The sequence below is a fragment of the Hyaena hyaena genome, unplaced genomic scaffold (genome assembly GCF_003009895.1).
Source record: "Hyaena hyaena isolate Hyena2069 unplaced genomic scaffold, ASM300989v1 scaffold_9, whole genome shotgun sequence".
Lineage (NCBI taxonomy): Eukaryota > Metazoa > Chordata > Mammalia > Carnivora > Hyaenidae > Hyaena > Hyaena hyaena.
In genome coordinates, this window is record NW_024080641.1 from 44,963 (window position 1) to 114,515 (window position 69,553).

The following is a 69,553-nucleotide window of genomic DNA, read 5'->3' on the forward strand; positions in this document are numbered from 1 at the left end:
CTTGAGGCTGCCCTGGAAAAAGGAAACAGACAATCACAGAGGGAACACAGGTACACAGACGCACAGACAAAACCAATAAACACGCAAACCCAGGCTCAGGTAAAAAAACAGCTACAACAACAAGAAAACAGCTCTCTGGCAGGGATGGGCGTGGTTAGGTGTAGGCAGGTCTTGTCTCCACTGGGTCTGCTGGCCTCCCTGAGGCCCCTTCTTGGTGGTTGTGGGGAGAAGAATGATGTCGCCCCAGTCCATTCTCAACCAAGCGCTGCACATCACTTCTTTGGTCCGATCTCCCTGTGCTGAGGATGTAGCCAAGGTGGGCTGAGTTCTTTGCCCCACGCTCTGCCTCGTTTCCAGGTCCCAGTCTGCGGGCTTTGTTATACTGCCCTGAACAGTCCCTCTGGTCGCTTCTTCCCTGTTGCCGGGGGTGGGGGGGTTGAGTGGGGAGTGGGGGAAGAGTCGCAGCCTCAGATCCGCCAGGGTCAAGCAGGGATACAACCGGAGTGCTTTTGAGGAACGTAGCAACTTCAGGTCCACAGAGTCCTCGTGTTTGAGATGGGTGCAGGCGAAATGCATGGTGTGTGGTGCTTCCTGCTTCTCAGCCATCTTGCCTCTTACTTGCCTAATTTTTCTTTTAAAGCAGGAAGTGAGATGAGAGTTTCAAAACCTCAGGCAGCCTACGGACAGTCTTTAAGCCAGTCCTCAGTTTGGGGGTGGTTTTGTACCGCAGGGAACATTTGGCACTGTCTGGAGACATTTTTGATAGTCACAAGCAGGGCCCAGGGCAAGGGTGGGACTGGTGTTAGGTAGGTAAAGGCCAATGATGGTGTTGAACACAGTGTGCACAGGATGGCCGCTCACTGCCCAGAATTATGCAGTTCGAAACGGTAGTACCGACGCCGAGGAACCCTGATCTGAGTCCTATTTTTCTGTGATGTACGTTGGTTTCCTGCCCCAAAACTAGTATACAAATTCAGGCGTTTGTGTTTGGTTTTAGCCTCCTGCTTTGCAAGTTTCTTTAATTAAATGTTTGAGTGGATCTCAATACCGCCTGCATACTTTTGAGTGAGAAGGTAATAAAAAGGTTTCCCTCAAGACTGGACATGAAAGCCAGCCTGTGCCACTGCTTAGTTGTGTCACCTTGAGTAAGTGACATAAGGTTTCGGGGCGACTGGGTGGCTTAGTCGGTTGAGCGTCCGACTTTCACTTAGGTCATGATCTCGCGGTTCGTGGGTTCGAGCCCCGAGTCGGGCTCTGTGCTGACTGCCGGCTCAGAGCCTGGAGCCGGTTTCAGTCTGTGACTCCCTTTCTCTCTGACCCTCCCCTGCTCACGCTGTCTCTCTCTCTCTCTCCTAGAAATAAATAAAAATATTAAAACAAAAAAAAAAGTGACATAAGGTTTCGGTGCTTCAGTGTTCTCTGTGGGGATGATAATAGCAGTTGTTGGGATAAAGAAGTAATGAACGTGTAAAAGCAGGGGGTTGTCTCGGGGTCTCAGTGGCTCAGTCGGTTAAGTGACTGATTTCGGTTCAGGTCATGTTCTCCTGGTGCATGAGTTCGAGCCCCGCGTCGGGCTCTTTGCTGACAGCTCACAGCCTGGAGCCTGCTTCGAATTCTGTCTCCCTCTCGCTCTGCACCTCCCCCATTCACACTGTTTCTGTCTGTCTGTGTCTCTCTCAAAAATAAATACTAAAATATATATATACACAAGCACTTAAAGCATGAAGATCAGGGAGTCCCAGGTGATAGTAGGCTCGTAAGGACTGTGCAGCCAGACACGGCAACTAGACGGAGCTTGCTTTGTCCAAGCGCACATGTAGCTTATTAAGTGGAACTTGAAACCTGTCACCTAGAAAATGTGTGTGTGCTGATTTGAATCACGGAACATGGTGTGGAGGTTGCTGCTAGCGTAAATGTCAGATTCTTTTTTTTCTTGCAATCTTACATAACTTTGGGAACCCGTACGCCGTTGATTCTATCCTAGCTGACTCACCTTCCTGCACTAGTGGAATGGACCTTTCCTGTTTTTTGAAGAAGTAACAGGAACACACTCTGGCTTTCACACCTATAGTCACGATTGTGCTGCCAAGTTCTTTTTTTAAAAAGATCATTGTTCAGGAGCGCCTGGGGTGGCTCAGTTGGTTAGGCGTCCAACTTCAGCTCGGGTCATGATTTCACAGTTTGTGAGTTCGAGCCCCGTGTCAGGATGTGCTGACAGCTCAGAGCCTGGAGCCTGCTTCAGATTCTCTCTCTGCTTCTCTCTCTCAAAAATAAATATTAAATAATAATAATTGTTCGTAGTTGGGCTGCCTGGGTGGCTTTGTCGTTTAAGTGTTCGACTCTTGATTTTTGCTTAGGTCATGAGATTGAGCCCTGAGTCGGGCTCTGCTGAGCATGGAGTCTGTGATTCTCTTTCCCTCCCTCTCTGTCTCTCTCTCTCAAAATAAAAATAAAAGAAACCATTGTTCATAATTAAATTTTTGCCACCAAGAGCCTAAATAACAGTAACACCGTGTCTTAGGTCCTAATCTCTGTACTTGCAGTAGGGAATCGGGATAGAACGAGGAATGAGAAAACGAACCCTCATAGTCTACAAGACTCACAGGCTCTGAAGTGTGGGTCCCACTGTGGAGTGGGAGGGTCATTTTTACTGGGCACTCCAGGAGCAAACTGCACTTCCCATAGCAGCCTTTCCTGTCCTGCAGGAGGAGGAAGTCTGCAAACCTGGGTCTGGGTGTTCTAACGCTGGATAATGTGTATCCAACACGCAGCTCCACAGAAACCACCAGATGCAGCCGAATGGTGTGTGAGCAATCATGCTCTGGGGGCGTCTGGGTGGCTCAGACAGTTGAGCATCCAACTTCCGCTCAGGCCGTGATCTCTCGGTTTGTGGGTTCAGGCCCTGCATCAAGCTCACTGTCAGCACGGAGCCTGCTTCGGGTCTGAGAGGCACTTGATGATCAGTTGTCTTCTATATGAATGGGGTGCTTTGCCACCATGTGTGGGGGTTTCATTTCTTCTCATTTTGCCTGAAGCAAATTGATTCGGGTGTCCGAATCCAGGAGTGGGTTTCTGTGCAGCAATGCTCCTCTGTAAGCTGTCTTTCGGGCTGAAAAGCTGACGAGAAATTCTGCCAGCGGGTCCTTCTTCCTTCTGCCTGTCCCGCAACAGGGAATTTGCAGCTGAAATTGGATTCTTGTTTCAGGGCTCCAAAATTTAAGGATTTTCTGTCCCCAATCATAGTCATGTCTTGAGATCTGGTACTGAGCTTGCTTCTGTAGTGAGATAATTGTCTGGTTCAAAACTAACAGTGTGCTTGCTGGTTGAGTGACAAGGACACCAGCCTGTGTGCAACCATTCGGTACTTCTCGACTCTCCCCCCACCTACCTCTGGACCTTTGCACCTGCTGTTCCCTCTGCCTCCTCCTCGTCCTCCAGGGCTCCGTTAAAGTGTTACGCCCAGCCACCCAGCAGTTAGTCTGTCTGTTTCTTTACTCTTAATCCGTTTCCTCCTCTACCCTTTTTTTTTTTTTAGTTGATTTGTTTATTTTGAGGTGGGGTGCAGAGAGAGAGGGGGAGAGAGAATCCGCAGCCAGATCCACCCTGTGGACACCAGTGAGGAGGGCCCGCCCAGCTGCCCCCTCATCCCACCCTGAGTCAGTAAGCTTGTCGGGGCGTCCCACACCCCCCCGCCCTGCCCCGGGCTTCAGGGAGCTGGCAGGACTCTCCAGGGAGCAGGGCAGAGCCTGGAAGCAGAAGTGACAGGGCTGGTGGCCCGGGGTGATGGAGACTGTGCTGATCATCTGTTGCTGCATCAGAACCAACCACCCGAGAACTTAGTGTCTTTTTTTTTTTTTTTTAACTTAAGAATTTTATTTTTAAAAATTTATTTATTGATTTTTGAGAGCGAGCGAGCTGGGGAGGGGCAGAACGAGGAGGAGACAGAGGATCTGAAACAGGCTCCAGGCTCTGAGCTGTCAGCACAGGGCCCGATGTGGGATTCGAACTCACAAACTGAAATCATGACCTGAGCTGAAGTTGGATGCTGGACTGACTGAGCCGCCCAGGCGCCCCAGAACTTAGCTTCTTTAAACAATCATCATCTCAGCTGTGTTGGGAGTTTCAGGAAGGGTCCAGCTGGGTAGCCGCAGGGCGTGCTTTTCAAGGTGCTGCAGTGAATGCGCCTGGAGCTGAAGCAGCAGGGGTACCCCCACACTCTCCTCATAATCTCCAGGGCTCCAGGTAGCTCCTCCAGTGGGCTTTTCTGGGGTTCCTCACAGCACAGTGGCGGCCCTGGCCGAGAGCTTACACAGCAGGGGCTGGGTGGGTGGGTCATGGAGCCCCCTTCAGTGAGAGGGAACGGAGGAGGGCAGTCTAGGTGTAGGGAGAGTGGGTGGTCTGAGAACCATCCCAGGGAAGACACCCTTAAAACAAAAAATTGGGGTGCCTGGGCGGCTCAGTCAGCTCAGGTCATGATCTCACAATTCATGAGTTCGAGCCCTGCATCGAGCTCGCCGCTATCAGTACAGAACCCCCTTCAGATCCTCTGACCCCTCTCTCTGCCCCTCCCCAACTTGCACTCTATCAAAAATAAATAAATGTTTTTAAAAAACCCAGAAAGGTACTTTTCCACAGTTCTGGAGGCCAGAAGTCCAAAATCAAGATGTCGGCAGGGTGTTCCTTCTGGATCCTCTGAGAGAGAAACCATCCTGTGCCCCTCTCCTAGCTTCTGATAGTTGTTGGCTTTCCTTGGCTTGTAGGCACATCACTTTGATTTCTGCCTCTGTGGCCTCCTTCTCTCTGGGTCTTCGCCTGGCCTTCTAATAACAACACCAGTCATTGCACTTAGGGCCACCCGAATCCAATACTTGCACATTTTATCACCTACATCTGCGTAGAGCCTGTTTCCAAATAAGGTCACATTCTGAAGTTCTGATGGGCATGGTTTTGGGGGGACGTGATTGAACCCAGCTGGGTTGTGGGGTTTCTGGGGCAGGGCCCTGACCATCCCAGCCTCACTGAGAGAGATGGCCCCTTGAAGGTGGTGATCCCAGAGGACCTGACGATGGAGCAGGTGGTGGGAAAGAAACCGCAGATGGAGCTGGGAGGCCGGTACCGGCCACCTGACTGCTGCCCACGGCACCGCAAGGTAGTGGTACTCTACCGTGGGCAAGTCCGGCACCGGCAGCACCTGCCCTTCCACTCTCACCCCTTCCTGCAGCATCTGCAACTGCACTGTGCCACGTACGTGGTGAACCAGGTTCAGCCGGAATGGGGAAAATCAGAGGCAAGAAGACGGGTCTGAGCACGGCAGTGGAGAGTCAAGACTGAGGTCTTCAGTCTCTGAGTTGACAGCATCTGGGCCAGAGAGTGCGTGTGGGGCAGGATTTATGAGCCAAGAAGAACTTGAACTGGGGGAAATCAGCCTGAGCTTTAGACTGGCCACGTCTGGGATCAGCTTAAATGGCTGTCTGAAAGGCTCAGTCCCGCTGAGTCTGGGCCTCCCTGAGACCAGGGCTGGCCAGGTTGGGCAGTGAAGCTAAGTGGTCACTTCTTTAAGTGGCTTGGAGTCCCTTAGATGTATGTTTGGATCCCAGCCTTGCCCATTACTATTTGTGTGGTCAGAGTGTGGGACCAGTCATCCGTCCATCCATCTATCCATCCACCCATCACCTTGTCACTCAGTATAACCATGTATGAACTTGGGGAACTTCTCTGTGCCACAGTTTTCTCATTCATGAGACAGGGATGATGGTAACACCTCCATCACTGGGCTGCAGGAGGGATTCATTGAGTTAATGACTATATTAAAAGCAGTGAGGCCAAGGCCTGGCACATGTGGTAGGTGCTCAGTGATGACAGCGCTAATGATCATGGGGATTCCGATGGTGGTGTTGGTGGTTTTGCTGGTGATGATTAAGATGCTGCTACTGCTGTTGGTGAGGATGGGGATGGTAAGAGTGATGGAGGTGAGGTGATGGTGTTGGAGATGAAGATAGTGGTGACAGTGCTAGTTAGTGCTAATGATGAACATGACCAAATGATGATGGTAACAATTAAGGTGGTCACGATGGGGGCGCCTGGGTGGCTCAGTCCTTTAAGCATCTGAATCTTGATTTCGGCTCAGGTCATGATCTCACAGTTTGTGGGATTGAGCCTCGAGTCAGGCTGTATGCTGACAGCGTGAAGCCTGCTTGGGATTCTCTCCCTCTCTCTTTGCCCTTTTCCCACTCACGATCTCTCTCAGACTTAAAAAAAAAAAAAAAGTGGTGAAGATGAAGAATAACGTAATGATGATGGGGGCGGGAGGGGGGTGCGGTCAGAGAGACAAACCTGGGCATGGTTTCTAGGCATTAGACACAGTCTTTGTCAGAAACAGACGTAGGTGGTCCTTGCTCACCCTAACCTCTGCCTCCCTCAGATGATCTCTTGCAGAGGATGATCCTTGAGAATCTTGAACATGGCCAAGGAGGCAGAGCTGAGGGACTAAAGACACTGACCCTGCCCAGGATAGGGGTGGGAATTAAAGGAAAGTTGTCCACGGGAGGTAACCTTTGAACTGTGCCCTGTGGACAGGTCTGGGTTTGCCAACTCTGGCGGGAATAGGGTCCAGGCAGGAGAATGGCTCTTGGAAAGAGGGCAAGAAGGGCCTGGCAGGTGGGACAGGCTCCTGCCTGCTGGTGAGGGAGCACCAAGCATCTCCGTCCGTCCCAGGTGGGTAACACCGCCTTGAGCCAGGCAGGCTATGCGGCGTGGGGTGCTGGGAGGCCACGCAAGAGGAATGGGACTGTCTTCTTCCAGCATATGAACCTCCTCCCAGAGGATGACAGCCACCTCTGCATCCGTGACAGCTTCCCGGCCCTTGTGTCTGTGGCCATGGACAAGTTCAGGTACAAGTTAGGCGGGGGGAGGGGGCCATCTGTAGGGGGTGGTTGGCCAGACCCTGTGTTTCTCCAGACCCCGCCCTGTTCATCTGTATGGTCCAGGCCCTGGTCCCTGGGGCCAGTGGGGCAGGGAAATCCTGGTAGTCAGGGAAGAACCTTCCTTTTGGATGTGGGTGTCATGGGGAGTCCGTGATAGAAGGTCATGACAGAAGTCACAGAAGGGGAATGGCTGACCAGGGGGCAAGAAAGGGTGTTCCTTGGGGTCGGGAGAAAGGGCCGTCAAGGGGTTACAAGGTGGGCCTGTCAGAGGATTGAGGGGAGGGGAGGTCCCAGGGGTTGAGGACCCATCTCAAGAGAAAGGGCTACCCCAGGATCAGGGGACACCAGGGAATCAGGGGTGAGTGGAGGAGGGCGAGCCCAGAAATAAAGCTTGGAGATAGAAAGCCAGGGCCAGGCCCTGCTGCCTGAAGCTCCTGGTTCCAGCTCTCTGCCTCTCCTGGCTCCCCTACCCCTCCCTACCTTGGGGGCGTTTGCCCTGGGCCCATTCACTACCTGGGGAAAAGCGGCGCAGGGGCTGGGATCATGAGGGACGGGGACATGGCTGCCAGGTGGGGGCCTGCAGGTCCCGCCATGGGGTCAGGGACAGGCATCTGGCCTCCCTGCCCTCCCCCGTGTAAAGCTGCAGAGACGCTCCTCTCGCGACCCTGTCAGCTCTCTGGCCGCCACTGTATGCTGGGATCCCAGGACAGAGGACTTCAGCACTCGCCCCACTGACATAGGGTCCAATACAGGTGCCCGGCTCCTGGGCTGTGTCCTGCACCACTGTGCTGTTCTGCTGCTTTCTTGCAGAAAGAAAAAAAAAGTGGGGAAAAGAGTAAAAACTGTGAGGGTGGTTGATTAGAGCGTGTTCACCCAACACCATACAGCGCAGCCACTGAACAGATGGGCTGCAGCGTGAGAGGAACGAGGCACGTGCGCTTGTGATGGGATCCGGTATATACAGAACCGAGGACAGAGCTCTGACGCGGGCGTAGGGTCCTGAGCGTAGGGGTGAGTGTGTGGACACCAAGTGCTGGTGATCTTCCATGAGGGCCGGAAGGCAAATATTCTTGGCCTGCAGCCCATGCGGGCTCTGCCACGGGTTACTCATGCCCGCCATACACAAAGGAACGGGGCTGTGTCCACTATAATTTTTATTTTAAAAAAACAGGTGGCCAACCTGCTTTGGCCAATGGCCAGTTTGCTGGCACTGGGTAAGTGGTTAAGAGCCTGTGTGAAAAGAGGAAACGTCCATACCGAGAGGTTGACGCTGGCTGTTAGGAGACGCTTGCCCTGGGTGGTGGCGGTGGGGAGGGTAGAGCTGGGCTGGTGTGAAAAAGAGGTGCCCCGTGAAGGCCGGTGAACAGCACAGAATCACATTTACGCATTTACCAAAATACGCTCGTGTCTCGAGACAGGCCTACCTCGGAGATCCTGCGGGTTCAGTTGCAGACCCCTGCAAGCAAAGCGAATGTCGCAGTAAAGTGAGTCAAAGTGAATCATTTGGCTTCCCAGTGCATGTGCGACTTCTGCATGCACCAGACTATAGTAAGTTTGCAAGTGTTATGCCTAAAAAACTATAGCTAAAAAATGCCAACCAGCCTCTGAGCTCTTGGGGAGTAGTGATCACTGATCACCGTAACAGATCTAACAGTCATGAAAAACTTGAAAATACCCCAAGAGTGAGCAACATGTTGGCAGCGACATGGTGGGAGCAAATACTGATGGGGAAAATGGCATCGAGACCGGCTGGACACGGGGCTGCCGTGAACCTTAAGTTTGTCAAGATGCAGTATTGTGTTTTCTGTCTGCAAAGCACAGTACAATGAGGCAGGTATGCCTGTCTGTGCATCTACACCAAGGCATTAATTCTCATTCGCTGTGCAGTGCAATTTCAGGATATATGCAGCTGGGAATAAACAGAAACACAACTATAATAGATCCTTTTAAAAAGTATGCAAGTATGTAATCCCCCCACACCTCTGTCCCCATGCTCCAGGTTGTGTACATGTATATACATACATATGCTGAGGTGAGCACATAAACACCTGCACATGACAATGTGCAGTCAGTTTGCCAATGGGGTAATAAAACCTTGGATTGTGAGTAACTTGTTCCATGCGTGTGGATAAGTGAGCAATGTCTTGCAATAAGAGTGAGTACTGGATGCTGAATGTCACATGATCACAACTGAGCCAATGGTTCTGGAAATGCGCCTTGATATACAAGTGCTTTGGATTACAAGCATATTTCTGGAACAAATCATGCTTGCAAACCAAGGTTTTACTGTAGATGGAATATCGATATTCCATGTTTAGCAAGATTATCGTTAAGTCTTTCTCACAAATTTTCCTATGAATGATCTGGCAGAAGTCTGTCTTGTACTACTTTCTCAGAAACACTTTTCTCAGGGTGTCAGTTATCCTTGAGGTTAAGGATATTTCACCTCGTTCTTAAAAGTTCTTTTCTGAGTAATTTCCTTCACATAAAACAATGTGTACCTTGGCAACAATGCAGTGCATTCCTGAGGTTTTTCTGAATCATGACTTCTATAACATACAATTGAATCAGACTCCTGGGAGATTTTTTCCCCCAAGAAATTTATATTTAAAAAAAATTTTTTTTAATGTTTTATTTCTAAGAGAGAGAGAGACAGTGTGAGCAACGGAGGGTCAGAGAGAGAGGGAGTGACAGACTCTGAAACAGGCTCCAGGCTCTGAGCTGGCAGTCAGCACAGAGCCCGATGTAGGGCTCGAACCCACGCACCGCGAGATCATGACCTAAGCGAAAGTCGGACACTTAACCGACTAAGCCACCCAGGTGCCCCTCCCCCAAGAAATTTAGAGTTTGGTTCACGTCTGTTATTGCTGATGCATACTAGGAACAGGTTTCTGGGTAATGCCTTTCACACAGTAACTACTTTCATGAGACCTGTCTCTAGTATGAGTTGTTTGGTGCTTGTTAAAATTGGATCTGTTGTTGAAGGCCTTCCCACATTGAGAACACGCATAGGGTGTCTCTCGCGTGTGAATCCGCCGATGCACTTGGAGCTGTGGTTTTTTACTGAAGGATTTCCCACAGTCGCCGCATTCATAGAGCTTCTGTCCAACGTGAGTTCTCTGATGTGCCACCAGCTCTGATTTCTGGACAAAGGTGGTCCCACATCTGTAGCAGGCAAAGGTCTTCCCTCTCCTGTGAGTCATCTGATGTTTGTGGAAATTGGACCTGCCATTGAAAGCCTTCCCACAATCTGCGCACACATAGGGTCTCTCCCCGGTGTGAACTCGCTGATGCTCCTTGAACTGTGACTTTGAGGTGAAGGCTTTGCCGCAGTCGCTGCATTTGTAGGGCTTCTCCCCAGTGTGAGTTCTCTGGTGCATGCTGAGGATGGACTTCTGGTTGAAGGCCTTCCCGCAGTCACAGCACACATGCTGTCTTTCACCGGTGTGAATCTTCCGGTGTATGTTGAGGTGCGACTTCTGAGTGAAAGCTTTCCCGCAGTCACTGCACTCATAAGGCTTCTCCCCGGTGTGGATGCGGTGATGTATGTCGAGCTGTGACTTGGAAATGAAGGACTTGCCGCAGCTGCGGCACGGGTAAGGTTTCTCTCCGGTGTGGCTTCTCTGATGCACGGTCAGGTGGGCCTTCTGCACGAAGGCCTGTCCGCACACGATGCACACGTAGGACTTCTCCCCCGAATGGATTCTCCGGTGCAGGCTGAGCGTGGACTTCTGGGTGAAGGCCTTCCCACATTCGCTGCATGCATACAGCCTCTCGCCGGTGTGGATCTTCTGATGTGTGGCGAGGGTGGAGTTCTGGGAGAAGCCTTTTCCGCACTCGCCGCACTCATACAGTTTTCCTCGAGCGTGGGTCCTCTGGTGTCTGCAGAGAGACAATGTCTGGAAAAAGGCTTTTCCACACTCCTGGCATTTATGGGGCTTCTGTCTAGTGTGAGTTTTCTGATGTGTAATCAGTTCTGACCTCTGAGTGAAGACCTTCCCGCACTCCTTACACACATAAGGAACCTTCCTTGTGTGCCCAGTAAGATACACTCCAAGGCGTGGGCGCAGGGCGAGGCCTTCGGTGCATTTCCTGCACTCCTGGAGGCTTTCCATGCTGTGCAACCTCTGCTGTTCGAGGGGTGGCTTCTGGCCAAAGCCCCTCCCACATTCAGCACATTTATCGGGTTTCTCCCAAGGATGAACTTGATGTGTGCCTGGCGGTTCTTGGCTGAGGGCTTTCGCTTGTGGATTCCCTTCACACAGGTTCTCTCCTGGATGAACGTTCCTGCAGCTGCGACTGGAAGGGCTGTGGGTGAAGAGCCGGCCTGAGCCCACAGTCCCATCGAGGTGCTCTGAGCTGCTGCTTAGATTTTGAGGATTCCCTTCTAGGTTGGGCTTCAGACTTCTTGCAAATGAGCAACATTTAGGAGGTGTTTTTTGTGAAGAAACAAGGTGGGGCCTCATAGGAGTGATCTTTCCAGGGTCCTTACACTCGCAGTCTCTCTCTGTGTCCGGTGTTTTCCTGCTGCGGAAAGCCCCAAGCTGCGAAGGCCCCCTCGCCGTGGGGTCCGCATCTCCCCACAGGTCTCCTAACATGCAGCACCACGAACCGCCTCTTGGGACCATGAGTTCCTTATCGTCGTGAAATGAAGCTTGTTCAAAAATTTTCTGTCGGGAGGTTTTGAGTCCAAACGTCCCTTCTACAAGGAGAAAAACAAGATGAACTAGACACAAATTAGCAGAGGAAGGAGGACGCATCAGAGGAGCGGCTGGAGACAGAGAAATTGCAGAGTTGTGTTATACTGGCAGCGGTGGCTAGCTTTCTGTCTCTTGTCGGCTTTAAAAGCTTGTTATGTGCTCTGGACACAGTGCTTTTGCTCTGCCTTGCCTTAATGCTGAGTATATTTCATATACTTGTTGGCCACTTGTATGTCACCTGGAGAAATGTCTATTTAAGTCCCTTACCTACTTTTTAATCAGGCTGTTTGGTTTTTTCCTTAATAGCAACTTTACCTAAACACAGGCTTTTACTTTTTCTTAAGATCTTCTACTCTGAGTTCCCAGACAGGGATTTCAAAATTTTAAATGGTTCACTTAGATCATAAAACTTTTGGAGAACCCAATGAAACGTTGAAGATCCTCAACGTTAAAATATCAGAATTAGAGATGAAAAACATGGTGAAGTAGGGGGATCCGTACTTCCCGCCCGCATCTCTCAAAGAAGGGCTGAAGCCAAAGGACTCTAAACCCCAAAAGTCTGGGAAGAAGGGAGATGGAGTCTGCGAGGAAGACAGCCTCATAGGTGTGTGACTGTGAACTGGGGGAGATGATAAAGAGCCGGGACACAGAGGCATGGAGGGGAGGGAGCCCCTTTTGCAGAGAGACAAAGGGAAAGGAGAACGGCTGGGGAAGTGTAGGACTGTATCTGGACAAGAGAAAAACCTCATCCCCTCCAATCTCTAACCGCAGGGCTTTCGGAGAGATATCCCACCTCTAACTGTGGGGCTTTCCTTGGACTGGTGGCCTCGGTCTGGCACTGGACAGTGGAAGTTCCCTCCAGGTTAGGTGGTACCCCAGGGATGCGGTCGGCATCAGGAGGAACCAGTTCCCTGCCCTGAAGTGCCTTGGCTTGTGGGATTGCAAGTTGGGTGGCATCATTAAGAACGCACGGAGTGAGGGCGTGAGGCACGGGAGACGGCCCGCCTCCTCTGCGCCTGTGGCACAGTGAGTACAGATCCAAAGGAGTGATTTGGGACACCTGGTCCAGGAGAAGGGACTAACGGGTCGGCATTTTTCTCCCCACAACCTTCAGGACCCACCTACACCAAACCATTCCCAACTGCGCTGGGGAGCTGCTGGGAGCCCGTGCATGCTCCAGAAACGCCCCCCCCCCCCCCCCCCCCCCCCCCCCCCCCCCCCCCCCCCCCCCCCCCCCACACCAAACCACCCCATCTATGCTGGGAGCTGCTGGGAGCCTGTTGATGCCCCCCCCCCCCCCCCCCCCCCCGCCAAGACCAGCGCTGCTGCATTGCCGTGATTAGCTCTAGATCAATCCTTGCTCTTCAGACATATTCCCCCTTTTCTCATTCTCTCTCCCCTCCCCTGGGCTGGTTATAGGTTTGCTTAAACACACATTTAATCCATCCTCCTGATGCATGTTCTACACCTCCTTCTTTACCTTCCTTCCTCTCTCTCTGGAATAAGACTATATAGTTTTTCTGGGTAAAATTATCTTCGTTTTCATTTTTTTCTCCTTGCCTCCCTCCGTATTCTCCTTTTTCTCTCTCTGGATTAAGCATTTTAGTCTCTCTGTCTGGTCAGTGTTCATTTTCATTTTCTCTTTGTATGTGTTCTTCCATCAGCACCGCATCCACCCCTGCTGGGGTTTCTAGTTTTACGCATTAGACTGTGCTTTGTTTTTGTTTATTATTTTTGTTGCTTTGCCTGTGCATTTGTGTGTTCTTGTTATCTCTTTTCCTTTCCTTTCCTTTCCAGGGCTACTTCAAGGAACAAACCTAAAGTGCACATCGTGGAGAGTTCAAAACATCACTACGAGTAGAGAAATAAAACCAAAGTCACAAGAGAGACCAAGGGACACCCTTCAAAGAAGACTTCCTGAACGGCCAGGCCCTGGACAGTGTATGAGCCTCCTTTAATATTAATATAGCAGCACTCACACGGGCAGAACACATCACAAGCTTTTAAAACTAACGAGAAAGAAAGCTAGCCAAAATGACAAAACAGAAGAACTCTCCTCTAAAGAAATTCGAGGGAGAAATAACAGCTAGAGAACTGCTCAAAACCGATCTAAGCAACATAACTGAACAAGAATTTAGAATAATACTCATAAAATTACTTCATTGGGCTTCAAAAGGGCTTGGATGACATCCGAGCCATTATTGTTGCAAATACTGATGAACTAAAAAATGCAACACAAAATAAAATGGAGGCGTTGGCTACTGCACGGATTGAAAAGGCAGAAAAAATACGTGAATTAGAAGATACAATTATAGAGAAAGAGGAAGCCGAGAAAGAGAGAGAGAAATTGGTCCAGGAACATGAAAGGAGAGTTCAAAAGCTGAGTGATACAATCAAACGGAAGAATATCCATATCATAGGAATTCCAGAAGGAGAGAGAGAGAAAGGAGCAGAAGGTGTACTTGAACAAATAATACATGAGAACTTCCCCAACCTGGGAAAGGAAACAGATATTGAAATCCAAGAGGCACAGAGAACTCCCCACAGACGTAAACTGAATCGATCTGCACGACATACAGTGAAACTGGCAAAATACAAGAACAAAGAGAGAATTCTGAAAGCAGTTAGGGATAAAAGGGCCCCAACATACAAAGGGAGACATATCAGGGTAGTAGCAGACCTATCTACTGACACTTGGAAGGCCAGAAAGGAATGGCAGGAAATCTTCAGTGTGATGAACAGGAAAAATATACAGCCAAGAAGCCTTTATCCAGCAAGCCTATCATTCCGAATTGAAGGAGAGATCAAGGTTTATCCCAACAAAAAATGGAGGAATTCATCATCACTAAACCAGCCCTACAAGAGATCCTATGAGGGAAATGTTGCAAGGAACACAAAGTCCCAGAGACACCACTACAAGCATGAATCTAACAGAGAACACAATAACTCTAAACCTGTATTTTTCAATAATAACACTGAATGTAAATGGACTAAATGCTCCAATCAAAAGACAGAGTAGCAGAATGGATTAAAAAGATTAGATCCATCTATTTGCTGTTTACAAGAAACCCATTTTAGACCTGAGGACACATTCAGATTGAAAGTGAGGAGATGGGAAAACATCTATCATGCTACTGGACATCAAAAAGAAAGCTGGAGTAGCCATATTTATATCAGACAAACTGGACTTTATTTTTTATTTTAAAGGCAAAGAAGGGCATTATATAATAATTTCAGGGTCTATCCATCAGGAAGAGCTAACAAGTATAAATGTCTATGCACTGAATTCAGAAACACCCAAATACATAAGACAATCACAAACATCGATAAGAATGTGCTAATAGCCAAATATGGAAAGAGCTTAAGTGTCCAACTGATGAATGGATCAAGAAAATGCAGTTTATATATACAATGGAATACTACATGGCAATGAAAAAGAATGAAATCTGCCATTTGTAGCAACATGGATGGAACTCAAGGGTATTATCCTAAGTGAAATATGTCAGGCAGAGAAAGATACCATGTTTTCACTCATGTGGAACTGGAGAAACTTAACAGGACCATAGGGGAGGGGAAGGGGGAAAAACAGTTGGGGGAGAGGGAGGGAGGCAAACTATGAATCTTGAATACTGAGAACAAACTGAGGACTGATGGGGGGGAGGGGAAGGGGGCTGTTGGCATGGGGAAGGGCACTTGTTGGGATGAGCACTGGGTGTTATATGGAAACCAACTTGACAATAAACTATATTAAAAATATATATCAGAATTATGCTGAAAAGCTTCTCCATAATTCTCCAACACATCTTAACAATAATGCTGCTTCCAAGGCACCTGGGTGGCTCAGTCAGTAAAGTATCCGACTTCAGCTCAGGTCATGATCTTATGGTTCATGAGTTTGACCTGGCGTGGGGCTCTGTGCTGAAACCTCAGAGCCTGGGCCTGCATCAGATCCTGTGTCTCCCTCTCTCTCTAACCTTCTCACACTCACTCACTCTCTCTCTCAAATATAAATAAAAACTTAAAAAAAAAAAACAAAAAAACCCCAATGCTGTTTCAAAAAAAAGTAATTTATTCCCAAATCCAAGCATATACTTGCCTCTAATAACCCCATTCAGCTTTCTTTCCCCTAGGGTTCATGGCTGCTATGTGAAAGCAGTTACAAGTACCGTGGCTTTGAATGTTACCCCCAATGCCACTCTCTGGGCTACCGCCATCTCCTCGGACCCTCACAAGCAGTCACTCCCTACATCCTTCATCCTGATACTTAGTTTTCAAGTAGGCTTCCATTAAACAGAAAGATTAATGCCAAAACGCTGATGGTTTTAACATATCATGTTACCCACTCTAATGACAGTCTTCTTATCTTTGAATTTACCTCAGCAGGCTATTTTGTTTCCTAAAATACAGAAAAGTATTATTTTCAGTATATATATATATATATATATATATACTGTCTACAATTATATACATTGAATATACATCTCTGTTCTAGTAGAGCACAGGAGATGAATTTAGAAATGTGGGGAGGACCTGTCAGTTGAATATCTGACTCTTGATTTTTAGCTCAGGTCATGATCGTACCGTTTCATGGAATCAAGCCCCACGTCAGGACTCTGAGCTGACAGTGCAGAGCCTGCCTGTGATTCTCTTTCTCCATCTGTCCTTCCACCCCTTCCCTCTAATAAACTTTTAATGTTTTTTAGTTATTTTTGAGAAAGAGAGGCAGCGCGTGATCAGGGGAGGGACAGAGAGACGAGGAGACACAGAATCCGAAGCAGGCTCCAGGCTCTAAGCTGTCAGCACAGAGCCCGGTGTGGGGCTTGAATTCATAAGCCATGAGCTCGTGACAGAAGTCAAAGTCACACTTAACTGACAGCCACCCACATATATGCCCTACTCTAACAAACTTTAAAAAATACAAAAAAGAATCTGACAAAATGTAAAAGGCAGAGAAAAATGATTTGGTAAGGATTCCAATTTGTGATCTCTTGAAAAAGGAAGTGAGTCCTCCCCCAGGCATTTCCACCATGTAGTTGGCTAAGGCAGGAGAGTGGTTTAGGTGCAGGGACTGGAGTGGTTGATCTAGAGATGACCAGAAAAACCTGAGGCCTGGGTTTGTGAATAGAAGGGATGAAGTGATAACCAGATGAAAGCCTGGGGTCTAAGCTGGAAGAGCCCCAATTACGAGAAAAGAAGAATGAATATCTAGCACAGAAAATACAAACCAGTGAATTCAGGGGGCAAATAAAAAGGAAAAAGGGCTTGACGAAAACTCCACAGACATAAAGGGACAGAACAAGACAACAGAAGCAATGTACAGATGGAAACCCAATTAGATGACAGCTACAAGGAGATACTCTTAACTAGAAAAATGACATTAAAACTAGAACAGCCCAAAGGCCTATCACACAGGCCAGGAGAAACCTGATCGACGCCACGCCAGTGAGCAAGCCATACGAGTGTGGGTCCCTGTGCCTTTTCACGCCAGAGCATAGATCCCAGAGCCCATCGGAGGAGCCTATGGTTCACTCAGTCACACTTAAGTATACATCTGTCCAGGGATCAGGGAAGCCCCTCCTGTGTAGCCACCTCTGAGAAATTCCCATGCCTGCCCCCCATGGCCATTTACAAGATAAGACATCACAGCGTTAGTTGTAGAAACCGGGAGAGCCAAGAGGCATGTGGCCCACACCGGGAGACACACAGTGTGGCAGGTCAAATAATAGGCCCCCCAGAGATGTCCACATCTGCTAGGTAACAGTCACTCACCTCGACGCCTTTGATGTGGGAGCGGAGCCTCCCTTGTCCACGGCTCCTCTTCCTTTTCCATCCTGAAAATCATGTCTGGCCTGGGGATGGGATACCCTGTTTGTGAGAAGGAGTATCAGATTTTGATGTCGTCTTGAGCTTTATAGGCCATTCTGCAAAGCGCTGCTTGGGCTCCTTGCAGAAGTCAACATCTTCCACTTAAGAACAAAGTAGTATTTGAAGGTGCCCCAAAGGAACAAATAGTCCGTGACAAACCAAAGGCAAACAGATTACACAATTCAGATGCCCTACTGCATCCCATGACAAGAGGGGAATCTCAGCACAGTCAGTCCCAGATGCCCGGGGCGAGGTGCTCACCCACGGAGAGGAGGAGGCTGCAGATCTCCAGCGTCACGTCCAGGTACAGGCATCTCTGGGCAGGGCCCAGCTGCTCCCACTCCTCTCTGCTGAAGTCCACGGTCACATCCTCAAATGACACTGATCCCTGGAACAATACAGCCCAGGTCAATGCGAAATTACTCCTTATGGGAGAGAGGTCACCTGTAGACTTGTTTTTAATGGTTTTTTCCCATGATCTACATGGGTCTCCACTAACTACTCCATGTTGTATTTTGGGGGATTAAGTTTCTAGGAATATCTGTCATCTCACTACATACTCGTGATTTCGTGCTTTGTTCTAGCTTTCTGATAAGAGCGCCTAAAACCCTTGAAATTTTTTATGTTTATTTTTGTTAGAGAGCACAAGCAGGGGAGGGGCAGGGAGAGAGGGACATACAGAATCTGATGCACACTCCAGGCTCTGAGCTGTCAGCATAGAGCCCAGCGTGCGGCTCAAACCCACGAGCTGTGAGATCATGACTTGACCCCAAGTTGGACATTTGAAGTAGGACTTAGCCACCCATGTGCCCCCAAAACCCTTAAAATCTCTTTAGCCACCCATGTGCCCCCAAAACCCTTGAAATCTCTTAAGTGAGGAGCCTGGTAAAGGTGTCTTATTACATTGACGAGGTGAGTGTTAGGAAAGGGGAGCTGGTTGCCAGGGGACCAAAGCAGTGATTGGAGGGCTGGCACTGACCCCTCAACCTCCAGTGGCCAATTGCTGATGATGATTCCATCCCCCCTGCCCGTGTTAGAAGCCTCCATAAACCCCCATAAGGGCGAGGTGTAGGGAGCCTCCAGGCTGCTGAACCAGATCCCATCCACAGGGCACCCTGACCGGCCTCAGACTGTATAGGGTCGGAAGCTCCTTTGAGTCTCACCTGATGGATCTCTTCATCTGGCTGTTGATTTGTATTATTTAATATTGTTTGCAGCAAACTGGTATCACAGCAATGGTTACCTGAGTGCTGTGAGCTACTCCTGAAAATTAATCAAACCCAAGGCAGGGGTTCTGGGAACGTCCGAAGGCCACTTGGGGTGAGGCTGGCATCTTAAGTCTTGTAGGACTGAGTCCTTATCCTGTGATATATGTGACCCTATCTATGGGCAGACACTGCCAGAATGGAGTTCAATTTGACAACAAAAGGGGTGCCTGGGTGGCTCAGTTGGTTAAGTGTCCAACTCTTGATTTCCACTCAGGTCATGATCTCACAATTCATGAGTTTGAGCCCTGAGTCAGGCTCTGTGCTCATAGCGCAGAGCTTGTTTATAGGATCCTCTCCCTCCCTCCCTCTCTCTCTCTCTGCCCCTCTTCTTGCTCATGCTCGCTTGCTCTCTCTCAAAATAAATAGACTCAAAAAAAATTTTTTAATGTTGAGAACAGATGACCCCAATAATTAAACAGTGACAGCTCACGGACAAGATGGGCTCCCTCAGGGCAAGGCCGGATGACCCTAAGGGACAAAACTGGTCAGCGCGGCCTGTGGTAATGAGCACACAAAAAATTTAGCAGGATTCCCAGGAAGACCCCTGCAACACGTTCTCACGCCCCTTAGCAGCCCCCACATCCCGGAGCCACTGCCGGAATCGGCGAGCTGTATCCTACTTGCCGCTCTGCTCCACAGGCTGAAGTCCGGGGCCTGGGTCTCCCCACCCTCGACAAGGGTACAGACCTGGCAGGGTTTGCCCATTTAAGCCTAAACCTTCCCCTCTGGAGTGGGGTTTCCGTTGGCAGCTGAAGGCTGTGGTCTCCCCACTTTGCAAGACGTATGGCGGCAAAGCTTCCCCTTGCCTGTGGCCAGATCTTGGCATCCCAGGGGTTTCTGTGACGAACTGCCGGACACCCGGCTGGTGTCAAAGGGAAATGCCTGGCTGTGGGGAAATCCCCCCGAGTTAGGTGACGAGGAGAGTCCTACACACAGTGTTCTGTGTGAGTAAAGGAGGCACACAGGAGAAGCAATTTCCTTTACAACAGCTAATATGAGAGGCGCCTGGGTGGCTCAGTAAGTTGAGCAGCCAACTCACAGCTCGAGAGTTCGAGCCCCATGTCAGGCTCTGTGCTGCCAGTGCAGAGCCTGCCTGGGATTCCCTCTCTCTCTTCCTCTCAAAAATAAATAATCCTTAAAACAAAACAGGGAATACTATTCTGAGCAAAAGCAGACCTCCGTGGAAGGGTGGGCATGAAGGCATGCACCTGAGTGCTGGGGGTGGGAGAACACGAAAGACACTCGGGCGCCTGGGTGGCTCAGTCGGTTAGGCCTTTGACTTCACCTCAGGTTATGATCCCATGGTTTGTGAGTTCGAGCCCCATGTTAGGCTCTGTGCTGATAGTGCGGAGCCTGGAGCCTGCTTTGGATACTTTGGATACTGTGTCTCCCTCTCTCTGCCCCTCCCCTGTCCCCACTCTGTCTCTCTCAACTTTAAAATTTAAAAAAAAATTTTTTAATTATTAAAATAAAGTTGCTCAGTGGCAACCTGAGACTGTGAGATAGGGCTTTTGGGTTCTGGATTAAATTCCACCATATGAGTGAAGGAAGGGGGGGTCGCCTGCAGCTCAACTCAGTGCTGACACCATCTACCTGGAGGCGGCATCAGATCCCACAGGTGAGGGTGCGCTCCTGGGACCCCGGGTGTCACCTGTGCTTCTGACCAGCAGGGCTTGAATCAGAGGTTTCCATGACCCCCCGCTCAATTAACATGCTAGAGCGGCTCAAAGAATTAAGGAAACCCATTCACTCCATAGGATCACTCAATATAAAATGATAGTAAAAGATACGAATTAACAGCCAGGTGAAGAGATGCACAGGGCAGGGAGTCTGGGGGAAGGGGACTAGGGCTCCCATGCTCCCCTCCAAGTGAGCCACTAGTGAGGCACCTCCATGTGCTCACCCACCAGGCAGCTCCCCAAACCCCACATTCTTGGGTGTTTCTGGAAGCTTTATTACATAGTTCTGACTGATTTGGAGTAAATCACTGGCTTTGGGTCACTGATTCCACCTGCAGCCCCTCCCCCCTCTATGGGGGTGAAGAGGTGGGGCTGGAAGTCCCTACCCTCCAATCACAGGGTTGGTTCCCTTAGCAACCACCATCCTTAGAGGCTTTCCAAAATTCACCTCATTTACATAAAACCCAGTGGTGGCCAGAGAGGGGTTGACAAACACTTCAGCGTTAAAAAGGTAAAAATTCAGGGCACCTGGGTGGCTTAGTCGGTTAAGCGTCCGACTTTCGCTTGGGTCATGATCTCACGGTTCATGGGTTCGAGCCCCACGTCGGGCTCTGTGCTGACTGCCAGTTCAGAGCCTGGAGCCTGTTTCAGTCTGTGACTCCCTCTCTCTCTGACCCTCCCCTGCTCACGCTGTCTCTCTCTCTCTCTCTCCCCTAAAAATAAATAAAACATTAAAAAAATAAAAAATAAATAAAAAGGTAAAAATTCATCCCCTCTAAGGAGAAAAGACAATGTTGACAGCTGTTTGTTTTTTAAAGCTGGAGCACTGTTTAAGTCTATGTAACTAACAGTCGGTCTTTTGGGAGGAGAGGAAGTGGAAGAGATTAGACCTTCCCTGCAAGGCAGCTCACACCAGGTCACAAGACTTCCATCATCTGCCACAGAGCGGTGCTTGCAAAGACTGATGTTGTTATTCACAAGCCTACCAAAACAATCTTTTCTATGTACAAACAAAACCAAAACCACTTGTAAAGGAAAAAGTGCCCCCCGAATGTTTTTAGAAATATATGCATATGGGTTATGAGTATTATAAAATATATTTGAAAACCAGAGGCTAAGACAAATAAATATAAAATAGAAACATACAATATAAATCTGAAGGCAAGAAAAAAGATAATTCACAAAACAGAAACACCTGACATCTGTCAGGATGGCTGGTATCGAAAAGATAGTAACGAGCTGGTGAGGCCGTGGACACCAAGGGACCCTCCCACACTGTGGGTGGGAACGTAAAGGGGGGGCAGCTGCTGCGCAAAACAGCGTGAAGGGTCCCCTAAAACTTAAAATCAGAAAAACCCACACAATCTAGTATTTCCACTAAGGGATATTACCCAAAGAAAATGGAAACACTAATTTGGAAAGGTTAGGACTTATTGAAGTCCTAACCCCCAGTACCCCAAAGTGTGCCTGTATTTGGAGACACAGGCTTTAAAGAGGTCACGTGACCTGTGTTTACTGTGACATTATTTACAACAGCCAGGACATGGAAGCAAGCCAAGTGTCTAACAACAGCTGAACGGATAGAGAAGATACAGTGTGCGTATAAATGTTACACGTATGTGTGTATGTGTATATAGTATGTACAGACCTGGAGGGTCTTGTGCAAGTGAACGAAGTCAGAGACAAATACTGTGTGATTTCACTTCTATGTGGAATCTAAAAAACAAAACAAGTGAACCAACAAAAAAAGCAGAAACAGACCCAGAAATACACAGGACAAACTGGTGGTTGCCAGAGGGGAGGAGGGGGAGATGGGAGGAACCGGTGACTGGGGAGTGCAGGCTTCCAGCTACGGAACGAATTAGTCACAAGGATGAAAGACACAGCGTAGGGAACACAGTGTTAACAACACTGTGTGGTGGCTGTGTGGTGGCAAATAGGAGCTACACTTGCAGGGTGAGAGTAGCATAATGTATACACGTGTCAATTTCTATGCTATGCACTCGTAACCAATGTTAACGTGTCAACCATATTTCAATTAAAAGAAAAAGACCAATAAAACAAAAGTACACATTAAAGCAACAATGGCATCTATTGAATTTTGATCAGATTAACAAGCTTAAAAGTGAAGAATAACAACACAGTACTGGCAGAAGCTGAGGGAGGACCCTGATGAGAAGACTATGTAAATACTGGTGGCAAATATCCTAACACGACCAGAGAAGCCCACTGAAAATCTGAATTAGCAATGGGAGTGAGTGTCTATTGAAATGGCAAAATGAAAACCAGGCCAAGCCAGCAAAATTATTTTCATCATCTAAAAGGAAATGAGCCAGTATGAAGTACCACGTATCATAACACTCACTTGAACATGCTTTCAGTCGTGCTCTTAACAGTTCAACCCACATCAAGGCAACATGAAAGGCATTTTCCTACAATGTACTGTTTGTCACTGTTTATGGGCTTAATTATGTCTCCCCTTCAAGCTCCCCCCACCCAAAAAAAGTCTTATGTCAGTGTCGTAAGCCCCAGGACCTCAAAGTGTGTATTTGGAAACACAGTCCTTTAAAAGCCTGAGTTGCTCAGCTGGTTGAGTGTCTTGACTTTGGCTCAGATCATGAACTCGTGGTTTGTGGGTTCAGAGCCTGGAGCCTGTTTTGGATTCTGTGTCTCCCTCTCTCCCTCTGCCTGCCCCCACTCTCCTCACAGTCTGTCTCTCTCCCTCTCTCTCAAAAATAAAACTTTCAAAACATAAATAAAAGAGGTAACCAAGTTAAAATGAGGTCAGAGAATGGGCTCTGATCCCGTATGACCGGGGGTCCTTATAAGAAAAGATGAAGGGGCACCTGGGTGACTCAGTGGGTGAAGCGGCTGGTTTAGCAGCTGACTTGATTTCGGCTCAGGTCACGACCTCATGGTTTGAGTTCAAGCCTCACATCAGGCTATGTGGAGACAGTACAAAGCCTGCTTGGGATTCTCTCTCTCCCTCTCTCTACCCCTTCCCTATTCATGCTCTCTCTCTCAAAAATAAACATTTTTTAAAAATTTTTATGTATTGAGAGAGACACAGAGTGCAAACAGGGGAGGGGCAGAAAGAGAAAGAATCTGAAGCAGGTTCCAGGCTCCGAGCTATCAGCACAGAGCCTGATGAGGGGCTCAAACCCACAAACAACGAATCATAACCTGAGCTGAAATCACATGAGCTTACCTCACTGAACCACCCAGGCACCCCAAGAAACATTTTTTTAAAAAGAATGACTTTTAAATATCTGGAGCCAATATCTTTTAATTTTTTAATGACTTTTACTTGGCATTTATTCTAATAGTTTTAACATTCCTTTCTTTCAATGTTTTTTTTTTCCTTAACATATTTTAGTGTTTGTATTTTTGAAAGAGAGAGAGAGAGAGAGAGAGAGAGAGAGAGAGAGAGAGACACCATGAGATAGGGAAGGGCAGAGAGAGACAGAGAGAGGAAGACACAGAATCTGAAAGAGGCTCCAAGCTCTGGACTGTCAGCACAGAGCCCAAACCGGGGATGGAACTCTGAATGGTAAGATCATGACCTGAGGCTGAAGTCGGACACTTAACTGACCGAGCCACCCAGGCGCTCCTCTTTCAATGTTTTCTATTATCAAATGTTTCTGTCAGGTTGAGGGGACATTATTTATTTAAAAAAAATTTTTTTAAATGTTTTATTTCTGAGAGAGAGAGACAGAGAGAGAGAGCATGAGCAGGGGAGGGTCAGAGAGAGAGGGAGACACAGAATCTGAAACAGGCTCCAAGCTCTGGGCTAGCTGTCAGCACAGAGCCCGACACGGGGCTCGAACCCACAAACTGCGAAATCATGACCTGAGCCGAAGTCGGACTGACTGAGCCACCCGGGCGCTCTGGGAGGACTTTAAACATAACTGAAATACATAATCTTCTCACAATATGTTGGTTCGCAGTGGTAATAAGCCACGCATTTACCATACTTTTTAAAAACAGGACATCTCTAACTGATTATAAACTTATCACAGGTCAGTAATGCACCTATTATTAATAGGACCACTCATTTGTTTTAAAACGCACATATAGTGTCTTTAAATACAGACTAACCTGTAATTTAGGAAATCTGAGTGTCCCAAAGAATCTTCCTTTCTTGTTTGTTGGGGGCCGTTTCTGAACTCATAGGTTGAGAAAGAACTCCTTGTGAGGTTAAGGGAAGTTGCACGGACTCTTATTACCATCAGATGGCGCCGGATATCCACTCTCACCCAATTGTTTCTGCTTGAGCACTAACCTCCAAGTCACCTTGTTGATTGGTATTAGGAGTGACTCATTCTGGCCTTGATATGCTGATTGCACTTTGTGAAGGAACTTACTGTAGGAACTTCTTTTGTGGTTATGGGAGCCACACTGCGTTCCTGAAAGGGCTGTTTTTCTTAATACCTCCCATTAATCGATAAACAGGCTATTGACCCCTACTCACAAAGAACTAACTTTTGCCTTTACTATGCTAGTGCCACCTCTGGGCTGTTCCCCACCTTTTGCATATCAATGTTCTGGAGAATCTTTACTGATAAAAGAATTTATCATCAGAATGCCACTTCTGTGCTGTCTTGCAAACACTAAATCATAAAATAAAGTTGAGTCTCAGACAGTGCAGAGAGGCCTGGCTGGTGACCACAAAGAATCTCGGGCCTCTCTCATCCCTCCCTCGCCAACACCATCCATCCTTCAGGGACCCCTGGACTGGCTGGAGCTGGGCCCTGGCACCTGTTCCCATATGGCAAATATTAATATAACATCTGGGGGCAATTCAGAAACACTGTTCTCTGGCACTTCCGTTCATCTTTAAGACAGGAAAAACCACACATGTCCGTGAAAGACAGTTCTTGCTCTAGTCTCCGAGTCCTGTAAACCATGCAGACAGAGGGAAGCCAGGCAACGCTCACCAAGCAGGTGAGAAGTCAGGTGGAAACCCAGTGGTGGGTGAAGCATCTTCCCCGCTGAGCTGAGCAGGAGTTAGCACTTTCCTCCCAGGGGCCGGGGCTTCCCACCCTTATCTGTTCCTCTTCCTCTGCCCCAGGGCCCACCCTCCCCTCCACAGCCCGTTGTTTCCTCTATAACACAGAAGGCCTGTGAATGAGGGGACATCAGCCCTGCACAACAGCAGGGGGAGGCACATGGTCTCAGCAACACAGAGGCCAGAATCTGCTGCTTTCGGTCTCTGCCCTCAGTTTCCAGAAGCTGTCCCTGGGGTGGCTCCTGCTCACCTCGCGTGGTCCATCCTGCACCTCTGAACTCAGGGCCTGGGACCTGTGGGGCAAATTGTGGCCAGCAGTCATGTCTCCTCTGGGCTTCACTTCTTGGTCTCTCTTGCGGGCAACTCCACTCTTCCCGGGAGCCCGAAGCTGGGTGGGCATCTGGAGACTTCAGTCAGAGCAGTGGGGGAGAGTCTGGCTGGGCTTCGAAGGAGATCGGCAGCCTCAATGGTGTGGTCTGACCCAGGGGCTCTACAGAGACACTGGGAAGTCCTGGAGAGGGAACACCCACACGGTCACTCATCTAACATTTGCTCCATGCAAGTATTTTTGAGGGTCCTTCGGGGAAGGCCACTGTGCTAGACACTATTTTTTTAAGTGTTTATTTATTTTGAGAAAGAGAGGAAGAGAGAATCCCAAGCAGGCTCTGAGCGGTCAGCACAGAGTCCAATGTGGGGCTCAATCCCACGATCCTGGGATCAGGTCCTGAGCTGAAACCGAGTCGGACGCTTAACTGACTGAGCCTTCCAGGTGCCCCTGTGCTAGACACTATTGATGAGGGACCAGCTAACATCCTGCAACCCCCAACCCCACCAAGTGGGATCCCTGGGACGCTCCTCAGACACTCCTGGCTGCCCAAGAACAAAGGAAAAGGGAAAACAAATGGTTAACTGATAGAGATCACAGTCCTGCAGGGCATAAGTCTCCATCAGTTTACAAATGTCTTAGTAAATGACAAGAAAAAGGCAATCTTATCAATAGCCTAACCCCCAGAAACCCACAGACTCTGTTTCCTGGAGCCCTAACATCACCCTCCCCTGCACAGTGACGTGGGGAACAAGGGCAAGAAGGAAACGTAAATAAGATTGAATCTCCTTATAACCTGCAGCACACGGACACATACTGAGACCCTGCAGAGTGAAACATTCCTCCCGGAACTCCCCACCATCTTCATGTTAATGCTTTGCTACAGAAAAAACAACTTTAGCTTGACAACAGCTAGGCTTCTAGTATCCTGCGAGTCCTCTCTAGCATATGAGAATCCTTTCGGAAACCTCCCTTTTGCCTTTCCCTCCCCCAGCTCCATAGTGTATATAACCAGTCACTCCTCACAACCCGAGTGCGCCTCTTTCTGGCCACAGGTCCTGTCCCCATGCTTTAATAAAATCACCTTTTCCATCTGTTGAAACGTCTTGAAACATCTGTTTCAAGAATTCTTTCTTGGCTGTCCCCCCCTCCCCACTCCAAAACTCCATCGCTATGGAATAGAAGTTCAGAAGATCCCAGCCACTTATTAATCATGATAAGATTTTGGATTAGATGAAGGTTTAATTGTAGCCCTGCCTCCTTTTAGCTGTGAAAATACGAATACATTACTTTAACTGTAGTTTCCAAAATGGGAATGCAAGTTTTCATCACAGGCCGCGGGAAACTCGTATGCGCGGATAATGATGCCTCCAGCACCTGCCTGGCATGTGGTAAACACTGGACAAATATCAGCAAGTAAAGTTATCGGGTACCTGGCTTAATTTGCACATAACCCTCTCAACTAAACATCACGATCATGATTATACCTATTTTGTGGATGAGGAAAGTGAAGCTGATTGCTGCTACATAATTTGCCTTGTGGTCACTCAGAAGAGAACCAGTCCTTCCTCTGGCCCCCATTTTTTTTTTCTTATTATTTCTTTAATGTTTATTTATTTGGGGGGGGCAGTGTGTGAGTGGGGAGGGGGCAGAGAGAGATGGAGAAACAGAATCCAAAGCAGGGTCCAGGCTCTGAGTTGTCACCACAGAGGCCGACGTGGGCCTCAAACCCATGAACCATGACATCATGACCTAAGCCAAAGTCAGACTCTTAACACCCCGTGGCCCCTTCCTCTGCCTCCTTCCAAACTGCACACACATGCAGAGCTGCCTCTATCCCACGTGGTCCCCTACAGGGTCAGCTTTCATAAACACCATCTCCATCTCCTGTTGCATTCAGAGAGCTGAGGCTTTGAGATGGCCACAACTGGTATGTCGAACCCAAGCTTCTGGACACTTCCGTGCCCATCCATAACACACTAGACTTTTTCTAACAAAGATAAAACTTAAATTTACTGTCCTTAAGGGATGCCTGGGTGGCTCAGGAGGTTAAGTGTCCAACTCTTGGCTTCGGCTCAGGTCATGATCTCAATGCTTGTGAGTTCAAGCACTGCATCCAGCTCCACACTGACAGCGCAGAGCCTGCTTGGGATTCTCTCTCTCCCTCTCAAAAAAATAAATAAATAAGTTTATTGCATTTAACCCCCACCTTCACCCCAAAAACCTGCAGACATGCATCAGGACCTCCAATCGCCTACCATATCTTGACAGTACATAATGAATTGCCTCCCAACACCACACCCAAATGCAGTCATCAACAGCAAGGACCTCCAGAAGTCCCCAAGGAGTGAACCACAGGGGGGCCAGAAGGTCTCGAAATGCCTCCACGACACTACACAGACACAGCCAGGCACCACTGCCTGCCAATAAATGTCTCCTGGGGAGTGTGAGTTCCACAGGACCCCGAATTATCCCCAACACGGGCTCCAACTAATGCATCCCTATAGGAGATGGTTGTCCATCTGTTCAACTGCCAATTACTGACCCTTATCACGACCACAAGTGATAGGGAAAAATCTGTTGTAAGATGGCCGACAGGACTGATAAGAAAATACCTGTCCTTGATCAAAGACTCCCCCTTCCAGGTTCTTCTTCCCACCCTGCTTGTCGTGTGCAGTAATGAGGAATGCAGAAGTAACAGGTGATAAATTATTCCCTCTGCTGATGCTCTGGGCTCAGCCCTCTGGAGAATGATCTCCTCTGAGCCCACCAGTGTAAAATAAACCTCCTGCCTTCCCAGATTCTGAGTGCTGCTTGGTTCTTGCTCCGGGTGATCCAGACCCTTTTGGTTTCCTGACTGGGAAACCCAACAGCGCTGGCCCGTTGTTGCCACTGTTTTGGGAAAACAGGGAGGCAGTGACGGAAAGAGGAATTGCAAAGGAGGTGTGCCTTGCCTGAATGTCGGCAGTCTCCAGCTCAGCTGCCTCGGGCTGGCCCGCTCTGGTCCCACTCTGCCATTCCTGCCGGACGCGAGGAGACTTGGCAAGTGAGGACCTGGAACCAACGTCGGAAACCAGTAAGGCCTGGGCCCTAAGTCTGTCCGGTCCTTAGTGGTGGAGGGGGAGCTGATCACTCCCAAGGCCTCAGTGGTCTCATCTGTAGGAATTCTGTGGGAGGGAATGTAATAACCTCTGGTGTGTATGTGAGTGTGAATGTGTGACTCGGTCTGGCTTGCCTGCCGGGTTCGAGTCTGTGGCTCCACAGGTGGACAACCCTTAAGGTCCCAGAAGCCTACCTAGTCTGAGTGGGCCCGTCTGCGATTCTGTGATGAATGGCATACAGTCTATGGCAGCATCGGAATAGTTTCCGTTCATAAGTCACAAAGCTGAGACCGCTATGGCTAAGCATCACCTAAGTTCCTTCGGGACATGGCCAGACGGGCATCTGACTGGTCTCCTCATTAGAGGGGGCACCCACACCCCCTTGTCTGTCTTTGCGACATCGCCTCACGGGATCATTATGGGGTTGGGACTGTGCAGAGAAGCGGTTTCCGGGAGACTCTGGAATCATGTGAATCAGAACGGCCCACTTTTGGTGTAGGATGGCCCTTTAGGGTGAACCTTATGTGTCCCCACCTTCCGCCATGTCCGGCATGTTGTTGCCAGATTCCCAGACTACCCTGATCAGTTCCTGTGTCACTCCTGGTTAGAGATTACTGAAACCCTTCCCCCTTGGGTGCAATTTACCTGCAACAACATAGACAGGCTAGGGTCTTAGTCGCCTCGACAAAATGCTCCACAGAAGCTCAAAAGAAGTCCCGACCTCCACAAATTCTCGCCAGTGATCCGGAGAAAGTACCAATCTTGCCCCCGAGATGAACCCCCTGGTTCCCGATACTCTGCCACGTTTGGTCTCCCCAGCACCTCCGGACTTGGCAGATCCTCTCTTCCCCATAGCAGTGGCCAGACTGTGCCCTTGGCTAGGGGCAGGTGCTCTCCAGATGTCAGTCCACAGCCGCCAGTATCAAGAAGCTCTTCTGGGGGGCAAGGGGAGGGGGATCCAAGCAGGGGCTAATATGTAGACCCATGAATATGCCCAGCAGCAAGGGGAATCCCCCAGGGATGATCACGAGAGGCTATGCAAGGCTTACACCCCACTTGACCCTGAGGCACAAGAGAACCTTGACAAAAGGAGGGGGAAGGTCCAGCAGCAAAACGGGGGAGGCCCAGAACCTCCTTAGCTAGGGGTCAATGAGCCTACTGCAAGGAGAAAGGACATTAAAAGAATAAATGTCCCACCCAGCAAAGTCCCGGAAACCCAGCCGATATGCAAAAGAACCCTGCAAGAAAGACTCACAGGCCTAGAAGGAAGAGATTCAGATTGAGGGGAACCAGGCTCACTTCTTCCTGGGCCCCATGAGCCCACGGGCAAAATAAAAGTAGGGGGACCCAACTATGACTTTTATGTGGACTCGGGGGCCACATGGTACGGCATGAGTTCCTCTACCTGAGTGCCCTACCCCTCCCCTTGGCTGGGATATACTCACAGCTGGGGGCCCAAGGAACCTTCAGGCTAATGGGACACACCAGTCCTCAACTGGATCCAGATGGAGGCTATTCTGCGCCCAGGCCCAACCCAGCAGCCCACCTGAATTCAGAACTGCCCTCCTGTTTGTGGGCCGTGGACAACCTCTGGACTTGCCCACAATGGGGCCCCCGTCATTGTAGAATTAATCCCAGGGGCTCAACTGCAGAGACAGCAGCAGCATCGCCTCCCACAAGAGGCAAGGGCAGGCATCCAGGGGAAAGGAAAAAAAAAAAAAAAAGCCAGACATTCTGCCTTAATGCCAATCACCCTGGAATATCCTACTCTTGCCAGTTAAAAAGCCAGGAGGAGCTGACCAGTTCAAGCCTTGACCCTGTGGTCCAGAAACCATACACCCTCCTCAGCCAGATCCTAGGCTCAGCCAGCTGGGTTCACCTGCCTAGACTTAAAGGATGCCTTCTTCTGGGGGCCTCTGCTTGGCCCCCCAGAGCCAACCCTTGTTTGCCTTTGAATGGACCGAACCAGATACAGGAAATTAAAAAAAAAACATCACCTGCCCTCTTGGGGAGGCACTGGCCAGAGACCTTGCCGGCTTTCTAAGGGAGGCCACAAACAGCACCCTTCTCTGGTATGTGGATGGCCTCCTCCCGGCCAGCAATACCCGTGAGAGCTGTACGGAGGGCACAAGGGCCATCCTCCAGCCCGTCGGACTCAGGGCATCGGGTGCCAACAGCAAGTCCGATGCTCGGGCTTCCTCCTCACCCAGGGAAAGAGAGTACTCGGCCCAGATGGAGAACCCCCTCTCTGGACAGAGGAGGCCGAAGCCACCTTCGTAAGAGATAAAGATCACCTTGGGGCAGGCACCAGCTCTTGGCCTGCCGAATATAGAAAAGCCTTTTAATTTCTTTGTGCATGAGATGGAAAAGGTCGCCCTCGGGGTTCCGCTGGCCTTGACAACGGCCAGTAGCACACCTGTCGAAGAGGCTGGACGCGGTGGCAGCAGGCTGGCCCCTGTGCCTTGGGGCACTAGCAGCCACAGTTCTGCTCATTGAGGAGGCAGAGACAGGCGTCTCCAACTCTCAGCTAGCACAGTACCAGGGGCTTCTCTGCGAAAATCTATGGGTCATTCTTACAACAGTGCGGACACTGAACTCTGCAACTTTCCTACCTACTGAGGAAGGGAAACTGGATCATGACTGCTCTGAGGTGACTGATGAAGTAGTCCCAGCCACCGGACCTGCATGACCAGGTCCTACAGAGCCCAGACCTCACCTGGTACAGTGACGGTGGCAGTTTATCACAGAGGGCGTTCAAAAGGCAGGTATGCAGTGACGTGCCTCAATCCGGGCCCTCACCTTTAGCAAGGACAAGAGTGTCCACGACTCCCGGGACGCCTCTGCTACACTTACGTGAGGCTATCTACAATGAGGACACACTGAAGCTCCTCAAGGCCGTCTGGCTCACAAAAGAAGTTACAGTTCACTGCAAAGGACACAGAAGGGAGACAGCCCTACAGCACGAGGAATCGTCCAGCAGACAAAGCAGCCGCTTCGGCTTACCAGCCACCACCCACAGCGTTAACGGGCCTGCGTTCCTGGCAGACTGCTTACCCGCCTCAAAGCTCAGGGAAAGTAGAGCAGATGAATCGCACCCTCAAGGGAACCTCAGCCAAGTTGTGTCAGGAAATCAGACCTCCCATGGCCAGACCTGTTGCCCGTGGCCCCCCTGCATGTCCGTTGCACACCAGGAACTCAAGGTTTCTCCCCCTTTGAACTCCCCCTCCATGTCTAGGGAGCCTCCCAGGGAACCCACACCAAATAGGGGATGAGGGAATGAGAGAGCAACTGTAAGCGTTAGGGGCCACCCTGGATAAGTTACAACGATATACCACCGAGAGGGCCCCAATCTCTTTCGGATCCCCTGTACACCCTTTCTCACCAGGGGACTACATCTCGGTCAAAGATTAGAAGAAAGGGCCTCTCAAACCACAGTGGACTGGGCCTCATACCGTTATTCTGACCACCCCTACTGCCCTCAAGGTCGCCGATATCATTCCCTGGGTTCACCACTCCAGAGTCAAGAGGGCCAATCTTGAGGAGCCCCAAACTTGGAAGACTGACCCAAGTCCAACAAACCTGCTCAAAGTGCCCTTTCAGAGAGTCCTAGTTCTTAGGATTTTCAGCCCTGCTCCAGCCACACTCCAGAAGCTGGCTGGTCTGTGCACGGCAGAAGCTTGAGGAATCACTGTTTTGATAAGATAGACTGTCCTTACTCTTTGCCATCGGGTTGGCAGAGGTTACCCCAGAAAGCTGGGGAAACAGCGAGAGGTTCCTGATTGCACTCACCTTCCTCTTATGGTGACAGGATGTTCTGTTGGTATTGATTGCTTCTAATCTGGGCCCCATTTGTAAAACAGGGCACCTTCAGTGGAAGAGTCTGCGGAGTTTAAAAGCTTAAATGTGGCGTAACCTCTTTCGATCTGTTGGGTTGCCTGCCAGTAAGGTTGCTAATGCCATTCTGGGGAAGTGTTGCACTGATGTATGTGCCTCCCACTTCAAGAAGAGACTGTGCTTAGATTCACCTTCAGCCTCAAGGTTCAGGCTAAACGAGCAGCGTTGCTCCCCGTACTCCTCGGGGTGGGAATAGCCACGGGGACAGGGACTGGCATAGGCGGCATAGGCTCTTCTGTGGCACCAACAAGTGGCTGACTCCCTGGGGTCCCTGCAGAGCCAAATAAGTTCCCTGGCAGGAAATGCCATCCAGAACAGACGGGCACTTGACCTCTTCTCTGCCGAGAGAAAAGGCACCTGCCTCTTCTTCGGAGACTTTGTAAACCTGTCAGGAATGGTCACAAGCAAAGTCAGGGAACTAAGGAAAGAACCAGTCCATAATAAAGATGATGCCCTCTAATACAGACTAGGTCTATTTAAAGGGGCATCAAAGTGGGGAATAACAGGGAAAATCTGTTGTAAGATGGCCGACAGGACAGATTAAGAAAACACCTGTCCCTGATCAAAGACTTCCCCTTCCTGGTTCTTCTTCCCACCCTGCTTGTCGCGTGCATTAATCAGGAAGGCAAAGTGACAGGCTATAAACTGTTCCCTCTGTTGATGCTCTGGGCTCAACCCTCTGGAAAATGATCTCTGAGCCCACCAGTGTAAAATAAACCTCCTGCCTTCCAAGATCTCCAAGTGCCGCCTGGTTCTTCCACTGCGAGATCCAGACCAGACTCTGTAACAGAGAGACCTAAGAAGAGGCTCGGAAACCCCCCTAACTGATCTCCTAAGCCTCCAGTTGATGGGCTCCCATCGACTCAGAGCCCCACTGTACTGATTTCTATAGGTCTCCAAATACACTGCTCCAGATGAAATAACAGGACCTTCCACATCCCCCAATCCCTGAAGCCGCTTGCCCCTGCATCAACCACTGCCCCCAGGGAGTCACTTCTCCAGCGTCCCTGTGGTAGGGTCCCCTCTCTAAGGGGAAAAAAAAACATCAAGGCAACCTTGCTATTCACGCATGTGACAACATCCCTCATGACCTTGTAACATGAGACCACTTAATCAGACTGCATGTTTGTGTGTTACCATATGTAGGAGACAAAGAAGTAAAAAATATATAAAAAAGCCACACCCCATCACATTCGGGGCTTAGTTCTGTGAGTAGGAACCCAACTGAGCGATGCCGGCCGGAATAAAGTTGCTTCCTGGAAAGAAAAGCCTCAGTGTCACAACTCTCTGTGCGAGGATCCGGCTACATTACTTGGGGGCTCTCGTCTGGGACTCGTTTCCACCTCCTTTGCCACCAGGGCACTGGGAGAGGCGGCTCACCTGGCCCCAGTGGACCCCTTGATCCACAGGAGACTAGCCCTCCTGACGTGCTGGGGCAAGGACCCCCATGCAGTACCCTATTAGGCCGTGGAACAGGCTCAGGGAGCGGCGTCAGACTGGTAAGAACCCCGGTTCGTTTTGGCAGACCTGCCCGTAACAGGCAGAAGGGGAGCCTGCTCACCTCCCAGGGTCGCACTAGTAAGTCCACAAGGGAAAAGGAACGAAGCAGCACCTCTAAGGCCTTGGGCGCTGGGCGGCAGGTTGGAGTCGCCCTGTAACTGTGTGTCTCTTGTTCATTTCCTGGGTCAATGACTATGATAAAATTAGACCCAACTCTCTCTGGTTGTCCTACCTCAGAACATGGACTTTAAAGAATATTCCTAAGCAGCTGCCGAAACTTCTTTGTTTTGGGGAAATTCCCTATCTTCTCCAGACTGACATGGACTGCCTAATTCCACTAGTAGAGAACAAAACAAAACAGAACAAACCTGGAGTCTGCTCCTCTGCCTGAGCTGACAAGATTTAAAACTGGGAATTCTCTTCCTCTGCCTTCTGCTGGCACCTGTCTCTTCTGCTGGCACCTGTCTCTTCTGCCCTCCCTTCCCCCGTCCGGTTTCTGTACCACCTGGAGGGGGAGGGCAGCCTGCATAACTGGCTCCTCAGGGCCTCAGGGACCATCAGCTCCTCCTCCCACCCCAAGAGTTCATGGAGCGAAGACCACAGAAGTCAGTTTCCCCACCAACGTTCCAGGTAAAAATTATCCATGGGGAAAAAACTGTCTTACGTGGACTCAAGTAAAACGCATTCAGTGTTTAAGCTAATTTAAGTTTGTTGACTTAAAGTGATGGTTAGTTTTGTCTGTCTCATAGTTTTCGTAATTGTTAAGATGGCTTTCAAAGTCCTTGGTAACATAATGTTGAAGTTTTGCTTGCATGATAAATTGAGATGGAGTTCATTGGCTATCTAACGAGGTAAGAAGCACTAATTACTAGATGTAGGTTTGTACTTTTCACTAGTTGCAAAAAAAATCAGGATATTTGGAACTGTCGAAACACATGCTTTGGGTTTCATGGATTCATAAATTTGTCATCTAAAAAAAATTCTGATATGATATAACAGAGTTCACAATTGATTACTACTTAGTTTTCACTGGAGACTAGGTTTCTAGCAGTTAAAATTCTGCTAAGTGTACTTAAGACTGTTGGAAATAAGAAAAGCAACTCTGTAGGTAGGAAAGTAGAAGGTATGAAAGATATAAAAAATGGAAATATATTTTTGTTAAAGGTAAAAGAAAGTGATTTTGTCCTAAATGAGACTGGTTATTTGGAGAAAAATGGGTTGGGACAAAATCTAAATGCAAAAGAAAAGTTGTAAAAGGCTTGAGAAGGATTATCTTTAAAAAAATTTTTTTATTTTATTTTTTAAATGTTTACTTATTTTTGAGAGACAGAGAGTGCAAGTTGGGGAGGGGCACAGAGAGAGGGAGACAGATTTCGAAACAGGCTCCAGGCTCCGAGCTGTCAGCACAGAGCCTGATGCGGAGCTCAAACCCACAGACTATGAGATCATGACCTGAGACGAAGTTGGATGCTTAACCGACTGAGCCACCCAGACGCCCCTAAAAAGAAATTTTATATGTGGTCAGGATGGACTAAGGTTAAAATAAATGGATTTTACAAGTACACAGGATTAAGATTAAAATTCCTCCTCCTTTGATCCAAAGGCTGGGAAAATAATGGCAATATCCTTGATGCCAGCCTCCAAATCCTCCACATTTGTGCTGTTCTTGTTTAGCAGAGGAACGGAAGCCTTTGCCATAATAGATAAAGGGCTTTTCCTAAGATACATGGGAGCCATTTTACCAGACTTAGCCCACTGTATGCCAGAAATGGATACCCACATGGCTGAAACGTATTTATGTGGGCATTGCTGAAAAAGGCAGGGGAAAAGACCTTGACTTTGGCTCGTTAAGCCCTCCCTAAATGGCCATTGATCAATATGTAAGTTACTGTTGGGCCAAAATAAAATTAGTGCATCCTATGACAACCAAGAAAATCTTGCTTGGCCAGTCTGTACCCCCAAGGTCCTGCAGGTAGGAAACAGAAGGGTAAGGAAAAAAATTAAGGAAATCTAAGATTTCACCCTTATATTATGCTAAATTAGCCACTATTTCACAAACACAAAATGAGGGCCTGATGGCCTTCCTGGAGAGGTTGAGGGAGGCTCTCATTAAATATATGGCTATCTCCCTTGACACCCCTGAGGCTGAGATAATTTTAAAAGACAAATTTGTCACTCAGTCAGCCCTAGATATTCAGAGAAAATGCAAAAATTGGCTGTTGGCCTTGAAGGGACCCTGAAGGAGCTCTTAGGAGATGCCAATCGGGACTGTTACAAACCAAACAGAAAAGGAAGCTTAAAAACAAAAAATCTAAGGCCTTAGTTGTGGCCTTACGTACTGTCAGACCGACTTCCCGAGGTCCTGGCACCAAGTGCCATTTCTATGGCCGCTCCAAGCACTAAATGAGAATGTCCTCAGAGGGGACAACCAAAATGAAAACCCCATTAAGCCATGCCCCTGATAATGGAAACAATCACCGGAGATCTGAATGCCCTCAGACCTCTATCTGTGAGGCTCAGATAACCCACATCCCTGGAAGGGACTAACCGAGGCCTGGGACTCTTCACAGAGGCTCCCCTAAACCGACGGTCTATCAGAAACCCAGAACCTCGGTAACTCTAAGTATAGAAGAACTGGTTGATTCCCTTCTTGACACCAGAGCTCCCTTTTCTGTCCTCTTTTTCCACTCCAGGCCAACTATCCAAATGCAGCATAACTATTAGGGGCACCTCTAGAAAACTTCTAACTAAATTTTTCTCTCAGGCCCTGGGATGTATATGGGGAAACCTAATTTTTCTTTTCTTTCCTGATAACGCCAGAGACCCTTTTTCCCTTGCTGAAAGGGACATTATACCTAAATTAGAGACTCTGGTGCTCCTAACTCAGGAGAGATAAACAATTATGTGAGCTTTTGAAAATTACTGGGTATTGTAGGCTATAGATACCAGGGTTCAGGAAGATAGTTTGCTGCTATATCAATTATTAAAGGAGACTCAATCCCACCTACTCTGCCCTCCCCCAAAATAAATAAACAAACGGGGGTCTGACTCCTAAACACTCTCTCCAGCCCTCGGAATAGTTATAACTGAGCAGGGCAATTATTATTACCAAGCTCACAGAGCTAAAAGATTATTAAAACACAGCATCTGGCTTTCATTTAGGGAGAGACAAAACTTATGAAATGGCTCAAAGGATGTTTACTGAAAAAAAAAACCTGTCGAGGTTGTGAGGACAGTTCTGCAAGAATGTCTTAAAAACAATCCTTTCAACCACAAGCTTGCTCTCCCAGACAATCGAGGAACCGGAGACTAACTATCCAGGAAAAGACAATTAGGTCTCACTCAGTTGCCAAGGTAAAAAAAAAAAAAAAAAAGCCATCATCTGTTTGTATGGGTTAATACCTTTACTAATTGGGTAAGGGCCTTCCCCTACAAGGCAGAAAAGGCACAAAAAGCAATAAAAATTCTGCTTTATAAAATAATACCCAGGTTTGGCTTAGCTAAGTTTTACACAGCAAAAGAAAGCACACTGTCTGCTTACACTCAGCAATAACAAGCATTGGATGCTTAAAAAAATTTTTTTAATTAAGTTAGGGCCAAACTCTTGGAAATAGAGTCACCACTGATTACTTACTGCCCCTGCTTCTCCATTAGCTGGGTAATGAGAGTCCCTGACCTATGTGGTTTCCAAAGTCAGGGTCTCTCCTAGATTATTTCACAGGTTTGGAAACTGTAGACACAATCTTAAGGTATCATCTTGTTGGTCAGTATAATCTTTACTTTGTGTTTTTCTCTTTGTGTCTGCTAATGTTTATGCTGCCTCAGCCTGCCAGCCTTCCTGGAAAACCACACTGTGGGCCACGCAACTAACCCTTGGGTAGATTCTAGCTGCTGGAGCCCTACACCGTCCCTTATCAGCTTGAAGAAGCCGGACCGGTCACCATCCCTGCTCCCTAACAGAAGTTACAGGCCCTGTTCCAGGGGAGAAATAAATAGGGAAAGGGGTGACATTAGGCAGGGAGAGATAAGGGACCTTCAGGGAGGCAGACTGCAGCTGCAAGCGGGAGGTTAAAGAAGTAGATGGGGTTCTCCCTTTATAAAATCCTTTATGGGTGCCCTCCCCCCATTATTAAGGACATAAGGGAGGAATCTAAGTGAGACAGGCAATCTAACCCTAAAACAACAGACGTGGACCCTTGGCTTTGCCTTAACCACCTTTCACCACTGGGTCGGAGAACGATTACCTGTTAATCTGACTAGAGGCTCACCCCTTTAAACCAGGAGATGTGGGGAATGTCTTGGTGGCTCAGTCGGTTGGGCCTCTGACTTCGGCTCAGGTCATGATCTCACCATCTGTGGGTTCGAGCCCCGCATCGGGCTCTGTGCTGACAGCTCAGAGCCTGGAGCCTGTTTCTTATTCTGTGTCTCCCTCTCTCTCTGACCCTCCACTGCTCACGCTGTCTCTCTCTCTCTCTCTCAGAAATAAATAAAAAACATTATAAATAAATAAACCAGGAGATGCAATATAGATAAAGGAATGAAATATCCAAGCCCCAAAACCCCTCTGGAGGCACCTGTTCACTGTCATTTTGTCCACCCCTACTGCAGTAAAGGTAGCAGTGAGTCCCCCGATTGACCACAGCAGAGTGAAGCCGGCATCTCCAAACTGGGAGTGCATTCCTGACCCATCAACGCCGTGCAAGCTGACCCTATGGAGGAAGCAATCTGCAACCCCAGAGGCTCCGGGAGACGGCAGCACTGCTGGAGTTGCTCTACGAGGTGACTGAGCTACGCGCTGCAGAAGCTCGCAGAATCAATGGTCCGGTGAAACAAAAGTCTGCCCTTATTTTCATACGTTTCCTTACTGTGATGCACTGTCACGCCTTGTTTCTCACGATCATTGATTCTTCCTTTGCTCTTTGCCATAGGACTGGCCGAGGCCGCCCTGGCCGGCTGGAAATGTGGTGAGAGGTTTCTGTGAACACTCACCTTCCCTTTGTGGAGAGGATACTTCGTTGGTACCAACGTGGGAAAACAATGGCCATTAGAGACTAGAAAATTAGATCCCCACAAACCTTAAGAGTAAAAAACAAAACAAAACAAACAAAAAAACAAAAAACACCCCAGCCCTATTGGGTTTGGCTTCTCAAAAGCTCAATTATTGGAAAAACCTGTCTAGCGTCGTGGGGAAAACGTTCACCACGGTCTCTGTTAAAAACTCAACGTGCGTGGACCAAAGATTTTATAACTCAACTGCCCAGAAAACCCAATGGTCCCCAGATCACCTTGAGCCAGATCCCCACCGCCTGTCTCACTTTTCTCATCTGCGAGAGGCCTGAGACAACGTCAACACGGCCATCAAATGGCAGGTCCCGGGTGGACCGTACTACAGATGTGGAAGGACAGTTTAGACAGTACTTCCCGCAGTCTGGTCAGGGTCATACGTGCTAGAAACCACTCGTCCATCTTTCTTCCTGCTCCCGCTTGCCTGAGAAAAACATTCGAGAGTTCAAGAGTAGAGGGACAGAGAGACTCAAAAAAAAAAAAAAAAAAAAAAAAAAAAAAAAAAAAAAAAAAAAAAAAAAAAAAAAAAAAAAAAAAAAAAAAGGCAGTGTGCCTTACAATTAACAATTAAGATAATAAATGGCCTCGTGTATAATCCAATGTTACGGCCCTGCCACCTGGGCAGAGGATGGGTATCGGGGCTACCACCCTCCCATTTACACGCCGCACCGCGTTAGACGACAAGCAGTTACAAAAACTATCACCAGTGAAAGTGCCAGAGCTCGTAACTTACTAGCCAAGCAACAAACCAAAATGTGTGATGCCATCTACCAACATTGCTTGGCCTGAGATTACATGCTTGCTTCTGAGAGAGGTGTCTGTGGAAATGTTAACCTGAGCAACTGCTGCCTACAGATAGAGGATGAGGAAAAAGTCCTAGAGGAGATCACAGAGCCAATGACAAAGGCTGCTCACGTCCCAGTCCAGACCTGGACTGGCTGGAACCCCGGGGGAGTTCTTTGGAGGATGGTTTTCAACTCTTGGGGGGCGGGGGGAGAGAGAGAGAGAGAGAGAGAGAGAGAGAGATTCAAAAGCCTCATGGGAATTATCCTCCTAATTTTATTTTTTTAATAATCTTTTTTTTTTTTTGTTTTATTTATTTACTTTTATTTCTAAGTGAGGGAGACAGAGAGAGAGAGAGAGAGAGACAGAGTGAGCAGGGGAGGGTCAGAGAGAGACGGAGACAGAATCTGAAGCAGGCTCCAGGCTCTGAGCTCCAAGGTGTCAGCACAGAGCCCGACGCGGGGCTCGAACCCACGAACCCCGAGATCATGCCCTGAGCTGAAGTTGGACACTTAACCGACTGAGCCACCCAGGCGACCATATCCTAATTTTAGGAGGATGCTTAATGTTACGCAGCTTAGCTCCCCTGGTTGTATGCTCTGCCTCCAGTCTCCCTGAGGCCATAATTAAAAAAAACAAAAAAAAAACGGGGGGCCTGGGAAGCATAGAAGGCTAAGTCGGTTAAGCGTCCAACTTAAGCTAAGGTCATGATCTCACGGTTCGTGAGTTCGAGCCCCGCGTCGGGCTCTGTGCTGACTGCCAGCTCAGAGCCTGGAGCCTGTTTCAGTCTGTGACTCCCTCTCTCTCTGACCCTCCCCTGCTTACGCTGTCTGTCTCTCTCTCTCTCCTAGAAATAAATAAAACATTTAAAAAAAAAAAAAAAAAAGCAAAGCTGGGGCGCCTGGGTGGCTCAGTCGGTTAAGCGTCCCACTTCGGCTCAGGTCATGATCTCACGGTTCGTGAGTTCGAGCCCCGCGTTGGGCTCTGTGCTGACAGCCTGGAGCCTGTATCGGATTCTGTGTCTCCCTCTCTCCGTCCCTCCTCTCTGCTCATGCTCTGTCTCTCTCTCAAAAATAAATAAACATTAAAAAAATTTTTTAATTAAAAAAAAGAGATGTCCGCTCATGTAATGATGTTATAAAAATGCAAACCACATGATGCTCTCTGACCCTAAATAGAGGGGTCCAAGCATCAAAGGGAGGAATGTGGTAGGGTCCGCTCCCTAAGAAAAAAAAAAAAAGAACATCTCAAGGCAATCTTACTATCCGCCTATGTGACAACATCCCTCCGGACCTTGAACATGAGGTCACTTACTCAGACTGTGCGTTTGTGTTACCATATGTGGGAGACAAAGAAGTAAAAAATATACAAAAAACCACGCCACGTGGTGTGTGGGGCTCGGTTCTTTGGGTAGGAACCCTACTGAGCGACGCCGGCTGGAATAAAGTTGCTTCCTGGAAAGAAAAGCCTCGGTGTCACGACTCTCAGTGCAAGAATCCTGATCCATCCCCAGTGCCACCCGAGGCGCGACCGAGAAGCCAGTTTGCCGTCTTCAAATGAACGGCTGTCAAGGACCAACAGTATAAAAGTTGATATTAAAATACTTGGAATTTTAGTTCCCCCCAAATACACACACGGGAAACACGCAAAGACGGAAAATGACCGAGCCAATCACCCAAGCGCCGTCTATCCCACAGTCCCCGTCACTGAAGACCCCAACACTCACTCCGCAGACCCTCGCCACTCGTCGCCGAACCCCTCACACTCACCCTAAGCCGAGTTCCCGTCATTGGCCTCACAGGAGTCCACTGCCGATACACCAAACCACCACAGCGTCCCACGCCTGTGGCTGACGGGTTGCACCCAGTTAACAACCCAAGCGAAATGGCCGCGCTGGGCCACTTCCGGCCGGCCCTCGCTTCCTGTGGGCGTTTCTTGGCGCCCTGGCGATTAAACTCCGCGCAGGCTCAGTAGAAGCTGTGAGGCCACGCCCCGCCAGGAGTTATCATGGCGTACTACACTCTATTCCGCCGTTCAATTTCTTACAAGGATAGACAAGGGAACCACATGGCCGCGTCCATGAGAGTTATGAAGCTGGAAGCCGCCATTTTTCAAGGACTTCCATTCCGTACAGTCAGGGAAGGCGTTTGCAGTTTCACCAAGGCTTAGGGTCCGTCCCACCTTGGCAGATATGTTACTTTGTATGTCTGCTTTGTACATTCCAACATGGCAGATACACTTTCTGTATCTATTTCTAGGAGAACCTGGCATTGCATACCCTGAAAAATAACTTTTCTTTGTATTTTCTTTGATTCAAAACTCCAGACTCAGGAGGTGCCTGGCTGACCCAGTCGGTAAAGCATGAAACGCTTGATCTCTGGGTTGTGAGTTCGAGTCCCACATTCGGTGTAGAGATTACTTAAAAATAAAATCTTAAAAAATAAAAAATTTTAAAGAAAGCTTAAAAAAATAAGAAAATAAATGCTCAGAATCCAGGTATTCTTCCTCCTCTTCCCAACCACAACTCAGACTACAACAGAGATACTAATGGTGAGAGGCAAATGGCATCCCAGAGGGTGTTGAGCCTGGCAGTCCAACTCTCCATCCATCGAAAGACTCCCCTGTAGGCAGCTGGGACCCCAGGCTCTGAGGACTGGGTAGGCTGTAGGCTTGCCTCTCAAGGGTCCCCCTCAGCCTGGCAGGAGTTACTGACAAACACACAGACCAACCGCAGGGGGCTGGCCCTTCATGACCGATAGAGCGGAGTTATTTCCCAGTGTGCTGCAGTTGAGATGAGAAAACAGTAGAGACAGAAAAAGAGAGACAAAGCCAGACCTAGTGTTCAGAAGTAATTTCTCTCCTTCTCTTTCTCACTCCCCATTGTCTAATCATTTATTTACAAAGTTCTGTAAGCATCTACTAATGTGGGGAACAAAGGCAGAAGGAAATGTAGATAAAATTAAATTTCTTTATAACCTGAAGTCCATTGACAGATACTTGAGACAGGCAGTAGAATAGTCCTCTAGGAACTCCCAACTGTTTTAATGTTAATGCTTTGCTAGAGGGAAAAACAATAATAGCTTGACAGTAGCTAAGGCATCCAGGATCCTGCACGTCTTCTTTAGCTTATGAAAATCCTTTTGGAAACTTCCCCAATCTTTACCTCCCCCAACTCCCAAGTATATAATCAGTGACTCCTCACAACCCCAATGCAGCTCTTTCTCCTCTGGGTCCTGTTCCCATGCTTTAATAAAAACCCTCTTTTGCACCAAAGATTTCTCAAGAATTCTTGGCGGTCAGTTCCGAACCCCAACATTTTCACATCATTTACAAACAGTAGTTCCAATAATTAAGAAGCTGGACTCCCTGGGTTTGAAGCCAGATGTTCAACTTGGGCCAGTTAGTTAACCTCTCTGTACTTCAATTTCCTGCTTCATAAAGTTGTCCTTTTGGGAGTGCAGGTCCCTGACCCAATTTGGGTAAAAGCCAGTGGCAAGGGAGGTGAAAGAATCCACCCAAGACAGAATAAAGGAGATAGAAGTTTATTGAATTCACTGCAAAGGAACTGGGGAAAGACAGTGAGGAGCATGCAACTCTTGATCTCAGGGCTGTGAGTTCAAGTCCCATGTTGGGTGTGGAGATTACTAAAGCTTTTTTTTAAAATTTTTAATGTTTTATTTATTTCTGAAAGAGAGAGGCAGCATGAGCAGGAGAGGGTCAGAGAGAGAGGGAGACACAGAATCAGAAGTTTCCGGGCTCTGAGCTAGCTGTCAGCACAGAGCCCAACGCAGGGCTCGAACCCACGAACTGTGAGATCATTACCTGAGCTGAAGTCGGACATTTAACCGACTGAGCCACCCAGGCACCCCAAGATTACTAAAGGTAAATAAACTTTAATATATGTTATGTTTATATATTTATATATTTTTAATATATACATACATTTTATACATATATTATTCTCTAATATATATTAGAGAGGCTAAAAATAAAGCCTAAAAATAAAATATTCTCTAAGGTAAATAATAGGAAAGAGATTCCTATCTTTAGAAAAGTTAATAAGGAAAACCTCAAGGTCACTCTGTGTAAATTCTTTGAGTAGATAATTCACAAAGAAGGATTACAGTTAATAAAAAAGAAATACATGGGAAAAGTTATTTATAATCACATCAATGCAAAATAAATAAAGGATATAATACTACTTCTCTAATCTTGAATTAGCAAAAGTGAAAAAAGTCCATCCATACCAGGCACTGTTATGTGTTATCTGGAGATTTAAATGAGTAGAAAATGTCATGTTGACTTCAGATGGAATTGGAAGAATCATCTCTACTTTCCACATAATATGTCAATGACAAATGCATTTTCCTCTAAGTTACAAGAAGGCGGACTTTCAGGAACCTTAATCAATGGGGTTTTCTTTTTCTTTTTTAAAATGCTTATTTATTTTTGAGAGAGAGACAGAGAGACCAAGAGAGAGAATGAGTGGGGGAGAGGCAGAGAGAGAGGGAGACACAGAATCTGAAGCAGACACCAGGCTCCCAGCTGTCAGCACAGAGCCAGGAGCAGGACTCGAACCCACAAATTGTGAGATCATGACTGAGCTACCCACCAGCCCCAAGGGGGCTTTATTTTTCTAACAGAACACGCAGTCTAGAGACAGGCTGCTAGAGACTTTGATTTCAGCAGCTTGGCAGAGCCCACTGAACATTCTCCAGGGTAAATAAGGAGGAGGGGAGGGGCCAGCTCCCCCCTGGTTTTCGCACTCCTAGGTGGGCCCATTCCTGACTCAGCAGCTTTCCTGAACTGAGACCCTTCCACACCCACCTCCCAGATATTCCTAAACTCGGGACCAAATCCTTCTTCAGCACCACGGAGAGAGCCACCCCCTGTCTTTCTCCTTCTGGGCAGGAGAGAGCGCTCCTTGGTGGGCAGGTGCTGGGAGAATTGAGAGGGTTGGGGATGAATTTGAACGGGGTAAGTACCTCCCCCACTCTACCTCTGCCCTTCCCAGACTCCTTGGCACCACCGGAAATTAGGGCCTTCGAGTGGATCATACCCTCGGTGTGGGACTGCTCACACGCCCTTGGTTTCTTGCCTCTTGGGGCCAACTCCACCCCCAATCTCTTTAGAGATTCCTCCTTGTCTGGGATAGACCTTTATTCTCTTCTTCACCTCTTACGGACAGGAAGGGACTCTCCCCAACAAGCTGATCTCTTCCTCTCCCTTCCCCCCCTCCCCTCCTCCCTCTTCCCTCCCGCCTCCTTTCTCTCTTTCCCTCTTTCTCTCTGTGTGTCCCTCTTTCCTCCTCCTCCTCCTCCTTCTCCTCCTCCTTGTCTCTCCCTCCCTCCCTCTCTCTCTCCTTCTCTCGCTCAGTCTCTGGCCAGTACTCAAATGGAGCTCTGTCGGACTGAGAACAAGATTCATCATCCTTTCCTGACTCTAGCTATGTTCCAAATCTGGAAAGATTATTTAAAAATATGTCTCGGTGTCTGTCAGATAAACAAAGGAATGAAATATCAGGAGCTGAATGAGGCATTGTCTTTGGAAGCCAAGGAAGACATTCAAAGTGTTTAGGCACATGTGGGATCTTGCTTAGATTGGGAAGAGTTCTGTGACCTCACAGATGGAGCACTGTCCACGGGAGACCTGAAGCTAAGTGAGCTTCCATGGAGGAGAGGAATTATGGCACCTGGAATGGTGTGGAGAAGAAGAGGAGAGAGATTCTGTATGTGCAGGCTCAAGGGAAATGGGAGGAGAGGTAAAGACCCAGTCACAAGTTCTATTTCACCCTGAGCCCAAGCTGCATATTCAAGTCTGGAGCTATAGACAGGGCTCCAGGCTCAGTCCCAGCCTCTGTCCCTGCAGATGAATTCAAGAGTTCACCTAGTGCTTCCTGAGGTCTCCAGGGTTGGGTCCAACATGGAGAGGATTTGTTCCCAGGAGTGTCTTGGTCTTCTGTTCCTCCATCCTCATAAGGGGGTCTCCAAGAGGGGTGCCTGCGTGGCTAAGTCGGTTAAGCATCCAACTGCAGCTCAGGTCATGATCTTGTGGTCTCTTGGTTCGAACCCCATAATGCACTCTCTGCTGTCAGTATAGAGCCTGCTTTGGATCCTCTGTCTCCCTCTTTCTATCCCATTCAAGCTCTCTCTCTCTCAAAAATAAACATTAAAAAAAAAAAAGAGGGTCTCCAAGAAACCTATCTGCGGAAAACAGACATTCAAACTCCACATCTTTCTTGAGGGAAGTGGACTTGTCTTCAGAAGTTGAGAGGCAGGGTTCTGTGACATGGGAGGAAGGAAACCCCCCGCTGCCCCCTGATGTGGTTCAGAGACTTAAGAGCTCAGCTTTCACTTCCTCTGCAGTGGCCTGAGGGAGAGAGGGATATCCTTGTTGAACAGAGAAGTTGGGGACAGAAACCATACATATGATCCAGAAAGCATCCCCCTCTCCTACTGCCCCTCAGATGCCCCCACCTCCAATCTGGGAGACAATAATCAGACAGTGTTAAGGGAATCTAGACTATTCTCCGCATCCCAGAGATGCCACTGCTGCTGTGATGGCCACAACTGTCAGGGCAACAGCGGTCTGAGTGGAGCTGTGGTCAGACACTCTGCTTGCTACCATGGTCCCCAGGTCTAATTTGTATCCTTCTGTCAGTGATGGTGAAGATGGGTCTGTGCATCCCATCCCATTCTGGACTGGCTTTGATCCATCACACCCACCTTCAGATCCTGGAGGTGGCTGAGAAATGTCATAATCCTTCTCTGTCCATAGACCCTATCAAAACCAAAAAGTGAGAACCTCCTCTGGGACCCAGGGGCTCCCAGTTGGTCTATGAGCATCATATTTCCCCAAATTCAAACAAGTGGAAATACTTCAGGATAGAGAAATATGGGGGCAGCTGGCTGCCTCAGTCAGTGAAGCATATGACTCTTGATCTCAGGGTTGTGGGTTCGAGCCCTACGTTAGGTGTAGAGATTACTTCTTTAATCCTCACTGTTGGTGCAGAGCCCAATGAGGAGGGGGTTGGAACTCACGAACCGTGAAATCATGACCTGAGTCAAAATCAAGAGTCAGACACTTAACTGACTGAGCCACCCAGGCTCCCCTGTGTAGAGATTACTAAAAAAATTTTAAAAAAATAAATAAAGAAAGAAATATGACTTCCAATACATGACACTGTCTCTGAATGTGACAAATAGCCAAGGGTCCCCAGGGAAGAACCCCAGAGATGGGAATACATCTTCTCCTTATCTGGAGGGTGAGGAAGATGTATAGAGCCCTGATGCTAATAGGAAACACCATTGTAGAGCTTGTGGCCAGGATCTGAGTCTTTTCCTGTTTTCCAGCTTGTACTAGATACCCCAGGTCTACACCCTTCTAACATGTAGTGCAGAGTCATTTCAGAATATAATAACACCTTGCCAAGAGCTTGCATAAGAGAAAGATTCTTTCCTCCCTGGGCCCCAAGGCCCCCCGCCCCTGAGTACTCATTCATGTCTTAGGATCCCAAGATCATGACCCCATCACCACATATCTGGGGACGTTCCTAGGAGGTCTGTGATGGATGGAAGCATCTGAGAAGTTCCACCCATAGTTAAAACATGTATGTGATTTTCCGGGCCCAATCACAGGCAGATATGAAGGCTTTCCCTGGAGGGCAGGCCTCATGGGGGCCTCCTGCCAGACCCCATGGTGGGAGTTCCCAAACCTGTTACAATGCCCCCCCCCCCGAATCAATCTGAATCAGTCTTTACCTTTTCTTAACAAGTGTTGTGAATAATTTTTTCCTTGGCAGTTAAAAGCATATATTTTTTTCTTCAGCACCCAACCACCTTTCACAGTGTGTGATTAAAGGCCTCGTTGTTACTTTCATTTTGATTCATGGTTGCTTCAATTGCCTACTTAGGTATCTCACTTAGCTGAGTTCCAGACACCATCTGGCTCCAGTCTACTACTGTTGTTGGTCAGGACACCTGGGTCCCTGAGGGCCTGTGTGACTTGATGCTGGGCCAGAGGCCTGAGTTGAGGAAGGAGAAGAAAGCACACAGACAGTCTCCCCTCACCATCCTTCTGTGGATCCAAATAAAGGATTAAAACGAGCCCCCTCCCACCATTGAACTAGAACATGCTGTCATTCTCTGGTCCAAATATTGATAAGAATCTTGCTGTTGGGCCCTGGTAAGAAATGGTACCAGTAGGGATAAAAGACTCTGCTTGCAGGCAGTGATGAGAGAGGAGTTTCTGCTGCTTAGGGCAAAGGTGGGGTCTCAGAGCTCGTAGGGCTGATGTGGCTCTTTTGAAAGCCCCCTCTGAAGTCTGGCTGATGCCCCCTCCTGCCCCTTCTCGCAAAACTCTCACCACTGGTCACCAATAACCACCTTCTCCTGCTACTTTCCTGGCCAGTCCATCTCAGTCCCCCACCCCCATTTCCAAAAGTAAGTGTGTGTGTGTGTGTGTGTGTGTGTGTGTGTGTGTTTCCACAGCTCTGCCCAAGGCCCCCAGCTCCTCCTGATGAGGAATGTCCCTGGGGCCAACTCTGCCACCTTTCCCACCACCTTCTTCCCAGCCCAGCCCATCACCCTGCTTTTGGCCACAGCACCTCCTAGAGTCACCCCAGTAGACCCTCCCCCACCCACCACACCAGTCTTTCAGTTTCATTTCCTGAAAGTGTCTTAAATCACTCTTCCATCACCAAGGCTGCTATCTCCATGTGGGCTTGGGTTTTCCCCTTCCCCAAAGTCACAGGTTTCCTCTCTGGCCTTTTGACCTCTAGCCTCTCCCTTCCAGCTCTTCCCTACACTGGCCTAAGAGGGATCCTGTTGATTACTCTATGACCCTGCCTCTTTCCTGCTCAAGAACCTTCCATGGCTCCCCATTGCCTTTAGATAAAGTTCAAGCTTGTCTGTCTCCCCCCACTGCTTGAGCTAGTTGAAGGTCAGGACTGATTCAAATCCGTCTTTTTTTTTTTTTCTATGTTAGTTTGTGAGTGAATGAATGAATAAATGATGAAATGAGTGTATGTGTTACTTCCCCAGATGAGGACTCTTTCATGCCTCTGACGCTATGTAGACTAGCCTGAGACCCATCCCTAGCAGGCCACCTCCATGAAGGTCCTGAGGCTCTGACTCTCCACAGGAAGGGGGTGGGGGGGGGGCTGGCCGAGTGGGATTGTAACAACACTCCGACCTCTCGGAAGGGTGAACTTGCTTCAAGCTTATGCACTCCTTGCTTGCTGACTTCAGTCCCTTGACCTGTATGGGAAGTAGTTTGCTTTCTTTGAGATTTACTGAACTTGAGGGGTGAAGGACCAGACTTTCCCAGAAGAGAAGGCCTGACTAAATTTGAAAACAGTTGCTGTGGATGCCAGCCAATCTGTTCAGGGTCATGTCGCCATGTCCATGACTAACCACCTGGGCATCTGCTTCTCCTGTGCTCAGCTTCCTTTCCTTTTCCTGTGGTGTCTTCCCAGGTTGCCAGCTTCCTGAATAAAGCACTACTGACTTGCCTCTCGAGTATTGATTCCTTTTCTTTTAATTCCAGTACAGTTAACATGCAGTGTTATATTAGTTTCAGTTATATTGGTTTACATGACTATTATTTATTTCCAAGTGGTGAGCAGCCACACCTGACTTCAGGACCAGTTCTCTGTCTAGTTAACGGATCTCTGCTACAGACAACTGTGTGTGAGCCCAGGAGGCAGGCCTTGAGGGCTCCCATCCTTCTTCACTGCTTTTGTTGAGCAAGATCTTTGCCTCCTCTGAGGCTCAGGACCCACCTGCTACATGCAGAAATGGGAACAGATTGCCTCAAAGATTAATTACAGCTGACTGTGAGTCTGAAGTTCTCTTTTCTGGGTTTGTGGCCTCTTGTTTGTACCACAGGCTTCCTGTCTGAATTTCCTCTGCCTTCCCATAGCCTGTGGCTTCCTTTCTCCGTCAGAGGGACCACAGAAAGCAGGCTGTCCCAGCGCATGACGGAGGGATGCCGCTGTGGCTGCTGCTGCTGGTTTGTGGAGGTGAGTGAGCTGAGGGGAGAGAGAGCCCTATTTGGGGGAAGCATCGGAGCTCCAGGCTGAGGTTTTCCCTCTCTCTCTCTCCAGGGCCCCTGGCTCAGGTTCTGGGCTACGAGCTGGACCTACAGGAGTCCGTGACAGTCCAGGAGGGCTTGTGTGTCCACGTGCACTGCGAATTTTCTCCCCCCTGGTTTATCCTTGGACTCACCTCCATGTCTTGGTTTCAGAAAGGGGCAGATGTTTACCATGATCCTCCAGTGGCCACAAACAAACCAGGGCAGAAGGTGCATGAGAGGACCCAGGGCCGGTTCTTCCTCCTTGGGGACCCCTACGGCAAGAACTGCTCCCTGTACATCACAGATGTCAACATGGGGGACAGCGGGACTTACTTCTTTCAAGTGGAGACATACTCCTATCTAAATAATATGCTCTCTCTGAATGTGACAGGTATGGGAGGGGCCCAGGGAAAGGCCCCAGGGTGTGGGGCACCAGAGGTGGAAAAATGAAGATTCTGTTCCTCTTGGGGGTGGTGTGGGGTGGAGACAGCCATGACAAGACACTGGGGCAAGCTAACCAAACACCAAGTGGCCCCAACATTTTCTCTGTCCTCACCAGCCCTGACCCACACACCTCACATCCTTATCCTGGGGACCTTGGAGTCCGGCCACCCTAGGAACGTGAACTGCTCTGTGCTCTGGGCCTGTGAGCAGGGCACGCCCCCCATCTTCTCCTGGATGTCAGCTGCCCTCACCTCTCTGGGTCCCAGGACCCACCTCTCCTCGGTGCTCACCCTCACCCCACGGCCCCAGGACCATGGTGCCAACCTCACCTGTCAGGTGCTGTTCCCTGCAGCTGGTGTGATGGTGGAAAGGACCGTCCAGCTCAACGTTACCTGTGAGTGCCGCCGGGGGCACCTGGGTGCCTGAGGGGTGGGGCCAGGGCAGAGCCAGGCTAGGGCTTAACAGCAGGGTCTTGGTAGCTAAGCAGGAAGGGAATCCCCTTATCTGTGTCCCTGGCCCTGGGGAAATGGCCCACCACCCACTCCTCCATTGCCATGAATGCTAAGGCAGCTTTATTCTTCTGTCCAGTTGCCCCACAGAACACAGCCATCCGGATCTTCCAAGGAAACAGAACAGGTAGGAGAGAACTTCTTTTCTCAGGGCTGGGGGTGGGGGAACCGGGGCTCTGCCAGAGCAGCCCTATTTGGCTCTCAAGCTCCTGATGGCCAGGAACTAACTGCATGAGACACTGAGTTCAGACACAGGGGAGAGCGGGGGTGGGGGTGGGGAGGACGAGAGGCCTCCACAAACCTCGACCCCCTGAAGTTAATGGTTGGGCACCGTATATATCTCCCGTCTCAGCCCTTGGGCCTTCACCTCCTGGACGGTGGGGGCAGCTCCAGGGGAAATCATCTGGGCCGCGATTGCTGGCCTGCCGCCTGGACGCTGCCGGTCCCCTCCTCAGAGCGAGTGTGGACATCACACGAGGAGACACTGGCTTCACCCAACTCATCTCTCTCCTCTCTCTGCATCTCTCCCCCCAGAAGCTCTGGAGACTCTGAAAAACACCTCATCCCTTGTCATCTGGGAGGGCCAGGCTCTGCGGCTGCTCTGTGCTGCTGCGGGCAACCCCCCTGCCGAGCTGAGCTGGTTCCGGGGGTCCGCCGCCCTGAATGCCACCCCTGTACACACGACTCACACTCTGGAGCTGCCTCAGGTCGGGGCTGAGCATGAAGGAGTCTTCACCTGCCAAGCCCAGAACTCCCTGGGCTCCCAGCACGTCTCCCTGCATCTCTCTGTGGTCTGTGAGTGCGGGGACCCCCGGGGGCGGGGCGCCCGGGGCCTGGGGAGCAGAGGCGCCTCTGACTCCTGACCCTTCCCCCCCCCCCACCCCGCAGACCCGCCGCAGCTGCTCAGCCCCTCCTGCTCCCGGGAGGGCGAGGGCCTGCACTGCACCTGCTCCTCCCGAGCCCGGCCGGCCCCCACCCTGCGCTGGTGGCTGGGGGAGGGGCTGCTGGAGGGGAACCCCAGCAATGCCTCTTTGACCGCCTCCTTGACCATCACCTCCAGCTCCGCGGGGCCCTGGGCCAACAGCTCCTTAAACCTCACTGGGCCTCTGGGCTCCGACCTCAGACTCAGCTGCGAGGCCCGGAATGAGCACGGGGCCCAGAGGGCCATCGTCCTGGTGTTGAGGCCAGGTCTGGAAGGCTGTGTGTGTGTGTGTTGGGGAGCAGGGGTGGGGGCTGGGGTGGGAGGGTGATGCCTGGAGGAAGAGGAGCTTGGTCCTTGCACTGCATCCCTTGCTAGGGATGCTACGACAAAGTCCCTCAAACTGGGCAGCTTAAACAATGGAGATTTACTGTCTCCCAGTTCTGGACAGGGTCAAGGTGTCCACAGATCAGTTCCTTCTAAGACTGTGAGAACTTGTTCCAGCCTCTCCCCTGGCTTCTGGTGTTTTCTGGAAATCTTTGGTGCTCCTCAGCTTATACAAGCATCACCCCTTCTCTGTCTGGCATTCTCTCTGGTGTGTGTCTGTGTCCTAACATCCCCATTTTACGAGGACACCAGTCATACTGGGTGAGGGCCCACCCTAGTGATCCCATTTAACTTGATTACCTTTGTAAAGACCCCGTGTTGTGCCCAATTCGCGAGTCCCCAGAGACCACCAAGGAGCCGACACCGATGCAAGTACAAAAGGGTCTTTATTACAAGCTCGAGCAGGGGCTCACCCGCCTACCGGCGTAGCGGCAGCAAGGTGAAGCCCAGAACAATAGTGAGCAGGGTTTTTATGGGGTCAGGGACGGGGGAGTTACAGTGCCCACGTTGTACATATGACATCATCACATAAGCTTTAGTTACAATTGTATGGCATCCAAGGTAATAGTTTTGACTATTCAGTATCTGTGAGGTGTCTGTTACTTTTGGCAGGGACCCAATCATGACCTTTGAGTATCTTTTGAAAATGACTAATTATGAGGTGAGCTCAAAGGGTAGGGTTTAGGCAAGTGGTGAGTAATTGGTTAATTTGTCTGCAGTTCCCAGCCTTGACTCAGACCACAGGAATATTTAGCTGATCTGAGAGCAGTCTGAGGGTGGCTTTAGCCTTGAACAATCTGAGGCTTTTTCTGGAGCAGGGGCTACATGTAGCCCGAGGTTGTTCTTAATGGAGGCCTTAATCTCAAAATGATGTTACTTAGGCTCTTTACCTGTTGCAAGTCACATTGTGAGATACTGGGAGTGGAGAGTGTGTACCAGAAGGGTAGGACTTCAGCATATGAATTTGGCAGGGGACACAATTCAGCCCCTAACAGCCCCAGAGAGATGGGTCTGGGGCGGGGAGGCACCTAAGGTCCCAAATGGAGCAGCTGGAGGCTTAAGACCTTTAGTCCTGAGGCCAGGGGAAGGGGCTGGTCCAGGATGCACAGGGCAATGGAATATCGTGATGGGTGGCAGGCGTACTAAAGGGACACAGAGAGAGAGAAGTGGCTGGTTGGAGGATGCCATGTATTGAAACTGGAGCTTACACAGAACTCAACTTTTCTGCAGGTGAACCAGAACCCAGGGCCAGTGGGGTCCTGGGAGCAGTCGGGGGAGCTGGCATCATGACCTTGCTACTTCCTCTCTGCCTTTATCTCATCTTCAGGTGAGAGTGGGCTCTAGGGATGGAGGGAGAGGCCCAGAGTGGAAAGGACATGATGTCATGGAATCTTAGAGAGCCGAGCTAGAGGAACGTGGGCTGGTTGGTTATTCCAGGAGCCAGGGAAAGAGGCTGAGTGGTGGAGTGAAGCATCCTGTAACCAAGTGGGCCAAGCCTGGCTTCCCTTCCCAGCCCCTGGTCCAGCTCTTGGATTAGGGGAAGCTCTTAGAGACTGGATCCACACCCACCTACCTGTTCTGTGCTCTTCATGGGATGCAAGGGATGGTCTGTCTACTGCACACCCCAAATAACCAGGCTGATAGGACCTGGGCTGTTCCCTTAGGGTGAAGACCATCAGGAAGAGAGCAGCCCAGCCGGTGCAAAGCATGGATTTGAACCCAGTCAGTGACTCAGGCTCTGGGGTGAGTGACAGACCATGAGCTCCTATCTGGCATATTCCTTTTGGAAGTCACCCTCGTGGATATGGAGCTTGAGCATTTCCCTATTAACATCCAACACTCCTTGGAGTTAGTTCCACACGTGGTTATTTAAACTATTGATTCCACTGCTCTAATACTTCTTTAAATTTTTTTTTTATTTCTAGGAGAGAGAGAGAGAGAAAGACAGCGTGAGCAGGGGAGGGTCAGAGAGAGAGGGAGTCACAGACTGAAACAGGCTCCAGGCTCTGAGCTGGCAGTCAGCACAGAGCCTCCACTGCTCTAATACTTCTGCTTCTGATGGAGTATGGATATAATCCTGTTGCTTGTGGGAGGGTATTTATGCCTCCTCTGCCAGAATATCATATTCCCCTGGAATATTAGCCTTTTTCTTGTAGCGTTGGTTACCCAGAAGAGTGATGGCCCTAACTTAGTCTGGGTTGGACCCACTGAGTAGGGAAGTGGTGGACTCAAGCCCTAGGGTAGAGACTGGGGCACCCCGAAGTCACATTTTGCACATCATTCACATTTTGCATCTTTCAAATCTACCACCGTCAATGGTAGATAAATATCAACCTCATTCATTATATGTACTTTACATATAATATAACACACTCATTGGAATATGCAGCAAAATGAATTATAACAAATGTATTTGCCCTGTAACATATTCTTGATCAAGATGTGGAACATTTCTGGGGCATCTGGGTGGCTCAGTTGGTTAAGGCTCTGACTCTTGGTTTTGTTTTGTTTTGTTTTTTAATGTTTTTTTTTTAAATTTCTGACACACACACACACACACACACACACACACACAGCGTGAGCAGGGGAGGGTCAGAGAGAGAGAGAGATACAGAATCTGAAGCAGGCTACAAGCTCTGAACTAGCTATCAGCACAGAGCCTGACATGGGGCTCAAACCCACGAACTGTGGGATTACGATCTGAGCCGAAGTCGGACACTTAACCGACTAAGCCACTCAGGCGCCCTGTGACACTTGGTTTTGGCTCAGGGCATGATCTCACAGTTCATGAGTTCAAGCCCCACATGGGGGCTCTGTGCTATCAGATGCTTGGGATTCTCTGTCTCTCTCTTTCTCTGCCCCTCCCCTGCTCTCTCTCCTGCTCTCTCTCAAAATGAATAAATAAACTTTAAAAAATAAAAAATGAAACATTAACAAAAAAAAAAGACGTGGAACATTTCCATCATGTCCCCAAATTCCTTTGTTCCCTGCCCAGTCAATTCAACCTTTCCAGAAATCACTAATTTTTATCACTATGGATTAGTTTTGTACCTTCTGGGACTTTATATAAAAAGAATCATGCAGTATTTACTCTATTTATCTGGGTTCTATCACTTTATGAAAAGATACAAAAATCCTAAACAGGAGTGTCAGGGTGGCTCACTCGGTTAAGCGTCCGACTCCAGCTCAGGTCATGATCTCACAGTCTGTGGGTTCGAGCCCCACGTCAGGCTCCATGCTGACAGCTCAGAGCCTGGAGCTGCTTCAGATTCTGTGTCTCCTTCTCCCTCTGCCCCTCCCCCACTAGCTCTCTGTCTCTGTCTCTGAAAATTAAAAAAAGACATATAATTTTTTTTTAAAAAAAGAGAAATGTTTTTTAAAAATCCTAAACGTGTATTCCTCTGATAACAGAGCACCATTCATCAAAATAAATGTACTTGGAGGGGCGCCTGGGTGGCTTAGTCAGTTGAGCGTCCGACTTTCGCTTAGGTCATGATCTCGCAGTTCGTGGGTTCGAGCCCCACGTCAGGCTCTGTGCTGACTGCCAGCTCGGAGCCTGGAGCCTGTTTCGGAGTCTGTGACTCTCTCTCTCTCTCTGACCCTCCCCTGCTCACGCTGTCTCTCTCTCTCCTAGAAATAAATGAAGCATTAAAAAAATTAAAAAAAAATAAATGTACTTGGAAACTGACAGAACAGCAAGGAGAAATAGACATACTGACAGTTATAGTTGATTATTTCCACCTCTTCTCTCAGTAGCTGGTAGAACAAGAACGCACAAAATCTTTTTTTAAGTTTATTTATTTCGAAAGGGAAAGAGAGCATGAGCGGGGGTGGGGGACAGAGTGAGAGACGGAGTGGGAGAATCCCAAGCAGGCTCCAGGCAGTCAGCACAGAGTCCGAAGTGGGGCTCGATCTCACAAACCGTGAGACCCTGACCTGCACCGACACCAAGAGTGGGGCGCTTGACTGACTGAGGCCCCCAGGCGCCCTCATAGGAAATCATTTTAAAAGTTTATGTAATTCCCTGTCTTATTTCTCCTTGGTGGCTCTTGGGGAACGGAACCCTTAACGTGACCTTCATCCCCATCTTGTCGGAAATCACACATATATCTTCCATTTCTTTACCTTCAAATTCTTGATATATGTATTTTTACGTGACTGTCTCTTGCAATCACTGCAGTACGGGGGTTCAAAGCATGGACTCTGGAGCTATACTCCTGCGTTCAAATCTCATCTTTCCCTCCTGACCAGCTGAGTGACCCCAGGCAGGTGGTGCACCCTCTTTGACCTCTGTTGACATGACCTCTGTGACATGAGAATACTAAGAGTACAGACAGTAGTTATGAGAAGGGTCTAGAACAGTAGCTGGCATAGGGTAAGCACAGCATTCATTACTACAGCCAGAATCGTTACCTCCTCCAGCAAGTAAGTCTTGGGAGTGGTTTGTTTTGTGGCTGTTGTTTTATTCCCTGTTGTGTCCTCAGAGCCCAGAGAGATGCCCAACCGGTACCTCTTAATCTGAGAATTCCTTCTCTTTGTCTCTCTGAGCAACTGTATGAGGATTTCTTTTCTTTTTTTTTTATTATTTAAGCTTATTTATTTATTTTTGAGAGAGAGAGAGAGACAGAGAAAGAGCATGCAAGTGGGGGAGGGGCAGAGAGAAGGAGAGAGAGAATCCCAAGCAGGCTCTGCACTGTCAGTGGAGCCCGAAGCAGGGCTCGAACTCACAAACTTTGAGATCATGACCTGAGCCGAAACCAGGAGCTGGACGCCCAACCGACTGAGTAACCCAGGTGCCCCTGTGGGGGCTTGTTTCCTGCTGCTGTCACCTGAGGGTGTTGCAGGCAGGGAGCAGGTGTGGGCAAAGGTGTCTGGTTGCCACCTTGACTGCTGGACCTGACCTCCGCTCGTCTTCTAGAGCTTTCCAGAAATGCGATTTGCCACTCCTGCTGTGCTTCATATTTCAAAATATCTCCTATCCCAGGGGCGCCTGGGTGGCTCAGTCGGTTAAGCACCCGACTTCGGCTCAGGTCATGATCTCGCGGTTTGTGGGTTCGAGCCCCGCGTCAGGGTCTGTGCTGACAGCTCAGAGCCTGGAGCCTGTTTCAGATTCTGTGTCTCCCTCTCTCTCTGACCCTCCCCTGCTCATGCTCTCTCTCTCTCTCTCTCTCCCTCTCTCAGAAATAAATAAAACAAACAAACAAAAAATCTCCTATCCCAGAGGTAGAACTTGGAACGTACTAGTTTCCTATTCGTTTAGTAACTGCCTCTCCTAGAAAACCATAAGCTGTTGGTATCAGGAACTTTATCTGCTTTCTTTGTCACCCCACACACAGGACCTCACACGCTGGCTGGAGAAAGGATGGTATTATCACAAGAGAGATTGAGTCCTGGCTCAGTGGTCATTTTATTTTATTTTATTTTGAGAGCTTGAGCAGGGGCGGGGCAGCGAGAGAGGGAGAGAAAGAATCTTAAGCAGGCTCTCTGCTCAGTGCAGAGCCCGTCACCACTGGGCTCAGTCTCACAAGCCTGAGATCATGACCTGAGCTGAAATCAAGATCTGATGCTTAAGCTACTGAGCCCCCCCAGGAGCATCAATGGTGCATTTAGATAGATAGGTGTCTTTAGGACAAGGTGTATATATAATCTCTCTTAGCCTTGGTTTTACTATTTGTGTGATGAATATGATAATAATATCTTCTCCCAGCCTTTTTAAAAAAAATGTAGGGGCACCTGGGAGAGGGAGGGAGGCAAACCATGAGAGACTCTTGAATGCTGAGAACAAACTGAGGACCGATGGGGTTGGGGGGAGGGGGGAGATGGACATGGAGGAGGGCACTTATGGGGATGAGCACTGGGTGTTGTATGGAAACCAACTTGACCATAAACTATTTTAAAAAAATGTAAGGGCACCTGGGTGGCCCAGTTGGTTAAGCACCCGACTTTGACTTTGATTCAGGTTGTGTTCTCACAGTTCATGGGTTCAAGCCCCTCACTGGGCTCTCTGCTGTCGGTGTGGAGCCCACTCTGTCCCCTTCTCTCTCTTCCCCTGCCCTGCTCTCATTCTCTCAAAAATAAATACATTAAAAATTAAAAAAAAAAGTAATGCAGTTAATGTAAACACTGACTAGGGGTTGGCCAATCTTAATTATTAAACATTCAAAAATAAGTGAATGGGTGAATGATAAGTGTTCTGTCAGGGCCAATGCCCTTCTGGCCTTTGGCTACTTTCCCCCAGACCCCAAAATTTGACCGGCTCCAAATTCCTCCTCTTCCTTCCACTCAGGCGCATCAGCACCGGGTGTGGACAGACACCCCTGCAGACCCCGCAATCCCTGCTGGAACGAGCCCCATTTTAAGAGAAGAACAGGAGCTCCACTATGCTTCCCTCCGGTTTCCCAAGCTGAAGCCTCAGAAACAAGAAGACATCAACACTGAGTACTCGGAGATCAAGATACACAAGTGAGGAATTGTTTTCCTCATAGCTCTGGAGCCTGGAAGTCTGAGATCAACACGTCGGCAGGCCTCTCCGCTTGGCTTGTAGATAGCCGTCTTCCCCCTGTGAACTCACCTGGTCTTCCCTCTGTGTGTCTGTGTCTCAATTTCTTCTTCTTCTTTTTATTTGTTTTGAATTTGTTAATGTTTATGTTTAAGAGAGAGACTGCAAGCAGGGGAGGGGCAGAAAGAGAGGGACAAAGGATCCGAAGCAGGCTCAGCTGATAGCAAAGAGCCCAATGCAGGGCTCGAACTCGTGAACTGTGAGATCATGACCTGGGCTGAAGTCGGAGGCTAAACCAACTGAGCCACCCAGGCGCCCCTCAATTTCTTCTCCTTATAAGGAACCAGATATACTGGATTTGGGCCCACCCTAGTGACCTTATTTTATCTGAGATTGTCCCTTTAACGACCTTACTCCTATAATCACCTTGAGAGTCCTGGTCATATATCCCTTCTGCCAATTCCTCCTATTTTCCTAGTGTCCTGGGGTAGCTTTCCACTGGACAGTAAGTACTGTGGCCCTGCCTGTCAAATCCACCCCACTATCTCCTCTCGGAAGAGAGTAGGTAGGATTTCTCCCTCTGTGTTTTGGAGAATGAAGGACAACATAAGTTAATGAAAGACTGCTTCTTCATATCAAAAAATTTTTAAATGTTTATTTTTGAGAGATAGAGACAGAATGAACAGGGGAGGGACAGAGAGAGAGGGGGAGACACAGAATCGGAAGCAGGCTCCAAGCTGTTCAGCACAGAGCCCGACTCGGGACTCAAACCCACAAACCGCAAAATCATGACCTGAGCCAAAGTCGACGCCTAACTGACTGAGCCACCCAGGCGTCCCTGCCTCTCCATATTTAAAAGAAACACAACTAAAACATAAGGATTCAGGGGCGCCTGGGTGGCTCAGTCGGTTGAGCATCCAACTCTTTTTTCAGCTCAGGTCATGATATCACAGTTTCATCAGTTCGAGCCCCACGTCAGGCTCTGCACGGGAGCTTGCTTGGGATTCTTTTTCTCTCTCTCTCTGCCCCTCCCCTGCTCATGCTCTGATGCTCTCAAAATAAAATAAACTTTAAAAAAAAGATTCTCTCCCTCTGTCCCTCTCCCCCCACTTGTGAGTCCTCTCTTTCTCTCAAATCAAAAAAAAATTAATTAGTTTAAAAAATTAAAATGTAGGGGTGCCAGGGTGGCTCAGTTGGTTAAGCGTCAGACTTCAGCACAGGTCATGATCTCATGATTCACGAGTTCAAGCCCTGCACTGGGCTCTGTGCTGACAGTGCAGTGGGATTTTCTCTTTCTCCCTCTCTCTGCCCTTCCCCTGCATCTTCCCGCAAGATGACATGCTCCCAGCAGACCTGCCCCTTGTCACGCACCTCCTGACTCCTGACAGCTTTTATTTTCCTTGACGACTGTTTGTTTGAGTACTTTTGAACAGGTGGTATATTCCCATGGACAGGTACTCGTAATGCACTGCAAATACGCCCTCAGAGGCTCAGTTCCCTCCTGGGAAGTGACTGGTGTCCATAGGCTGCTCAGAGCCTCGGTGTGTTGGCCTAAAGGATCTAAGGGGTCCTTTGCAATCAATAGTACAGACCGCCATGGCTCTTCTCTGTGACTGTGTGGATCCCTTCCCATGGATGGATTCTGCTTCTGTGTGCATCTTCCACTAACAGAAAATCGTGGCATTCGTTTTATTGTATTAACTGAACTGTTGCAGTCAATAACCTCTTACATACTTTCTGATGTGTGTGTCTATGCCTTTGGGATAAATTCCTAAAAGCTAAGTAGCTGGGTCGTGTGTTTGATTTTTTTGTTATTGAGGTATAATTGACATATAGCAGCTTATTAGTTTCAGATGTGTAACTGTAATGATTGGATATTTGTATATGTTGCAAAATGATCACCACCATAAATCTGTGAACATCATCATACATAGTTACAAGTTCTTTTTCTTGTTTTGAAGGCTTCAAGATCTCCACAACTTTCTAATATGCAACACAGTATTGTTTGCTATAGTCACCTTGTTGTACATTACATCCCCAGGATTTATTTATTTTATAACTGGAAGTTTGTACCTTTTTAAGAAATTTTTTATTTTTTTAAAGAAAATGTTTAATGTTTATTTTATTTTTGAGAGAGAGAGAGAGAGAGAGAGACAGCGTGAGCAAGGGAGGGGCAGAGAGAGGGAAACACAGAATCCGAAGAAGGCTCCAGGCTCCGAGCTGTCAGCACAGAGCCCAACGTGGGGCTCGAACCCATGAACAGTGAGACCATGACCTGAGCCACAGTTGGACACTTAACCAACTGAGCCACCCAGGCGCCCCAGTTTGTACTTTATTTTAATGTTTATTTATTTACTGTGGGGGAGGGCAGACAGAGAGGGAGAGAGAATTCTAAATAGGCTCTGCTCTGTCAGCAAAAGCATATACAGAGAACAGATTGATGGTTACGGAGGATGGGGGACAAAATAGGTGAAGGAGGTCAAAAGGTACCAACTTTCAGGGTCCCTGGGTGGCTTCGTCGGTTAAGCCTCTGACTCGATTTTGGCTAAGGTCATGATTTCACAGTTTGTGAGTTCAAGCCCCTCATCAGGCTCTGTGCTGACAGCTGGGAGCCTGCTTGGGAGCCTGTCTCCGCCTCTCTCTGCCTCTCCCCTGCTTGCTCTCTATCTTTCTCAAAAAACAAAACAAAACAGGGGCACCGGGTGGCTTAGTCGGTTAAGCGTCCGACTTTCGCTTAGGTCATGATCTCGCGGTTCGTGGGTTCGGGCCCCGCATCGGGCTCTGTGCTGACTGCCAGCTCAGAGCCTGGAGCCTGTTTCAGTCTGTGACTCCCTCTCTCTCTGACTCTCCCTGCTCACGCTGTCTCTCTCTCTCTCTAGAAATAATAAAACATTTAAAAACAAAACAAAACAAAACCCAATAAACTTACAGAAAAAAAAAAAAGAAATGGGGTTGCCTGGGTGGCTCAGTCGTTAAGCGTCCGATTTCGGCGCAGGTCATGATCTCAAGGTTGGTGGGTTCGAGCCCTGCGTCGGGCTCTGTGCTGACAGCTCAGAGCCTGGAGCCTGTTTCAGATTCTGTGTCTCCCTCTCTCTCTGACCCTCCCTGGCTCACGCTGGCTCTCTCTCTCTCTCTCAAAAATTAAAATAAATAAATAAACAAACAAATAAATAAATGATGTTGCACATGATTTTCTGTAATGAAGAGTCATTTGTGTTGTTGTTGTTGTGGGTTTTTTGTTTTTTGTTTTTTGTTTTTTTGGCAACTGTCTGCTCATACTCTTTGCTCAGTCTTCTTCTGGGTAACTTGACTGTTATAATTCATTCTTGGAAGTGTTGTTCAAGTCAGAAAAATTAGCTGCTTCTCTGTCATAGGAGTTGCAGCAACTTAACTCGGTATGCCACTAAGGTTTCCGTTGGCAGCCGGTCAGTTTTCAGTGCCGAGGGATCTGTCCACATCTATAGTCAACACTGATCAAGCTTTTCTCTTACGGCTCTGCTTTTCCCACTTTGAGTTTATTTTTATTTTTTTAAGTTTATTTATTTATTTTGAGAGATAGAATGAAGGGGGAGCAGCAGAGAGAGAGGGTGAGAGAGAATTCCAAGCAGGCTCCTCATTGTCAGCGCAGAGCCTGATGTGGGGCTTGAACGCACGAACTTCGAGATCATGGCCTGAGCCCAAGTCGGCGGCTTAACCAGCTGAGCCGCCCGGGTGCCCCCCGCCCACACACTTTGAGTCTGTAAAAACAAACTGCCCACCTTTTCTCCCGTGAGGTCCTCTCTGAAGACCCTCCTCTACCCCACACTCCTTAGTGCTGATTCTGCAAGTCCTCTTAGATTTTCTTTGGACACGTTCAGTCCTTGGTCATCTCTGCACTCTCTGTTCCTCCCTCTTGCTGTGCTCTTCCCCAGCCCTGTCATCATTTCGCTGCCCCTGCTTGCCCTTCACACTTGACTTCAGAAGCCACCTCCTCCAGGAGGCCCTCCTGTATTTACCACTCTCGTTTACATTGCCAGCTCCAAGGCCTGCCCAGCCCAGTGTCTCCACCACCTCAACCTGAATCAGGTGATGCTGGGAATTCCTGTTCCCAGGTCCCTGTTCCCCCACCAGACCACGAGTTTTAAGAGTAAGCCCCCTTGGGGCGCCTGGGTGGTTCAGTCGGCTAAGCGTCCGACTTTGGCTCAGGTCATGATCTCATAGTTTATGAGTTCGAGCCCCGTGTTGGGCTCTGTGCTGACAGCTCAGAGCCTGGAGTCTGCTTCGGATTCTGTGACTCCCTCTCTCTCTCTCTGCCCCTCTCCCCACCCCGCTGTGCTCTGTCTGTCTCTGTCTCTCAACAATAAGTAAATGTAAAAAAAAATTTTTTTAAGGGTAAGTCCCCTTGGAGATGCCTTGTTAAGTCAGTAAACAGGTGTCTAGTGGAAATACGAATAAAAGACGGAGTTTTCTGGGTCTGTGTGGGTTCTGAATGAAGAATATGGAATTTAGGGCAGGGCTGACCACATGCACGGGTGTCCTGAAGGCCTAAGACCTCGGTCTGTGCTTCCTAGGGCCTGAATCCAGCCAGCCAGGGTCCATCAGGGCAGAGATAAATCTGCGTCACTGAGCGCGGAGAAAGACGGAGCCTGAGCAGCCTCGGGGCTTATGCTCTGTTCCTCTCCCTGGATCCATCTCCCAGAGTCTCAGTCTCTCTCAGTCCATGTCTGCGTGTCCAAGTCTGCCCCTCTCGGCTGGAGTCCACTTGCATCCTTTTGCTTTTTCTCAATTTCTTTGTCTCTCTGACCCTCTGTCTCTTTTTCCACCACCCACACCCCTTGGAGAATGGCTCCTCTCTTTCAGTCCTTGAGGACCTGTCCCTGCACCTGATCTGTGTCAACAGCACCCCCAGCCAGGCTGAGCTGGGCCCAGGGCGGAGTCGACCCTGTGCTCCTCAAACCCCTCGAACCCAGGGTGCTGGAGCTGCCTTGGGCACAGGAGGGAGGTGAAGGGGAATCCGCCTGCTGAGCTTGGAACGTGGTGGGCTCCCAGCTCGTCTCCTCAAGTCTCTCTCTGAGGAGTGAGTGTCCAGGGACAGCACAGTGGACCCTACCCCCCAATGCCATTTGGCTCACTGATCCCTGCACGGGCCGCCCAGGAGCCCTCTGTCAGGCTGCTGGAAGGCCGGGGCGTAGAGCGGGGTGGGGCTTGGGCACGGGGTGCCACATCCAGTGACGCAGAAGGGCCTGGGGGACCGATGTCCAGGCACCAGCCGGGGGCAGAGGACACAGGGTCGCAGTCAAGCTCGCGAATCCATGAATCCATCCTCCTCTGCCTCATGCGAGCCCTGCCCCGGTGGGGGCGGGGGGCATGGGGAGGGTGGGGCCATGCGGCTGAGGCCCAGAGCCAGGGCAGGAGGGATGGAACAGGTCAGAGGGCAGAGCAGGCGGGAGGCCGACCAGGTGTGAGGATCCCACCGAGTGTCCAGGACGGGCTGTGCCTGCTGTGCTCGCGGCCATCCGCGGGGCCAGACCTGCGCTCTCCCACCTCAGTCCGCCCTCCAGCCCTTTAACTGGGAGCAGGGGTGAATCAGTTCATCCTGCGTTCCCACGACCAGACTGAAAGAACCTGGTGTCTTCACTCAGAGATTCCTCAGGAAGGGGACAGCCAGGCCTGCAGGGGGTGTGCAGGAGGCAAACATCACCCCCCATTGATCCCTCAGGTGAGCGATGTGGGCAGCTCATCACCCAACATCCCACCATCGCCTCCTCCAGGATGGCCCAGGATTGCTCCACTCAGCACGGCCAAAGCTGAGCTGCCACATTCCTCATGAGCCTTCATCTCTGCTGGGATTCCCTCACATGGCTGACATGGCCCCGTCTCTAAGGCCAGAATCGGATGTGGCTCTCCGCTATGACCTCCCTCCCCGAAGCCAGGTCAAATACATCGCTCAGTCTCGTCCATCCTTCCTCCTCAGCTCATCCTAATGCCCGTCTCCTCCCCATCCTGACCCTGCTCGTTCCTGTGGCCTCCTCTCTTCCCCAGGCCTCTAACGCACCTGTCTCTTGCCACTCCTCTCTCCTCAACACACTGAGTCTCGGGACACCATTATCATCCACTTCCTCCACAGTATGAAGCGTTGCCTCCTCTCCACAGTCCAAACTGAGGTGCAAACAGGCTTGATTTGAAGACCTGATGTGGTCTGTTTCCCACTGAACTCTCCACCCATATCCCTACCTCTCCCTGCATCTTGTAATGTCTCCACACACAACCGGGTTAAGGCTTTTGTGACTCTGAAACTTTGCCTATGCTGTTCCTTCTGAAATGCCATTCCCTCCCCATTCCTGCATCTCCAAGTCCTAATTACCTTCAGGATCAGTCTTAAATGCCCTTCACTCTGTGTGTGTGTGTGTGTGTGTGTGTGTGTGTGTGTGTACGAGTGCATGCATGCATGTGTATGCATGCACACCTGTGTGTGTATTTGCGGTTGTGGTTGTGTGGTTTTGAGTGGAAGAGCGATATTCAATCATTTACTCATAGAGTTCTTTTTTTTTAATATTTGGTTTTTTTTAAGTTTATTTATTTATTTTGAGAGAGAGAGGGGGAGAGAGCACAGGTAGGGGAGGGGCAGAGAGAAGGAGAGACAGAATCCCAAGCAGGTTCCTCACCATCAACGCAGAACCCGATGTGAGGCTCTAACTCACCAACTGTGAGATCATGACCTGAACCAAGATCAAGAGTCGGATGCTTAACCAGTTGCGCCACCCAGGCCCCCCACTCATAGACTCGTTGAACTATCATTGAACACCTACTATGTGCCAGCATTGTCATAAGTGCGAAGATACAACCATGAACACAACTTCAAAATTCTCTGTCATCCAAAGGACTTGAATATGGGCACCTGGGTGGCTCAGTCAGTTGAGTGTCCAACTCTGGTCCCCAGTTCAAGCCCCACATTGGACTCTGTGCCGACAGCTCAGAGCCTGGAGCCTGCTTCAGATTCTGTGTCTCCCTCTCTCTGCCCCTTCCCCGCTCACACTCTGTCTCTCTCTCTCAAAAATAAATAAACATTTAAAAAAATTCAAAGGACTTGAATAGACACTTCAGCAGAGAAGATACACAAACTCCCAAAGAGCACATGAAAAAAATAACCAACATCATTAGTCACTAGCAAGATGCAAGTCTACACTGCAATGAAGCACTACTTCACATCCATTAGGACACATGTTCTACTTAAAAAAACAAGAAAGAAGGCAACTGGTGTTGGCGAAGATGTGGACACATGGGAAACCATACACGTTGCTTGCAGGAATAAAAAATGGTGCAGCTTTGTGGAAAACCCCTTGGACTTTCCTTCAAGGGATAAACACAGGGGCACCTGAGTGGCTCACTCAGTCAGCTGAGTGAGCCACTCAGGTCATGATCTTGCCCTTGTGAGATTCAGCCCTGCATCAGACTCCATGCTGACAGTGCAGAGCCTGCTTGAAATCCTCTCTCTCTCTCCTTCTCTATCTGCCCCTCCCCTGTGGGGTGTGTGTGTGTGTGTGTGTGTGTGTGTGTGTGTGTGTGTGTGTAATTAGTATTAGAATTACTATATGGACCAGTGGCTCTACCTCTGGGTGCATATGCATAATCTAGAACAGAGGCCAAGAGATATTTACACACCGTGTTCATAGCAGCATTATTTAGGATAGCCAGAAGGTCAAAAGCAACCCAAGTGTCCCTCAACAGCTGAACAAATAAACAAAATGTGGCCTAACCCACCACGGAATATTATTCAGCCTTCAAAAGGGCAGAAATTCTGACTCATGCTGCCACACGGATGACCCTTGAGGGTGTTATGGTAAGTTAAAAATGAGCTGGTCACTGGGACACCTGGGTGGCTCAGTAGGTTAAGCATCCGACTTCAGCTCAGGTCATGATTTCACAGTTCGTGAGTTTGAGCCCCGCATTGGGCTCTGTGCTGACAGCTCAGAGCCTGGAGCCTGCTTCAGATTCTGTGTCTTCCTCTCTCTCTGCTCTTTCCCACTCACACTCTGTCTCTCTCTCTCTCTCAAAAATAAATAAACATTTTTAAAAAGTTAAAAAAAAATGAGCCCATCCCCCAAAAGACACTGTATGATTCCACTTATGCGTGGTCTCTAAATCGTCAAATTCCCGGAGGTAGGAAGCACAACAGTGGCTTCCGGGGCTGGGGGGAGGGGGAACGGGGAGTGGTTCTTGAACAGGTATAGTTCAAGTTCTGCAACTCAAAAAGCGTTGCTCTTGTTTACCACATGTCAAAACCATTCCCGTACTTGGATTTTTAGAAAATACCCAGTAGACCCAAGAGGACACACAGCATCTCACAGGTGCCTGCAGCTCGAAACCCCACGGGGAAAGCACCAGGAAGGAGGTGGCAACTTGGATGGAGACCCTCTCACGGATGAACCTGGTGAGGCCCCCCTGGCACAGATGTTCACTAAGCATTTGGGGAATGAATGAATGAGACTTCACTTCACCCAGGATCCCTTCTTTTCTTCTGCCCTGGACCATCACAGACCTAAAGAATCCTCCACCTCGTAGATGAGGCTGTGACCTTCCAGGTGTAGACAGGAGTTGACTAGTTCCCAGGTGTAGACAACACTGCTCAGTCGAAGATCTTAGGAGACTCGCTGTGTCCCACGCCTCACATGCCCTCAGAGGTCCTGGTCCAGGCTCTGGGGTTGGAGGGAAGAGTGAAGATGGGGGGGTGGACAGGACACGGGGTTCTGCTCCTGGTCTCTCCTCCCTGGGAGAGACTTCAGCAAAGAAGATACACAAACCCCCAAGGAGCACATGAAAAAAATAACCAACATCATCCCAACTCTCCAGGCAGGAGTGCGGGGGTGGGGGGGGGTGTCACTGACTCTGCAGAGAGGGAGGGAGCTCCTCAGCTGTTGTTCCTCTTTGCGAAATCATGCAGCTTCATGCTCCTCCCCGGCTTCCCGTGGGTCCTCCTTGGCCCCCCTCCCTCTGCCTCCCCTTCTCCTTCACCCACAGGAAGCCAGGACACCCTCTGTCTCTAAGATGCTGCCACTGCTGCTGCTGTCCCTGCTGTGGGCTGGTGAGTGAGCCGAGGGGAGAGGGCCGGGCGGGCGGGGGCTGCCACTGACCCCCGATTCCCAGCAGGCTCCCAGGCTCAGGAGACATTCTGGCTGCAGGTGCAGGGCCCGCAGGTGGTGGAGGAAGGCCTGTGCGTCTCCGTGCCCTGCACCTTCCTCTATCCCCATGGTGGGAATGACTCTTCCCCTGTGCACGGCTACTGGTTCCGGGAAGGGGCCCTGATCTTACGGGATGCTCCAGTGGCCACAAACAACCCCAGACGTAAAGTGCGGCAGGAGACCCAGGGCCGATTCTACCTCCTTGGAAACCCCCGGGACTACGACTGCTCCCTGGACATCAGAGATGCACGGAGGAGTGACTCGGGGACATACGTCTTTAGGGTGGAGAGAGGGCCTTATGTGAGATACACTTACACACAGAACCAGCTCTCCCTGCATGTGACGGGTAAGGAGTGGGCTCCAGGAGGGGACATGCATGGGTCCTGAGGGCCCCCAGGGCAGGCCTGGGAGGGGACCCCCTGATCTCCATCCTGGCTGGGGAGGAAACGGCTGGCCCGAGGTAGAGGCTGCTTCTGGGGAACACTCAGAGCCTCTCTGTCTCCCCGTCAGCTCTGACACGGACACCGGACATCCACATCCAGGGGCCCCTAGAACCTGGCCAGCCCAGGACCATTACCTGTAGCGTGCCCTGGGCCTGTCAGAGGGGGACGGTCCCCACCTTCTCCTGGATCGGGGACGCCCTCACCTCCCTGGGCCCCAGGACACACTTCTCGGTGCTCACCCTCGTCCCAAGGCCCCAGGACCATGGCACCAACCTCACCTGTCGAGTGACCTTCCCTGGAGCTAATGTGAGCACAGAGAGGACCATCCGGCTCAGTGTGTCCAGTGAGTGCCAGGCCAGGACGCCAGGGTCCCTGGGGGCAGTAGGTGCTGGGGGGGGCAGGGCTTGGGTGGGATACTTGGGGAGTATTCTTGGAGGCCGAGGTTCAAATGGAGAGAATACCCGGGCCCCACCCTGTCGCTCGTGACCGCCTCACCATACAGCAGGTGACCAGTTATTTGCTGCCATTCCAGATGCTGCAGAGACCCTGACCATCCACGTCTTCAGGGGAAATAGCACAGGTGGGAGAGATCGGGGCACAACTCAGGTCTCAGAGGCCAAATAAGGGACGTTGTGAAGGTCTGACGGAATGAAGCCCCGCGGCTCCCTGTCCCCTCTCTGGTCCCCTCCCCTGTCCCCTGGGTGGGCTCTCTAGAGTCACCACGAGTCCTGGTCTGCCGTTTGCTGTCACCACGGCTGCCTCCTCTCTCCTGACCTCTCCCCTCACCCCCATCCTTCCCTTTTCCTGATTCTTCGCCTCTCCTGTGACCATGACTTCACACTGTCCCACAAGGAGCCTTAAAATCAACGTCCTGTTGCCGGGCTCTGGGCCTGTGGCTGCTTCCTGCACGACCCCGTGGGTAAGCCTGTCCCCTGGTGCTTCCTTCCAGTCCAGCGTCTGCCCTGAAGACCCTCACAGATCTCTGTCCTGACCAGATCGTCCTGAACGCA

The 69,553-nt window shown here is 49.3% G+C and overlaps 3 protein-coding genes across 7 annotated transcripts in view; 2 read left to right on the forward strand and 1 right to left on the reverse strand.

The window, feature by feature from the left end:
• Positions 1–9,688: 9,688 nt before the first annotated feature.
• Positions 9,689–41,991, reverse strand: ZNF175 (zinc finger protein 175). Of its 4 annotated transcripts, XM_039249122.1 has the most exons (6): positions 41,880–41,991; positions 39,579–39,751; positions 25,694–25,954; positions 17,750–17,876; positions 17,393–17,488; positions 9,689–11,625 (listed from the first exon to the last, which is right to left on the reverse strand). In XM_039249122.1, the coding sequence occupies exons 3-6, from the start codon at positions 25,841–25,843 to the stop codon at positions 9,785–9,787; spliced, it is 2,214 nt and encodes a 737-aa protein (XP_039105053.1). In that variant the 5' UTR covers positions 25,844–25,954; positions 39,579–39,751; positions 41,880–41,991; the 3' UTR covers positions 9,689–9,784. The 4 variants fall into 4 exon arrangements, with proteins under 4 accessions (XP_039105053.1, XP_039105047.1, XP_039105055.1 ...); XM_039249116.1 differs by lacking the exon at positions 39,579–39,751; XM_039249124.1 differs by lacking the exons at positions 39,579–39,751; positions 41,880–41,991 and adding an exon at positions 39,549–39,573.
• Positions 41,992–49,891: 7,900 nt separating this feature from the next.
• LOC120243117 (sialic acid-binding Ig-like lectin 5) lies at positions 49,892–59,045 on the forward strand. 2 transcript variants are annotated; one of them, XM_039249149.1, is made up of 10 exons: positions 49,892–49,945; positions 50,032–50,131; positions 50,216–50,575; positions 50,744–51,022; positions 51,217–51,264; positions 51,672–51,932; positions 52,026–52,325; positions 53,674–53,770; positions 54,108–54,186; positions 58,730–59,045. In XM_039249149.1, exons 2-10 carry the CDS (start codon positions 50,098–50,100, stop codon positions 58,907–58,909), a joined length of 1,638 nt encoding a protein of 545 aa, XP_039105080.1. In that variant the 5' UTR covers positions 49,892–49,945; positions 50,032–50,097; the 3' UTR covers positions 58,910–59,045. The 2 variants fall into 2 exon arrangements, with proteins under 2 accessions (XP_039105080.1, XP_039105089.1); XM_039249158.1 differs by having other exon boundaries at positions 51,675–51,932.
• Positions 59,046–67,925: 8,880 nt separating this feature from the next.
• The window catches only part of LOC120244281 (sialic acid-binding Ig-like lectin 14), a 3,322-nt gene continuing 1,694 nt past the window's right edge, over positions 67,926–69,553 (forward strand). Inside the window, exons 1-4 of the mRNA XM_039250691.1 lie at positions 67,926–68,003; positions 68,069–68,446; positions 68,611–68,886; positions 69,076–69,123. Of these exons, the coding sequence (XP_039106622.1) occupies positions 67,967–68,003; positions 68,069–68,446; positions 68,611–68,886; positions 69,076–69,123 (739 nt within the window). The 5' untranslated portion in view covers positions 67,926–67,966. The remainder of the gene's footprint in view (positions 68,004–68,068; positions 68,447–68,610; positions 68,887–69,075; positions 69,124–69,553) is intronic.

Excerpts from the sequence above, each read along its gene's own strand:
- ZNF175 (XM_039249116.1), bottom strand. The coding sequence starts at position 25,843 with ATGCCCACCCAGCTTCGGGCTCCCGGGAAGAGTGGAGTTGCCCGCAAG. Across the intron at positions 17,877-25,693 it reads TGCAGGATGGACCACGCGAG|GGATCAGTGTCATTTGAGGA; the intron begins GTGAGCAGGAGC and ends GTATTGTTCCAG. Across the intron at positions 17,489-17,749 it reads CAGCCTCCTCCTCTCCGTGG|GGTATCCCATCCCCAGGCCA; the intron begins GTGAGCACCTCG and ends TCTCACAAACAG.
- LOC120243117 (XM_039249149.1), top strand. The coding sequence starts at position 50,098 with ATGCCGCTGTGGCTGCTGCTGCTGGTTTGTGGAG. Across the intron at positions 50,132-50,215 it reads GCTGCTGCTGGTTTGTGGAG|GGCCCCTGGCTCAGGTTCTG; the intron begins GTGAGTGAGCTG and ends CTCTCTCTCCAG. Across the intron at positions 53,771-54,107 it reads TGCCTTTATCTCATCTTCAG|GGTGAAGACCATCAGGAAGA; the intron begins GTGAGAGTGGGC and ends CTGTTCCCTTAG.